Source organism: Acomys russatus, chromosome 25 (assembly GCF_903995435.1).
Source record: "Acomys russatus chromosome 25, mAcoRus1.1, whole genome shotgun sequence".
NCBI classification, from domain to species: Eukaryota; Metazoa; Chordata; class Mammalia; order Rodentia; family Muridae; genus Acomys; species Acomys russatus.
The window spans coordinates 11,339,024-11,399,356 of NC_067161.1; the positions used below are offsets into that span (position 1 = coordinate 11,339,024).

Genomic DNA, 60,333 nt, shown 5'->3' on the forward strand with positions numbered 1-60,333 from the left:
CCCATTCCTGCATTCACTGCTAGGTGACTCCAGGCCCCAAGGCCAGCATGGACACACACCTGAATGTCATAGCAGGGAGCCTGGAGCAACGGCCTCCACTATGCCTACCTAGTTCAGGGTCAGCCATCCATGACTACCGTCTCCAGCCTCACCCAGCAGCTGCCCTCCACCCCCTCCACCCCCTTCCAATCGGAACAGCTTCCTGAGGTCTGCAGGCCTCAAAACAGATCTGACCTATGGAGAAGTACCCAAACAGCCTCCAGCCCTTCCTGGTCCCAGGCTTAACCCCCATTCCAGAAGGTCCCAGGGCTAACAGTGAAAACACTAGCAGCCCCACTGAGCATAAGCAAAACTCAAAAGCACAAGGCAAACAAGACAAGTCCTGCGGTCTGTATTTATCCAAGCCGCTGTCCCCCTCCAGGAGTGACGGTTGAGGCTCTGCATTAGACCTGGGGCAGGGCTCCCGGCTTGCTCCCTGGAGACCAGCTCCCTGGACTGCCTGGCCTGTCAGTGTCCAGCTAGAGCCAAGTGTCCTTTTCAGCCAAGACCCTCAGTCATGGCCCAGCTTCCTCTGCCTGCCACACCAGTTCCCCAGAGATGTAAGTGGCCTGGACGTGGAGGCTGTCGTCGAGCACCACAAAGTCTGCGGCAGAACCAGAGGGTAAGAGGAGACAACGTAGGGCCGCCCATACCACCAACGGTGGACTCATCCCTTACAACTGAGCCTCGTGGGGGAAACTGAGGCCCAAGACCAGGATCTGGACTGGGAGAGGAACCGAAAGCAAGAGCATCAACTTGGCACAGTTGGGGACAGGCGATTCCTGTGACCCTCACATGGCCTAATCTTAGATGCCAGAAAGCCAGGCCAAAAGCCAGTGTGGTAGCACATGCCTGTGATCCTAGAACTCAGGAGGCTGACGCAGGAAGATTACCATGAATTTGACGCTAGTGTGGTCTACATACATGGCACAGTGGACTTTAGGCCAGCCAAGGCTACACAGTAAGACCGGGACTCAAAAACAAAACCAACCGACCAAGCGTGGGCCAGCCAGGAGATGGCTGAGTGGGTACAGACCCTTGCCTCCATCCCAGTCTGACTTAGTCTGAACCCTGGGACTCACAGGGTAGAAGGAGAGAACCAACTATACCAAGTTGGCCTCTGACCTCCACAGGTGAACTGCAGTGCACACAAAAAATAAAGGTAAGGCTGCACAGGCCTGTAGTTCCAGCACTTGGGGAGGCAGAGGCAGATGGGTCTCTAAGAGTTCGAGGCCAGCCTGGTTTACAAGGTGAGTCCAGGACAGCCAGGGCTACACAGAGAAACTCTGTCTCCAAAAACCAAGATAGACAGGCAGACAGTCTGTGGTGGGAATGGCCCCTGAGGTGCAGGGATAGATAACACCCACCCCTTTCAGCCCTTACTCAACTCCTACATAGGCACTCACCTGCATCAGCACCGAAATCCAGGCTTCCCTTGGTCTTCTCCAGCCCCAGCAGCTGTGCCGGGTGGAGGGACGCAGCTTCCAGGGCCGACTCCATGCTACAGCCTGCTCGGGAGCACACTGTGGTGAATGCCTGCAGCCCTTCCTCCCAGGAGCAGCTTCGAGCTTCGGCTTTTAGGGCCTTGGCTTGGCAACAGCCCAGGACTCTGCAGCAGCTTAGGGAGGTCCCTCACTGCCCTAGCTGTGGAAGACACTGCTCACCTCCTCTTCTCCAGCCCTGCAGGGAACCTATCCTTCCAACAGACTGGACATGGGGTGTTACAGTGTTTTATGGTCGTAGCCCTTCCTGCCTACTTCTAGTGCAAAAAGGCATACTTGGGCCCGCGAGGCCACCAATCCAGCTGCCAAATGGGACTCTGAGCTCTGAGCAGAACCTAACCCGAGGCCTGTTACATTCACTTTACTATATCACTTCTTGCCAGGATACAACTATCTCCATTGTCCCAGGCCACCCCCAGCCTATTTTCTCTAAATAGGACCCTGACATTGCCCACAGTCAGCCTTGAGATGCTGCCAGATGTTTCGGAGGGCCCTGCAGAAGCTGCTCCAAGCCCCAGGAAGCTACTTTTACTCCACCCCACCGATACTGCCCCTGCAGAGTCCCACTATCCGATAGGCCTTGGCCCCTCTCTAAGCAGTGTGACCCTGCTCTGCCAGGACCTCACAGCTCCACACGGTTCATCATCCTGGCTCCAGTGACTGGCTGCTCACCATCCTCCCACAGCCTGAGCTCTGTTCGGGAATGACTACGGCCATTTCCATCTGGCAGAAGTCACACCACCTCACCCCCCAGTTTCCAGGTAGTTGGAGGATGTCAGGACAAACTCTCATTTCCCCACCTCCCTTCTAGCTTTCTGCAGATACAGTCTCCACCCTCAGACAATCAGGAACAGCAGCCCACTGACCTGTAGCCTGCAGGAAGTGCCGGATGCATACATCCATGGGGGCTATACTGCCACTCAGTGTCTTGGTACCTTGAGAACAGAGAGGACAGGATTGTGGGGAGGGAGTTGCTGTGGGCCTGGCAGCCGAGCGGACAGAAAAGACATGCCCAAGTTCTGCCCCCATGCCAGGGAGAAGCCAAGAGACTACACATACGTGGGTCCGCACGGAAGTCACTCACCTGCAATGTAAGCTATTAGCCCGTCTACCTCCACCTCCTGCTGTCCCAGCGTATGGCGGCCATTGCCCAAGCCCAGGGCAGGGACAGCATCGGTGACCAGCACCAGCCCTGGAGGAAGAGGTGGCTCAGGACCTGGCCGGCTGTTATCCTACCTGCCCTACCCTTCCCCGCAACTCACCCTGGGGATGGGCCCGGTGGGCAATGCGCAGGGCTGCAGGATTAGTGTGTATGCCGTCGGCGATCATCCCATAGAAGATGCAGTGGCCTGGGGGCAGCTGGTCGCTGGTCAGAAGCCCTACTATGCCTGGGTCTCGGTGATGGAACTGAGCAGGGCAGGAGGGAGTAACTGAGTGACAGCGGTGGCCAGGGAGGCCCCTCCCACCCAGGGGTGACACTCACAGGCAACATGGCATTGAAGAGGTGTGTGATGAAGGTAGCCCCACTCTGCACTGCTCCTTCTGCGGCCCGCAGGTCGGCCACTGAGTGCCCTGCATGGGGGACCTGAGATCAGCTTCTGCAGCAGCAGAGGACCTTGAGCAGGCAACCAGGACAAGTGGCCCCTCACCTAGAGACACACAGATGCCCTGGGCCGTCAGTGCCCGGATCACTTCATGGCTCCGGTCCAGTTCAGGGGCAAGTGTCACAATGCGGACGTTGTCCAGGGACCCGTATGTAGCCAGCACATCATGAAAAGCATTGGCTTCAAAGGAGCGGAGGTAGGCCTCAGGGTGTGCGCCCCGCTTCTCCCGGCTGATGAACGGGCCCTCCAAGTGCACCCCTGGAGGAAGGGACATGGGTGCTTCTGGCAGGCACTCCCACCTAGCAGCCCCACCCTAGTCCCTCAAACCTGCCCTCCCTTCCCAACGGGGCATTCTGAAAGGAGTTGAGCACTCACCGAGGACCCCTGCCCCATGGGGGCCTCCACTCTTCACAGGGATCTGAGGAAGGACCTGGGGGGAACCAGCTGTTAAAGCCCTGCCCCCAGAGGCCACAGCCCAACCAAGGTCAGATTCTTAGGTCAGAGTTTAAGACCCTAGCCCAGCCCAGCCCAGCCCTACTGTCCTTCCCCACAGGTGCTGGAAGATGGCTGAAGGCCCCCCCAAGCGGTTAGGTGCAGGAAGAAATGACAACAAGGAATACTCAATGAGCTACCTGAGGACCAGGAGATGGAAGTATTCCCAGGCCACACATGCACCAGTGCAGGCATGAAGGGCTGCTCTAACTTGCTTCCGCCTTCAAAGCGCTTCTGCCAAACAGCTAGACTATAGTGGCCAAACCCTTGAAAAAGTGCCACCCTAAGCTGCAGGACAATGAAGCAGACCTTGGGGTGGCAGGAGGGAGACAGGTGGAAGAAGCAGAGGGCTGGAGGATAGGAACGGGGCTCAGCACTGGAGCCCAGCCCATTCTGGTCAGAAAGGTCAGGGCCTTAGCAAAGAGCGAGCAACACTTAACTTGGTCTTGGAGAAGACCCAGTATAGCCATAACCCTCCCTCCAGACCCTTCAGCTCTTGAGCAGGACTTGGGGAGATGGGGAAGAATGGCGATTCACAGCTCCTGCAGCTACGGAAGTTTCCCAGGCAAAACAGTGATGCCCTTCCTCGAAATGATCCACTTTGAAGAAAAGCAACGGGCCTTAAATACCCTTGAGCCGAGTATGCTTGCACATGCCTAAAGCCCAAGCACAGGCCAGCCTCCGCTACATAAGAAGTTCAAGGCCAGCCTAGGCTACATGGTTCCCTGCCTCAAAATAAACAAAAACAAACCCACACTTAAATCTGAGGACGAAGAATGAGAGAAGGGCAAATCAGACTTGGGGAACAACTAGGTGGACTTGAGACACATCTCAGCTGGAGAGAACTCAGGAAGATCAGACCTCACAGAACCTGGCACCGTCAGAAATGCCCAGGGAGGGGCCTCGGCAGAGGTGAGTGGACTACAAATGTTGAGACGTTTATGCTATTCAGACTCTTAGCGCAGCTCCCTCTGAGCAAAACAGGACTCTTCCCAGGGGATTTAACAAGGCCCAGAGACAGGCCTGAGGCAGTACAACAGAGGTGCCCCAGAAAGCTCCTCCCAAAGGCTAGGTGCTCCTAGTGGCCTGCTAATGCCAGCCGTGTGCAGAACCCACACGGAGTTCCCCAAGGAACAGAGGAAGAAATGCTAACAAGATGACCAAGGCAGTGGAGAGAAGATGCCAAGAGGAGACAGAGGAAAAAGCCAACACTGATACCCTCAGGCACTGAGAGACCAGATGGGGTGACCAGGAGCAACACGAGCTCTTCTAAACTCAAAGGCATGCAAGAAGCCTGTGGGATGAACTCCAGGATAGAAGCCAAGGAGACGTCTAGAACATGGGGCCAAGAAGAAAGAAGGTGAGAAAAAAAAGAGAGAGAGAGAGAACAGACCTAGAAAGTCCGACACTAGACAGTGGGGCTCCAGGGAGACAGTGAAACAGGAAAAGAGTCACGAAAGAACCAAGTTAACAGAAGAGGCTTAGACAGCGTCAAGCTGAACTTCCCACTATGTCCAGCAGGCAGCAAAATTGATAGACACCCCATCCCCATGGCATGACACCATATGTCAGGTCTAGGGACAAAAGCAGATCTTAGTATATAAATGACAAGGTTACGCCTGTATGTACACCTGTCCGCCAGAAGAGGGCACCAGATCTCATTATAGATGGTTGTGAGTCACCATGTGGTTGCTGGGAATTGAACTCAGGACCTCTGGAACAGCAGCCAGTGCCCTTACCCTCTGAGCCATCTCTCCAGCCCAACAAAAAACAGATCTTACAAGCTTTTAGAGAAAAAGTGGTCACCCACAAAGATCAGTTAACAAGTAGATGGCTTCCTACATTTTTCCCCCCTCCGAGACAGGGTTTCTCTGTTAGCCTTGCCTGTCCTGAACTCGCTTTGTAGACGAGGCTGGCCTCAAACTCACACCAATCAGCCTGCCTCTGTCTCCTGAACCACCTTGTGGGAATTGAACTCACGGCCTTAGGAAGAGTAGCCAGTGCTCTTAACCTCTGAGCCATCTCTCCAGCCCCGGCTTCCTACTTCTTAGCGACAACGTGAGATGTCTAAAGGCAGTAGACGCGAGCCAGGCATGGTGCCACACCTTCAATCCCAGCATTTGGGAGGCAGAGGTAGGATCTCTGTGAGTTCAAGGCCAGCCTGGTCTACAAGGAAAGTTCTAGGTCAGATAAGACTACAGAGAGACCCTGTCTTAAAAAGCAAAACAAACAAAAAAGATAGTAGACACAGCACTTCTTTTAACATTCTGGAGAAACTGGTGTAGTGGTGTGCATCTGTTGCCCCCATACTGAGGGGATTACTTGAGCCCAGGAGTATGAGATCCACATACAACACAGCAAGACATTCTAACCAAACAAAAAGGGCAAAATGCAGCTGGGCAGCTTTGGGCTTGAAGATATATCGCCATGGAAGAGCACTCTTCCTCTACAGGCCCCAGGCTCAATCCTCAGCAACACAGAAATATGCTTATTTTATGAGTGCTTCTATGTATGTTTGTGAGCCACATGCACGCCTGGTACCTGTAGTGTCCAGAAGGGAGTGGCAAATCCCCTGGAACTGGAATTACAAGCAGCTATAAGCCACATGATATGGGTGTTGGGAACCAAAACTGAGTTCTCTACAAAAACAAGTGTTCTTAGCTGTTTGCCAAGCCCAAACACAAATGTTCTTACCTATACCTCTAACCCAAACCATGGCTCAGGAGAACAAAGGAATAGTTAGGAGTGGTGGCACACGCCTTTAATCCCAGCACGCAGCAGGCAGAGGCAAGCCAACCTCTACGGGTTCCAGGACAGCCTGGTCTACATAGTGAATTCCAAAACAGCCAGGACTACCCAGAAAGACCCTGACTTAAAAACAAACAATCAAACAAAGAGAAGGCCGAGCTAGAGAATGGGCTCGGCACTTAGGAGCATGTACGACTCTGCAGCAGAGGACCGGGTCAAGTCACAGTGCCTGTACAATCACATGCAGACATACTCACCTACACAGAATTTAAAATGATAACTCCGGCTGGGCGTGGTGGTGCACGCCTTTCATCCCAGCACTCGGGAGGCAGAGGCAGGCGGATCGATGTGAGTTCAAGGCCAGCCTGGTCTACAAAGCGAGTCCAGGACAGCCAAGGCTAACACAGAGAGACCCTGTCTCGGAAAACAAAACAAAACAAAAATGATCACTCTTCAAAGAAGCAGCAGCAGCAGCTGCTGCCACCACCTGCAGGTGACTTAGCAGCTTAAAAAACAAGCAAGAGTCAAGCATGACCGTACGTGGGAGGCTGAGACAACAACAGGTCAAGGCTGCCTCAACTACAACCAATGTAGGCTAGATTCTTTTTGTTGTTTTTCAAGACAGGGTTTCTCTGTGTAGCTTTGGCTGTCCTGGACTCACTTTTGTGGACCAGGCTGGCCTCGAACTCACAGAGATGCGCCTGCCTCTGCCTTTGGAGTGCTGAGATTAAAGACCTGCACCACCTGCCTGGCTGGGTCTCCTGGTTTCTAATACAATGGGGTAATGTTTTTATACTCAAAGCTGCCCACAGTTTCTGCCATCACTTCCTGTCTCCCAAGACCTTCATCCTAAAAGTGTTTTCTGACAGCCTATGAGGTAGACTTGGTCTAACGTGGGCTGCCAGGAAGAAAACGTTAGGACTATTAGTCATTACTCCTACTGAGGGAGAGCCACAGCCTTGCACCCGCCAGTCAAACCTGCCGCAAGAGGAAAGCCTATGGTGGGCATGGGCTAACAGGACAGCAAGGCCTTCTGGGAAGAGCCTGGGAGGAGAGCCTGGAGCTGCTGGAATGTGCCTGGGGGTAAGAGAAACAGCTTAGCTGGTAGGAAGGCAATATTTGTAGAGGAGGGGTCCATCCAGATACCTGTCACTTTGAAAAGTGACCCTGGGTCTTGCCAGAGATCAACTGAAAGGACCAAGTACTTATCTGCAGGAGGACAATAGGTTGCACTTTTGACAGTGGGGTGGGAGAGCTGTGGGGAGATTTCCAGAAAGACATCCCTGGGTGACACTCAAGGAATGCTCACTTAACATGTGTCAGTCACCCACCACTCTCCTCACTCTAGGTTTAGTGAAACTGAGGCTCAGAAGTGAGTAAGGTTGTCTCAAGTCTTCCAAGGGTAGCAAGCCAAGAGGCCAGAACGAAGCCTACGAAGCAAGGGCCCAGTCCACACTCAGCACCCACAGCTCTGATTCTGTGTCTGCACACCCAGAAAGGAAACCACGGGCAATCACACACTCCCTGAGCCTGCAATGGGTCCTATCCTGGGAGAAAAACCGGCTGAGGCAACTGGCAACAGGAAGAGAGTGAATCCACTCAAGTATGGTTAACAGCATTCATTTCAACTCCCCAATTGCATTGCCTAAGAGAATACAACGTTTTTAAGCAAGAATTCAGGACTGCGGGACGAACCTGCAGGTTACACACAGCTGCTCTTGAACGATGCCTAAAGAAGCATGTGTTAAAAACGGGGAAAGCCTTCACTTGGAAGAAAGAAAGCAGACCTCCCTCTAATTGGAAGGCGGAAGGGTGAGGAAAGCAGGACAGCAGCCAGTGAAGAGGAGGAGCAGCTCTTTCTGAAAGGCTTTTTCATGTGAGTCACCTAAGCAGGTAGGTTAGGGAGGGACAACCCTGACTAGAGACAATGGCTGTGGCAGAAATCCAGGCAACTTTAGTTCAGGAGGCCCAGAGGCTGCCTACAGGGCGTTGGGAGGGTGTGGCAGATGACAATGGTGACAGAAAATGTGGGGACAACTGCACTGGCAGTTGCGCCAGGACCCAACTGAATGAGAAAGAGGAGGACCCCCTCAGACCCAAGTGGAGGGAGACCAGATCCAGGTGACGAAAATGCTCCTGCCCCTGGGGGATGGGCCCCTTTGCTCAGGCGTAGGGCAGCCTGATCTCACCTTGTGATAAACCTCTGGTGGGGAAGTGACCAGGGTGGGACAGAAGGAAGTGACACCGTGGGACAGGAGCCTCCGGGCCACTAGGGCGACCCCAGAACCCACATCCTCCGTGGCCTTGGAGAAGTCAACACCAAATCCACCTGTGGCCACAGAAAACAAGCGGGTAGCACAATGCTCAGAGCTCCTCCCCTGGGTTCCCTGGCCCAAGCCAGGCCGCACCGTTGATCTGAACATCGATAAAGCCCGGTGCCAGGATCCGGCCTCCGCAGTCCCGCTGCTCATCAGCCACACGCCTCTCCTCAAAAAACAGCTTCTCGGGATCCAGGATTCGGCCCCCTCGCACCCACAGATCCTCCCTGAGGACAGAGCAGTCGGCATTTGGATCACCACCAAGCCCTAGAGCCAACACCTAGTTCCCTCTCACCCAGCTTGTCCCTGCATCCACTTAGTCCCAGCCACACGCCCAAGACAGTCCTCCCTCACATCCCTGAACCTAACTCGGCCGCTCTCAGGGCTTAGAACTTACACTAGCCCCATCCCCGCACCCAACACTGGTGTTATCACCAGTTCTATACCCAGCCCAACCCTGCCCCATGCAGCCCAGACCTGAGCAGCGTGCCGCCGCGCAGGATGCGGCAGTTGGTGAACTGGAGCACTGGGGCCCACACTGCGCACTGCCCGCCACGCATCGTGAGTCGCACCGAACCCAGCAAGCTAAGAGCGCAAGCCGGCAGCGTCCGGAACAGCGGTATTCGGAAGCAGAGCCAGGCCGCACCACGTGACTCAGCTGAAGGGGCTATCACGTGGCTGCCGGGACCATGTGACCACAGCCACATGATGCAGCAGTTCCGACCCGCAAGCCCACTCCGCCCACAAGAAGCGCGAGAACACAATCCAGTCACATCCGAGAACTTTTATTGGACACAGCTGGGAGCCAGCCCTGGCAAGCAGCAGCATTCTCCCCTCCACCCTGGCTGTCCAGGACTGATGGGGAGGGCGGCTCCATCCAGGGCGTCTCAGCAACAGGAACCCCACAAGGCAACACTCTACTAATGATTACTATATAGTTGGGAGCCAGGGCTGCTCCACAGACGCATGAATAGGTCAAATCTTTTATAAATAAACATCCAGTGAAGAGAAAAATGACAACTCTATTTCATCCTTATACACAGAGCACTCTAGGGTGATGGGTGGGGTAGCCAAGAAGCTGGCATCCTCACTGGTCAGGGGCCTGGATGGGAGATGAGTGGGCCCAGATGTCCACAGCACAGGGCAGCAGGGACCAGGCGAGGGCAACAGACAATGGGCACTAGGACACTGCGCATTTACAAGACCAACTACTGAGGGGGCAGCTGCCTGTGCATGTGTGTCAGGCTGTTCGTTCTGGAATGAGGAGGGGTGGTCTTTACATCCTATCCTGTGACTGGTGGTGGAAAGGACTACTTTGTGGAGAGGATTAGGGCCACGATGAGACCGTAGAGGCCGAGCACCTCCGCGAAGATGAGGATCAGGATCATGCCCACGAACAGCCGTGGCTGCTGGGCAGTGCCCCGAACACCAGCATCCCCCACGATACCAATGGCAAAGCCAGCAGCCAGGCCACTCAGCCCCACACTCAGGCCAGCACCCAGCTGAAGAAAACTCCTGGGGAGAGAAGAGATACAGGCTGTCAGCAATCTGTCTGTACACAGGAAAATGATGCCCTTCACCGGCGGCGGCGGCGGCAGGACAGGGCCTGCACTCACCTGTAGAGGGTGATGCCATCAGTCAGGGAGTTGGCGATAAGTACTGCCACCACCAGGCCGTAGATGGCGATGATCCCAGCCATAACCACTGGGATGATGGACTTCATGATCAGCTCTGGCCTCATGACAGACATGGCAGCGATGCCAGTGCCACTCTTGGCTGTGCCATAGGCGGCTCCCATGGCTGTGAAAGGAGATGAAGTGAGCCTAGAGCATCACGCAAGCTGCCTGGGGAGCTTTTTGCATACTGCTCCCTAAGTCATCACCCACTAGAAGAACTGAAGGCATGCAGCCAGGCAGGAGCCTCGGGAGCCCAGCCACTTCCCTTCCACTAGCAGAACCATCGCCCAACCTCCTAGTCCACGTCTGCCTGCAGAAGTCCTGCGGTCACAGGGGCTCCGGCTCTGCTGGGAAAGCAGACTTTGCTCTCTAACACTGCTTTTCCCTAGCTTGTGACCTCTGGCAAAACAGTCACATGGGAAGAGGCAGCTGTACCAAGAATAATGGCTTGCTTGAGACTCTGGGCACCTCTGCTGCACACCGTCAGTTCCAGGCACTTCCCGCATAGGAGGAGGACCACCTCTCAGCTGCCTTGAGGCCTTGTCCTGTGTCAGTCCCGCCTGCAGGGGGGCCTTCCAACCTTCCATGACAGGACAGCAGGGTCACCTGTCTTCTGTGATGCTGTTCCCCAACTCCAGCCTCCCCAGGAGAGGCTGCCTTCCTTTCAGGCCTCTGTTTCCTCTCCTGTCTTCAGTTCCTCTTTCTCTCTGTCACTTGTTCTCTAGGCCCTCTAAGAACTATTGAGCCACTTACACAGGTGACACTGGCAGCCTCCACACCGGACTTCCCCCAGGCCATGGCCACTCTGGGGGCAATGGTGTATAACCCGATGCACAAAAACACAGGCTAGAGGTGAAAGGGACCCGAACAGCCCCAACCACTCCTTTAAAGAATTTATTGACCTCACTGGACCACAAAAATATGCCTACTGTGTGCCCAGTACTGAGGAGGGCAAAGGTCAGAGGGTGCTCTGACTTCTCCAGAGCTCAGGGAGCAGCAAGAAGACAAGACAGTGACTTGACACAGCAGCATACTCAGCAAGGAATGAGAGCAGGAAGAGAGAGCAGGAAGTAGGGGGGCCGCACCAAGGGGAGGAAGGTCTGAAAAAGGATCATGGCCCATGGAAGCGGGGACTGGGGCGGTGACAAGGTAAGCAGCAGGGCAGAGGGAAACCAGGCGGAGGGTAAGAGTCTTTTTTGTTTTGTTTTTTAAAAAGACAAGATTTCTCTTGTAGTCCGGCTGTCTTGGACTCACTTTGTAGACCAGGCTGGCCTTGAACTCACAGAGATCCGCCTGCCTCTGCCTTCCGAGGCGTGCGCCAACATACCCAGTTGGGTAAGATTCTTGACAGCACATTCAGACACCAAACAAGATACTGCTAGATGAGATTAACCGGAAGAGGCAGGGCCCAGGAGAGTTTGTCTCTTCTACGCCATCTTTAGATGCACAGGCACTGCCTAACTTCAAGCTTTGGGTCCTCTTCTTTCTTTCTTTTGTTGTTGTTTTTGTTCTTTGAGAGAGTTTCTGTGTAGCCCTGGCTGTCCTGGACTTGCTTTGTAGACTTGGCTGGCCTTGAACTCACAGTGATCTGCCTGCCTCTGCCTCCCGAGTGCTGGGATTAAAGGCGTGCGCCACCATGCTGGGCTCTGGGTCCTTTTCAAGAGATATTTCCTGGAACTACTCTGGTCAGTGAATTTCTTAGGCCAGATCCATGCTCAGCTCTATCACCTAGTGCAAAACTTGAGTGTTCCAAGGGCTCACTCCTGAGGACATGCTACTAAACGTTGAGAATACAGGCTGCCATGTGGGACTGAGGATAAGCACCGAGCAGTGGGAACTCTGCACCCCAAAAGGTGGGATTCTGAGAAAGGCAAGAGTGAGTCTGGCCCTTCCCTTGAGTACAGTAGGTAGATCATGGGGCTGAAGGGTACGCGGCAAGAGGAAAGACGATGAAAACAGGGATGCCGCCAGGGACCAGGGCAACAGGAGGAGAGACTAGCTCAGGCCCAGACAGGAGCAGGTATTCAGAAGGCTATGCCTAGCAGGATGCAGAAGGCAGACCTGCTGACAGCGCAAATGCAATGGGGCAGAGAGAGCAGGACCTGGAGGCACTTCCAGGAAATCAAGCAAATACAGGGAGGAAGTCACAGAAAATACAGAAAAGAAGCAACTGGCAGTTTCATGGAGCACATGATGAAGAAAGACCAAAAGGATATTTGTCATAAGAAAAAAAGGGAAGCTAAAATGTGAGTAGGGAATGGAGGCCTCACAGATGTGCGCAGACCTCAGTCAGTTAAAGAACAACGGTCTTAAAACCTGGTCAGGCAGGCAGGCAGTGCTGGCGCAGCCTCTGATCCCAGCACTAAGGAGACAGAGGCAATTGGATTTCTGAGTTCAAGGCCAGCCTTGTCCACAGAGCTAGTTCTAGGGCAGCCAGGGATACACAGAAAAATCTTGTCTTGAAAAACTGGCTTCCCCCCACCCCCGGGGGGGAGGGGAAACTTGGTTACTTAGTTGAGCATTGATGGCGCACACCTTTAATCCCAACCCTCAGGAGGCAGAGGCAGGTGGATCTCTTGAGTTTGAGGCCAGCCTAGACTACAAAGTGAGTTCAGAGTTCAGAACAGTCGGGGTTACATATAGAAACCCTGTTTTGAGAAAAACAAAACCTTGGTTAGTTTGGAGGGCATGGGCCAGTCACTGGGACTAAGCCTCAAGTCCTCCCAGCAGCGGCACCAGAGGCTGGAAGAGCAAACACATGCTACACAATAGCACACTCAGAAGGAAAAAGTGAAGTCAGAAGGTGATTCAACTGGCCAAGTAAGAGGCTAACCCCACAGGAACTGAGAAGCTGCTGTGAAGGAATGGGCCTGATAGCATGTAGATTTCAATCCTGACAGAAGTAGGGCCCGGCAGGAGAAGCCTAGACCACCCACACCCAGCTTTCAATAAATAGCACAGAGACACCTGTTGGCCATGTTTGGCACATGTAGGGTCTTGGCAGGCTCAAGAAGTTAGGTGAAGTAAAAGCACTCTGGACAAATTTAGGGTTGCAGGAGCCATTGTGACAGCCAGAACATGAGTTCCACATGGTCAGGGATGTTGTTTCTGTTCACTGGAGTTCTCCCACTATCTGGGACACAGTAAGACTGCAATAAAGATTTGCTGAATCAATTTATGAATAAGTGACAACCACAAAAAGTTATTGCACGTGGCCAAAATTGGGGAACCTATGAACATATTCTGGGGGCAAAAGAACAAAAGGGAAAATGCTCGCCAGCCTTCCCTAAGGAGCCCTAAAAAACTGTGGGGAGAACAGGCGTGGCCTAAGGGGAGGAAAGAAGCAGTCTAGACCACATCTCCCACCACAAATGAGCCCTTGCTCCAAGGGGGTGGGAACAGCAGGGCTCTCTCAACAGCACCTGACAGGCCCAGGCAGGGGGAGGTCACCAAGACAGACAACCCTCCCCCAACTCCAATCTGCACCCTGTGGGTGTTTACAGTCAACAGACACTGTTTAGAGTTCAAACTCTCCGTGTACCTGCACAGAGGGCCAGCCTCTCCATCTGCCAGGTAGGGTGGGGCAGGGCGAGGTCATTTAAGCCAAAGACCAGACCTTCCAGAGGAGGCCAGACCAGTCCCTGGGGGCTGTGACTTACCTCCCTCAATCCCACATTCTTGGGTCTGGCCCAAAGGCTTTTCTCCCAGGAAGGCCAATTTTCACTAAATTTGACACCGTAGAACTGTCAAGGCCCAACTTCAGAAGCAAAGTGCCATCAAGAACACTGCCAGGCTTTTCCTTTTCTGAGCAAGGAAGCATCTCCCAGCTCCAGCCCCTCACCCACCCCCCACAGAAGAGGAAGGTCATTCATTCACTCATCCATCCATTAGGTCCAGGACTGAAGACTGAATCCTGTAAATGCTAGCTCTCTAACCCACTCTCACCACCACCCCCCCCCACCTCAAAGCACAGACCCTCAGCGACCATCTACTCAACCATCCATTAAAACCAAACCCACTTCCATAGGCGCTAACCTGAGTCCTTGCAGGTTCCCAGGACCAACCCCTCAGCCCAGCTTTCCCAACCAACCCACACCGATGACAGAACTATTGGGAAACCGAGACAAGCCTCAACCGGAAACACCTGCCTCACCCAGGGTACAGACCCACCTGACCCCCGGCAGCCTAGCCGCCATAAAAGCAGGGCTGGTGAACCTTAGCGGGGACACTGGCTCCCTCTGGCCAAGAGGCCGGGGACTCCCGTCTTAGGCCTGCTGACGCCTACGGACTGGCGCCTTTCAAGATGTGATGTCACATCTGCCCGCAGAATGCGGGATGCAGAGCAGACGCAGGAGCCGGCACTGAATCGCGCGCCGCCCCCCGCGCCCCCACCCCACCTTCATTCCTACTTCCCGGGGCTAAGATGGCAGCCACATCGCCGCCCCACCCCCGCACAAACGAGGCACCACAGGCAGGCTCATGAGACCCGCACCCTGACCAAACCCGCAAAGCCCCGAGCTCCATAAACTCAACTGTCCCCGCCGCCCAGGGGCTGACCCCCTACCCGCGCCGTAAGGCCCGACACCCACATAGCTGGGGATGACGTCAAGGTGACGTCACGCCCAGCCCCCGGTGAGCAGCGGGCTAGATTCCCGCACCGCTTCGGCAGCCCCTGCTCCTCCTGCTGCGATGCTCACCGCTCAAGGACATGGCGCACGTCGCGCCTGTCACAGCGAAAAACGAAGCGTATTCGGGGTTGTTCTTGATGTCAGCCATGTCTGCAAGCGGGAGAGAGCAAGGTCAGCAGGCGGCGGCGGGGCTAGGATGGCAGGAGAGCGAGCGGGCGAGCGAGCAGGCCAGCGAGGACTCTCGAGGCGGCGGATGCGCGAAGGCGACCCCGCCACTCAGGCGCTGCGCTCTAAATACCAGCTCCGCAGAGCAAAATGGCGGCCGCGGTCGCGTCACATGATCCGGGCTCCGCCCCTACGGGCTGTACCACTTTGCGCCGGTGGGGGAGCGCGGCTCCAGGCTCTCCAGCAGCCCCTGGACAGTGTCTGAGCCCCGCTACCAGCCTGCTGGGCCCGGGTCCCGGCGCTTGGCCTTGCCTGCGTCTTCGCTGGTCCGATGCTCCGCTCCGACGTCTTCTCGGACCCTACCGTGTTGGGCTCATCGGCCCCTGGGGCGGGGCCGTAGCTCATCATATTAGCATACGGGGTGGAGCCTATGCTAGCCCGCCTTCTCTGCGGCTGCGCGGCCCCCACTGGTGCTCGAGTACTCGAGTTGGTTTTACCTGCGTTCCCTGCTGGACAACCGCGGGCGCTGCCGGTGCCTAGGGCTCAGGTTCTCCGTTTTTGCCCTGACAGCTGGGTTGAAGCTGTGGGACCTAGCAGCATTACAGAGCCCTAGAACAGAGGATACCCTTAGTGTGGGGCTTTGCTTTCTCCACCAGCCCCCAGGACCGCCATGCCCCACCCCGCCGGGCTCTAAAGTGCAAGAACCCTAGGTCATCTTACATTCCAAACCCAGGCTCCTGCAGATCCAGGCCCACCGTCTTCCTTTAAATTCCACTGGGGAAGAGAAAAAATGGAATACTTCACCTATCGCATAGGGATCCTGACATCAGCTGAGGGTCGTCTGTCCATCAAGATGTAGCCATGACTGTTTGTTTGGTTTGGTTTGGTTTGGGTCGGGTCGGAGGTTTTTTTATTTTTGTTTTCTTCGAGACAGGGTGTCTTTGTGTAACCTTGGCTATTTTGTACTTACTTGTGGACAAGGCTGGCCTCAAACTCACAGAGATCCCCAGGTGTGTGCCACCACGCCCGCCTCTATTTTATTTTTGAGACAGGGTCTCACTGTGAAGCACTGGTTAACCTGGAACTTGTCATGTAGACCAGGCATATACTACCCTACTTGACGGCCTGTCAGCATTGACACCTGTGAAAGTTAACCCAGCCGGGCGGCGGTGGTGCATTCCTTTAATCCCAGCACTTGGGAGGCAGGTGGATCTCTGTGAGTTCGAGGCCAGCCTGGACTACAGAGGGTGTTCCAGGACAGCCAGAGCTGTTATACAGAGAAACCCTGCCTCTGGGGGAAAAAAAAATTAAAAAAGAAAGTTAACCCTGATTTCTAAAAGTCCCAGACCTTCTTGTTCTTCCAGCACCCATGCAAGGCCCATGCCTGTAGAGCTTTCTGGACCAGTGATGGTTTCCCTAGCAATGAAGTGGCTGAGGCTGCCTCTGCCCACCTGCTGACACCCTTAAAGCAGCCTACACACCCCAGGTACCTGCCTCCCTCCACCTATCGACTCAGGCTGCCTATTTTCCTGTACCCATCCCTTGCAGTATCCCTGAGTCGATACTACCTGGCCTAGACCTCCCTTGAGGCACAAGCTCACATTCCAAGACCGGAGGGCTCTCCCAAGTGGTCGGTGTGCTAGTACCTCAGCTCCGTGTCGGCAACGGAAACCTCTTCCCATCCTGCTACATTCTTAGCCCCACTTTTCACAACACAAAACTCCCTGTGCCCTCCCTCCCACCTTGACTGAACTGCGTCTACCGCTCTTTAAACAAACGTGCCCATGGACGAGCTTGTGTCTCTCTGCCTTCTGAGAGGAGGCTGCGGAGAGCGAGCGCCACTCCTCCTCCCATCTCTTGCTCCACTTGCTCCATTCTGATTTTTGAAATGAATCTTCACCGTTGATTCCACCATGTCACCCCTTCCCTCCTTCTCCAGCTCCTCGCCCTTGCCAAAGTCACACCAGCTACTGTTTCTCTACGTGGAGAGGCACTGGTTATGCTGACTGGCTCGCTGGACTGCTGTCTCCAATGCTTCCTCCTTCTTCATGCTCTTTCTACCCTGTGCCTAGTGCCTGAGGAAGTCAGGAGAGAGTGTCGGGTTCCCTGGGACAAGAGCTACAGATGGTTGTGAGCTGCCATGTAGGTGCTGGGAATTAAACTCTGATCCTCAGCACCAACAGTAAGTGCTCTTAACCACTGAGCCCTCACTTGTTTTGTTTTGCTTTCCTTTTTTCTAATCAGCACTTAATATCCCACAATTCTTTGGTGCTTAGTTACATGCTAGACCCTTTTTTGTGTGCTTCCCTTTGCTGTCTCTTTTTTTTTTTTTAAGATTTATTTATTATGTATACAGTATGCATCAGATCACATTATAGATGGTTGTGAGCCACTACGTGGTTGCTGGGAATTGAACTCAGGAACTCTGGAAGAGCAGTCAGGGCTCTTTAACCACTGAGCCATCTCTCCAGGCCCCTTTGCTGTCTCTCATGACCCGGCACAGGAAGCCCTCCGACCACCCCTCCGTGTTTCTCCTCTACCCCCCCCATGTGTCCCCCCCCCACGTCCTCCTCAAGCCCTATTCTTGCTTTTATTATTAATTCTTTTTTTTTCTAGACCCTGCCCCCAGTATGGTGTCCAGGTCCAGCCTATTTGGGTGGCACAGCTGATCACCTACCTATGTGTCAGGCCCTGTGCTGAGGTATTTGTGGCTATTGTCAGTTAGGATTCTGCTTCAGTCGGACTACTTGTGATGTCATAGCTTACCTGCCACGGGGGTGTGGCCCTGCCCAGGGCCATAGAAAAGAACAGACCCTCCACGAGGTCTCTCTCTCTTACCCCTCTACCCTCTTCTCCTCTCTTTCTCTACTCTCCCTCTTATTCTTCCTCTGTCTCTGTCTTTGTCTTTCTCTGGGGTACCCCTTCCCCCTTCCCTTCTCTCCCCATACTCAATAAACCTCATATAATATAATATCTGTTGCCTGGCATCTTATTATCTTATCATCTTATTTTCTTTTTATTAATTATAACAACCACATCTACTTCGTGGACACAAAGACCAGGTGCCTTTCTCTGGTCACCAGCTAGCAAGTGATGGACTACAGCTCTGGTCCAAGGCCTGGGCATGAGGGCTGAGCAGGCAGTTCAGCCAGCATCCCTCTTCATTCCGTCTCCTCCTTCCTTCCTGGATCTCCCTGGTACTGTGCAGGACCTCACTTTGAGTGGACTCTAGGAAAGAAACCACAGGGGTGCATCCCTGCCTCCTCCCTCAGTGTCACTTCCTCCTTGGCGTGAAATCACAGGTCATGAGTTCTGGCCTGTCACTGTCAGCGGGAATTTCCAGACACTGAGAGGGAGGGGATTTGGAAATGCATGTCAGAGACCCATGGGGAGAGGAACAGAGATGCAAGGCAGCTCCTGAGACAGCCAATGGCACTTTGGAAAGATCCTACAAAAGGAGGCAAGAAAGCTAAGACGCCAAGAATAACATCCCAAACAACTGCAAGCTGGAAAGATGGACTTATTCCAGAGAAGCTGTTTCTTTTAAATTTTTGTATTATTATTATTATTATTTTATTTTACTTGGTTTTGTTTATTTGTTTGTTTTTTAGCTTTTTGATGCAGGGTTTCTCTGTGTAGCCTTGGCTGTCCTGGATTCGCTTTGTAGACCAGGCTGGCCTGGAATTCAGAGATCTGCCTACTTCTGCCTCCCAAGTGCACCCAGCCGGCCGAGGGAAGCTATTGCAAAGAAGGAAAGACTAGGTTTGGTAGTGTGCAGCTGTCAACTCAGCACTTCGGATGATAAGCCATAAAAAGCATAAATTCAAGGCCAGCCTGGACTACACAGCACTGTCTCAAAACAAAAAGGGTGGGGGGAAAAGGAAGCAAGGAAAAAAAAAAAATAGGAACAAGTGGAGGGGGAGGGGAGGGAGAGGAGAGGGAAGGAGAGGCAGCAGCCTTTCAGGGCCATCAAGAACTGTGTGTCTCAGGAGGCGCCTGCCAACTGCCTCCTTCCAATCCACCACGAAGGCATGGGAGGTGGGGGGCAGGGGTGGGGAGGAACACAGGGACATGGACAGACAAGACTATGTAGCAACAGCATCTTGCTCTCTTACTCTGGTGAGAAAGAACATGTGTGGCCCAGACGTGGCTGGTGGAAACATAAAAGTAGCATAGATAATTGCACTATTTTGGAAATGCTCTTTAGAAAAACAAACAAACAAACCAACCTAGCTACTGGGGGCAGGGTATAGCTTGATGGTAGATTATGGGGTCTTGGATTTAATTCTCAGAACAAGAAATAAGTAGCTTATGGGATAAGGATCAAAGAAATAAAAACAGGGCTGGAAAGATGGCTCAGTGACTAAGAGCACTTGCTGTTCCTGCAGAGGGCCCGGGTTCTATTCTCAGTATCCCTGTGACAGCTCATAGCTAGCTTTAACTTCTTGGGAATCCAACGCCATCATCTGGCCTCACGGCACACACATACATACATGCAGGTAAACACCTACATAAATTAAAAACAAACAACCGCAAAGTAAAAACCCTTGCTGCAGCCCGGCGTGGTGGACCATGCCTTTAATCCCAGCACTCAGGAGGCCAAGACAGGTGGATCGCTGTGAGTTTGAGGCCAACCTGGTCTACAAAGTGAGTCCAAAACAGCCAAGGCTACACAGACTGATTAACTCTCTGAAGATGGAACAGGCAAACAGAAAGGCAGCCCTGCCACCAGGGGGCAGTGTAAGGCTCTCAGAGGACAGTTAACTGGAAGCCGGGCTTTGGAAGCAGCATGTCAGGTGCTGGATAAACCTTCAGTGAGAACCTTACATTGCCCCACCCCCACCTCCACCCCCAATCGGCCTCAGACCCTATGTCTCCCCACTTGGTGGCAGGGAATACACTGAGTATCTGGAAAGCAAAGATAGCCTGGAGCCTATTGTGGGAGCAAACATGTCTCTGAACACATCTCCAAAACTAAGCCAAAAATGGGGTTGCTAGATGTAGGTGTGTGTACCGAGGAATACCTGGGGCTCCATCCTAGGCCCTAGAAAAAGCTTATCTCTAAATTAAGTTTTAAAAGGTCAGCCAGAGCCGGGCGAGGTGGCGCATGGCTTTAATCCCAGCACTCGGGAGGCAGAGGCAGGCGGATCGCTGTGAGTTCGAGGCCACCTGCCTCTGCCTCCCAAGTACTGGGATTAAAGGCGTGCACCACCACCGCCCAGCAAGAAAAAGAAGCTTTAAAACAGGAAAAAGACACAATCCAGTTCTGTCTGTCTGTCTCTCTCTGTCCATGTCTTGATGCCAAACACAGGATGGTCCTGAACACTGACAGTAAGAGGAAAGAAATATTTTAGGGAATGCTGGGGTACAGGACAAAACTTGGGGACAGCCCTGTACCAAACCAGCAGTGCAGCAGCAGTTAATTCTGCAATGTTCAGCAGTCCTGCCCTGGAGGGCAGACAGTCCAAAGGTAGAGAGCCCCGTCTTCCAGGAAGGGGGCTTGAGTGGTGATAAACAGCATAGGTAGAGCTCAGAAACAGAGGTCCTGGATTCCTGTGAGGACCTGCAGAACACCAGAGCTCACTGTACCTGTGCTCAATAGTCCTGGGCTCAAGTCCCGCCTGGCCTAAATGACAAGGACTGAGCCGGGCCTCCCAGCATCCTCTGCAATAATCTGCAACACAGCAGGGAAGCCCTTGAATTAAGAGGCAGCAAAGGAACAGACCATAGGCCATATCCATCCTTGTAGCCAGCCCGGGGAAGAGACCTAGGGAGGAAGTGGGCAGCCACTATTTCGTGGAGAAGCCAGCAGGATCCCAGACGAGCTGCAGGCACAGGGAGAAATGTGGTGCCAGAGACCTCACAGGGAGGGATAGACAGGGCAGTGGGCATTTGTACAGGGTTCAGAGAAAGGCGTTCTGCTGGGCCTGGTGGTACAAGCCTGTAATCTGTAATCTCACCGGCTTGGGCGGGTGAGAAGGAAGAACTCAAGCTCAAGCCTGTCTGGGCTGCAGTGTGAGTTGAAGGATAGCGGGGTACCTTAGCACACTCTGCCTCAAGCAACAGAGTGAGGAGAAAAGTCTGGAGATACAACTCAGTGATGTGTACAAGACCTCAAACGAAATTCTCAGTACCACAAGGCATTAAAAAAAAAAAAAGGTTTAAGATTTTAGGAAAGCCGTTAGGCCAGGCGTGGTGGTACACACTTTGGATCCCAGCACTCGGGAGGCAGAGGCAGGCAGATATCTGTGAGTTCTACAAAGTGAGTCCAGGACAGCCAAGGCTAACACAGAGAAACCTGTCAAAAACAAAAACAAACAAAGATGTTAATATTAACTTATGCAAATGTCCAAGTGAAATCGGTTCCTTGTGAATGAGAAATGTGAGTTTGGCATTGAGTGTCACGTCTCACAGGAACCAAGATGACTGGAAACATCTGAGGACTCCTGACAGTGGCTCTTCTCCATTCTTCATTTACTCCAAATGGCAAACCATGAGGACCAAAGGGCAGGAAGCAGGTTACCATGGCAAATGTGGCAGAGTTTGCACCTGGTGCTATGGTGGCTGGTACAGGCATCAGCTCTACTTTTAGGAGGGGCAATGGACCCTTTGCCTATGCCCCTTTTCAAGAGACAAACAGTATATCCTCGACAAAAGGTGCTAGGCACTTCCCGTCCTGTACTCTCAGACACATACATACAAAGATGCCTCTTCATCAGTTATTAATTTTATTTAGGAGTCACATTAACAATAACCAGACATCATCAATCACTTATTTTCACATCACCAAGTTGTATTTTGCTGCAAATCTACTTTGTAAGCACGAGAGAATGTTTGTCACCCTAGTCCGGATGCTCCAGAGGGTCAGTCAGGGACCACCACACTGTTTTCTGTTGTTTTTAAGATAACACCTCACAATGTAAACTAGTCCAGCCTGAAACTCACTGTTAAGTCAGACTTACGCTTGCAATCTTCCTGCCTCAGCCTCCTGAGTGTCGAGATTACGGTACGCACACGACTCCTAACTGGTGACCATTTGGCAAAGCCCCGTAATGACAAGATCCAAAGGGTAAAATTATGCTTGGAACTTTCTCCCCTTCAGCCTTCAGCTTACAAGCTTTTTTAGCCTTTATTTTTATTTTGTGTTTTTGGATGTTTTGCCTACATGTATGTCTGTGCACCACTTGCATGTACTGCCCAAAGAGGCCAGAAGAGGGGGTCAGCTCCCCTGGAACTGGACAGTTGTGAACCATGATTTAGGTGTTGGTAATTGAACCTGGGTTCTCTGGAAGAGCAGACAGTGCTACCCCACCCCACCCTCAGAGACAGGGTTTCTCTGTGTAACCCTGGCTGTCCTGGAACTCTCTCTGTAGAACTCAGAGATCCACCAGCCTCCGCCTCCTAAGTGCTGGGGCTAAAGGTCCACCACCAAGCACAGCTGGCAGCCAGTGCTCTTAATTGATGAGCTGTCCCTCCAGTTCAGCGTGTAAGCTCCTGACCACATGTCCAGCGCTGTGGTGTGATACATAGCACAGGTGCTCTGGTCTCTTCACATGGGAAAACAGGGCCAGGCAGCAACTGCAGAGCAGCCAAGTGGCAAACTAGTAAGGACCAGTCTACAGGGAAATCTTTTGTTTGGTTGTTCCTGCCATGTCACAGGTCAACGTGTCCATGTTTCCACGGACTGCTTCCTTAGTCTTAAATACACTGTTGACAAATTCCATGCAGAATGACCAAGCTTGCAAATAATCTTTTTGTCTGTAGCAATGTACCAGAGGACACTGCATCTAACACCAACAGCACAATCAGAAAGTGATGTAAGCTGGGCGTGGTGGCGCACACCTTTAATCCCAGCACTCGGGAGGCAGAGGCAGGCGGATCGCTGTGAGTTCGGGGCCAACCTGGTCTACAAAGTGAGTCCAGGATGGCCAAGGCTACACAGAGAGACCCTGTCTCGAAAAAAAAAAACCCACTATATATATATATACACACATACATATATACATACATATCTATATTCTTAAAACGCAAACACCTAGTGTTGTTTCATAAATTATTTTAAGAATAAGCTGATTCCTACTCATATCTAGCCAATGGACAGGACATTCTCCACAGCTGGGTGGAGAACAGGGATTGACTCTGACATGAACTCTGGTGCCCCATATTTGATGAACTCCCCTTGGTGGGGAGCCCTGGTGGCACTCAAAAAAAGAATAAGCAGGCAACCAAGATGAGACTTGATAGCCTATGACCATAAAGTGGGGTAGGAGATCCCCCTCGGTCATAGACCTAGGGGAAGGGAATAGGGTGAAAGTGGGAGGGAGGGAGGAATGGGAGGATACAAGTGATGGGATAACAATTGAGATGTAATCTGAATAAATTTTTTAAAAAAAGAAAAAAAAAAAAGAATAAACTGATTATCACCAAGCATGGTGGCACACACCTATAATCCAAGCATGTGGGGCACACACCTATAATCCAAGCATGGTGGCACACACCTATAATCCAAGCATGGTAGCACACACCTATAATCCAAGAATGTGGGGCACACACCTATAATCCAAGCATGTGGGGCACACACCTATAATCCAAGCATGTGGGGCACACACCTATAATCCAAGCATGTGGGGCACAGAAGCAGGAAGATGAGTTCAAGTACAGCTTCAGCTACAGTTAGTCCAAGGCTAGCCCAAGCTACATGACACTGACAATTTTGTCACAAACAAAACCAAACCAAAATATAAACTGATTTTCTGAGGCCCCAAAGGTATATGGTTTATATTAACAAACATTTAATGAACTGGCTTAAATTAGGTTCAGTATTTCTTTGTAATTTTTATTTATTTTTTTAAAGATTTATTTATTATTTATACAGTATTCTGTCTGCATGTGAGCTAGCAGGCCAGATGAGGACACCAGATCTCATTATAGATGGTTGTGAGCCACCATGTGGTTGCTGGGAATTGAACTCAGGACCTTTGGAAGAACAGCCAGTGCTCTTAACCTCAAAGCTATCTCTCCAGCCCTAGTATCTGTTTTTAAAACAAATGTTTAAATGCTTCTAAAATATAAGTTCTTTACACTGCCATCAAATTTTGGCTTGTTTTTGACATCAAAAGCTAATAAATAATAGAAAACATTAATAAAATAAATACTAAGTGGGAACACTTAGCATAAGATAAGAACAGTGATAAGAATAAGAATACAAAGAAAAGGACGCGCACCTTCTGGTAGAAAAGTCGGGACAAAGGGCATATACTAAAGTTACGGAACTGCCTATGCTGTGGGGAGATAGCTAAGAACTTTGCTTATGATGTAATCATGACTAAGCATTGCTCAGTCTTCTTGGGCTAGACCCCTAGGAAGGCCAGTGGGGACCACACAAAACAAGAAATCCAGTATCCAGTCAGGAACCTTGCAGGGCCCTGCACATCCTGCCCACTTAACTCCATTGCTTCGGAAAGGATGCTGAGTCCCAGTGGCAATGTGTGCGTGAGCATCATGACAGCACAGCCTGGAGAGGCCTGGAGCCCTGGAGCTGGTGCAACAGGAGAGTGCTGAGCTGGGCCTAAGGCCTATCATCCCAGCACTTAGGAGACTGAGATGGGTCATGATTTTTGAGGCCATGGTAGGCTACACAGCACTCTCCAGGTTAGCCTGGGCTACATAGGGAGTTCCAGGCCGGTTGGGCTACCTAGTATATAATCTTGCCAGCAAACTTTACAACATTCTGTGGAGGTGAGCAACAACAGTTCCTCCCAGTACCTCTTCCCTGTACCGAGTCATGGTGGAAGAACTGGTCCACTGTGCAGAGTTCAGTTCTAGGCGGGTTTACCAGGTGGGCCCAAGTGGCTCGGGCATCCTTCCTGGCCTGCCTCTGAGGCCACTGCACCCTGCTGAGAACTGATATGAATAGGTGGACAGGGAAGGACGACCCTCCCACAGCAAAAGTGAGTGCCAGTGTGGAGACAAGCACTGGGGCGACACGTGCTGACCCTGAGGCACACAGGTCGTGTGGGAGCCAGGCACCTGCTCTTATGGCCCCGGCACAGCCATTTGGGCCACTGCTTCTTCTCCTTCCTTTGTGGTGCCTAGACCCTCAGGACCAGCTGAGGAAGCTCATGGGGTGGGAGGGAGGTCAGGGGAAATGGAGCCTGCCACAGTCCTCAGAGGCAGCACTCCCCTTGGTATCTGCTGTGTACCAGGCCGGTACAGGGCTCAGGAAGCACAGACACCAGAGACCTGAACGTTGTAATGGGAGAAGGGGCAGCACACAGAAAATATGGCACGTGGCCAGCCACAGTGATAGCAGAGGGTGCAGGTCACACTGGTTTATCAGATGCTGTGTGAGCAGGTCTAGGGGAAGCACAGGGCCAGAGGAGAAGGCAGAGGGCTGGGCTGAGACAAACATGCCATGCTAGGGTTGGGGTGTCACTACAGTGACAAGGAAAGGAAACACAGCAGTCACCAAAATTACACGAGTTCAAGGAGGCTACACGGATGAGAGGCAAATGCCTCACTGAGTCCAGTCATCTCTGAGGAAAACCCTGGAAATGGAACAGACTGGTCAAGTTGGTCAAAGAAAGTCTCTCCAGCAGCCACTTTCAGGTGTGGACTTGCAGTGAGGTGCAGCAAGAGCTCAGGCGCTGCAGAAACACAAAGACAAAAGACATTCCTTCTGGACCAGGGGGTGCTGTGCCATCCCCTATCCAAGTATAGCCCAGGGACATCTCAGAGCATCAGAGGTCTGAGGCGCTGCAGGGTCAAAGCACCAGCAGGGGGCACCACAGACCCACGTTTGGCAAGAAAACTTATTTGCCCTTTCTCAGCAGGAGCTGAGGCACAGGGGCAGAGAAATGTAGCCCTGGGTGGCAAACTGGCACACCTCCTGGAGGTGATGTCTCACTCACTCCCTGCTTCCCGAAGAGGCAGCTGGGCCTCAGTCCCATCACCCCACAGTGTGGCTCAGTCACCATCAATGCAGGCCTGTCACTGGGTGTCAGGGTCTTGGAAGCCCCAAGCCTCCACAGCTGCGATGAGGAAGTTCTCAGAGCAAAGGGGCTGGTTGTTGAAAGTGTCGCAGTGTCCAGTGCGGCCTCGGTTCAGATCCCCGTCAACGTAGAGTGCTTGGCCACCTCCTCCCCCTGTGGGATGTGCAGGTGATCAGATGTCTTTCTGCTCCAGCAACCCCCCAACCCCAGGTACCCCCTCTTCTCTGTCCTCGCACGCTCTGCTAAATAGCAATCTCTGTAAAAGGACCCCTCGGACTACAGAGGGTCCTCTAAGACCACAAGTTTACGGGCCTGGCTCCCTGGCTGATGCTTGCCAGCTAGTCCAAAGCCCCCATCTTTCATGCCTGGTCTTCCCCCAACAACCCAGGTCCTTTTCCTTTGCTTAATATACGTACGTGTTTACAAGGACTCAGCACAGGGGCTTCAGCTACCCAAAATCCTCCATCTTCCCCTCCCAATACAGCTAGGACCCAGAGTGAGGTGAAGGGAACAGGTGCCCACCAATGATGAGGCAGTCATTGCCCCCAGCCATGAACATGGACTCAGTCTTGGAGGGTAGGTTGAAATGCCGGGCAGCCAGGAAAGGTGAGAGGCGATCAGCAGGGTCTGAAGAGACGGGGTGGCCGAGGAGGGAGGGACTGGCTGCAGTTTCTGAGGACTTGAAGGCTGATGGTTTGGTTAACTCTGGGTGCTTGATGACCACCCACTCATACCGCTGTACCTCTGGCTGCAGCTGTGGAGGAATGGCGACAGTCAGGGTTACTGGCATGTGGCACCTCACTGGGCCTTCATGCTCCAAAGCCGCAGCCCATGTCCATCCCATGACTGTGCTGTGCGTGAGTCCCTGAGTGAGGGGCTGTAGCAATAGCACACCACATTAGCAGATGAGGCCCTGCTAGCTCTTGGGGTACTCACAGTCTAACCAGCAAAACCCAGAAGTAACCAAGAGTACATTTTAGGATATTCGCTACAATGAAAACAAAACAAGGCTCTTGTGCAGGGCTGCCAGGCACATGGCCTGGTGACTTCTGAGCCCCTCTAGCCAGCTTCTGTAACAGCCAGGGATCAGGCAACACGCTGGCCCAGTATAGATGCTGGGCCTACACTCAGTCTTGGAGGGCAGATTGAAGGGCTCAGACCATCTGAAAAGATGGGAACAGCTAAGTGGTCAGAGGAACCCCACACTCAGCCCAACTTACCCTAAAAACAAAGCATTCTCCAGTCCCGAAGAAGCTCAGCTTGCCTCCGAACCTGTTCCTCTCACTCCAGTCTGTGGACAGGTAAGCCCCACAAACCTAGGGAGGAAGCTGAGTGAGGCTGTGCCTCTGTCCTCCTCAGGTGTGCTGAGAGGCCAAGCCCCAGCTTAGGGGGTGCATCCTCCCACCACTGATGGTAAAAAGGGTGTGGGAGAGGGAAGTAACCCCTCGGGGAAGTTTGTCTTCCCCTGTGACTCTCATGCAGGGACCCTGTCCACACACGGATCTCAGCAGCAGGCTCCTCACCTCCTTTTGCGTGGTCTTGATGAGCAGGAGGGTGGGCTCGTGCCCTTCACACTGGATATAGAACCTGGGAGCAGAGACATATGTGCTGCCCAGCATGTCCTCCCTGACCGCCTACCATCACTGCCAGCCCCAACAGGACAGTCCCAAGGGTAGAGGGCCTGGGGGCAACACTCCTTTCCCACCACTTCTGTCCACAGTGGCTAAGAACCACGAAGTGTCCTTTTGGCAGGGCCAGGCTGCCCTGGCATGACAAAGGAGAAGATTCACAGTGCATTCCCCCTCAGGCAAAGCTGAGTGCTGGAAGCTAAAGGGAAGCAGGAACCAGAGAAACAGGACGCGTGAGGAAGGCGAGGCTTGCCACTGTGCTGCTCAGGCCACTGGGGGCTGGGACAAGTGACTTTTAACCAAGTCAAAATGCTTGTGTGGTTGCAGGCAGGGCCTTGGGGGAGGATGGCCCGCAGTTTGAGGCTTGAATGCTAACTAGACCTGACCTAGCTAGCTTGGAGGGCAGAATGCCCCTGCTAGGATACCAAAGCCTTACATAGACAGAGCCCCACAGAGGGGTACTTGGTGCAGGATGGTGATGGATGTGGTGGGTGAGGGTAGTGGGGAGGCCAGGGCCACCTGCCCACTTGACTTCCTCCTGACAGTTCTGAGCTCCTGAGATGGGAACTTTGACTGTTGTATCTTTGTGGTGCCTATAGAGCCCTTGGCTATGGTGCTCACAGCAATGACTTCCGAAGCCTACACCGCCAGGAACAGAGGCTCTGATTCCCAGGCCTCACAGGAAGACGCAGGACCTCACCAGGGTCACAGGTTCAAAGGCTCATTTTCAGCTATCAAGTGAAGTGCAGGGTGTGACTCTCGGTGTTGGCAGCACCTCACCTGGTTAGGCTGTACCCATGTTGTAGCGAGGAGAAGAGCAAGAGGGGCTGGCAGAGGGCAAAACGTTCAGGGATCCAGGACCAAATGTCTCTCATCTCTTTCACGCTGACAATCTCAGAGTGGAAGTTCTCCGCATGGACAGCCAAGTGCACAAATTGCCTGGGGGAAGTGAGGACTGTTCAGAGCCCACAGTGGCCACAGTCCTGACTGCACCCTTACCCTGTGGCCCCAGGGCTTCATTCTGGTACATGGCCTGGAAAGGGCATCTGATCTACTCAGCCAGGTTTGCAGCCTGGTTCTGGGTGCCAGTTGGAAATGGGGCAAAATTATTCCTAGAAGCCCCACCTCCCACCTGATGTACGGGAGTGCCCAGCCTGGAGGTGTGGAGGACAAAAGCCCCTTTCTTTAAGAAACCAGGACAAATGAAGTAAGCCTCCAGCAAGACAAGGCTGCAGAGCCAGCCAAGCACCAGCAGATCGAACAACTGAGGCAGAAAGATGGACAGACAGACAGGTAGACAGTGCCTGCATCAATCAAGCTAAAGCAGCAAGCAGAAGCCAGCCCACCAGAGCCACGCAGGCCTTGGGAGACAGCAAGCAGCCAAGCCAGCGCTGGTTGGAGGAAAGCAGGGCCGAGAAGGCAAGCATCCAGGTGTGGTTCAGACCTACCTTTTAGAAAGTGAGACACTGAGAAACAGGAGGAAGCAACGGACACGGAGAAGAAGAAAAATAAAACAGACAAGGCGAGGTTAGTGGTGGGTACCGACCCCAGACATGCCTTCCTTTGGGCCCAGGAGAAAGTCAACTCCATGCCAGCAGCTATGCCTACAGCAGCCTCCAGTGTCACGTGTCACGTGACTTTCCCCAACCCTGCCCCCCAGGGACAGGGAGGCCACAATCAGCATTCAAAAGATCGCCAGCCATGAAGGTGGATCTGGAAGGGCAGAGCAGGGGCTGCTCTGATGTGACCTCTAGGAGGCCACCCTGGTAACTGCCTGACCTTCTGACCCCCTGGTAGTATCCGGCTTCCTCTGTCTTGTTAAGGCCATAACTGCAAGGCCCTTCCTGCTGTCTAGTGTCTTTGTATCCACATGTGGGCAGGTGAACAGACAGAAGGCCAGAAGCAGACTAATGGCTGCAGGACACGATCATGCTCAGACCTAAAGGATGTATTCCACTAAAGCTTGCCAGTCCACAGATGTGCTCACAGCACGCACATATGCACGCTCACGCAACACACACAACACAGGCACACACAACACAGGCACATAACACATACATGCACGCACACACAACATACACACGCACACACACAACACACATGGACACATAACACACGCATGCACACACACATAACACCTACATATACATACCATACACGCACACACAAACACCACCCACACAGACACGTAACTCATACACAGGCGCACATGCCCCTGGGCTCCGCCTACCTCTTCTGCTTGACAGTGATGCCTTTCTGCTTCAGTGCTTTCTCGTTGGCCATCTGCAGGAGCTGGATCTCCTTGCGGGAGAACAGGCGGATGGCAAAGGCCTTCTCTAGTAGTTTCTCAGGGGACACTGTCTTGGCAATGTCCTTGACAAACATGCGGATGTCTTGCTTTACATTGTCTGACTCAAGGGGCTGTCCTGCTCTCACCTTGTGGAAGAACTTGAGGATGGCCAGGGCAACTCGGTACAGCACCTTGTAGCCTTCTACAAGGAAGACATCAAAAACACGGGCAAAGTAGTTGAGGGGCAGTTCCCCAAACAGCCACCGCTGCCAATCAGAGTACACCTGCAGCACGTCCTCGGACACAGCCACCATCAGTTTGTGGGCTGCCTGGCAGTACTTGTTTACCAGGTCCCCAAACGTCATACAGGAGGACTCAAAGGCCAGGAAGCTCTGGTCAATGAGCTTCTTGCTGGGGTCGTTGCAGGCAAGGATGCGGCAGGCCTTTTCAAAGCACTCCGCCTCGTCAATGCTGTAGTGCAGTAGCAGGGCCACCACAGCAGGCAGGGCAGGGCAGAAGGAGATGTCGGGGAACTGGTTGGCAATACACAGGAGAATCTTGCGCACAGCCCCCTCTCCCCGTGTGTTCAGGCAGTAGGTGGGCACCTGAGTGTTGTCTACAAACTCAGGCAAGGGCAGGCTACTGCTGCTGTGCTTGCCCACAATCTTGCCCACAATGTCGCTGTACACGCTGGCGTCAGGTGTGACCGTGCGACAGGGGATGTCCCGGATCAGGCGCTGGTACACCTTCCCCCGGAGGGCGTGGCTCTGAGCCCAGTAGCCCTGGCGTGCCAGTTGCTTCAGCTCCTGCAGGTCGGTGCAGTTCAGCTCCTTTGGCCCCAGGTCCTGGATGGATGCATCCATCTTGTCCCTATCCACAAAGCAATTGTATCCTGGCGAGTCCATGGTGCCTGATGTGCCCAGGAGGCAGGTCCCAGGATGCCAGAGGGGACAGGAGCAGCTAAACCCTGCAGCCCCGTCTTTGGGGGTTTTCTGTTAACCAGTCTGTCATCTCACACACCCTGTAGGACTGAAAACAATTTTAGTACATGCATTGAGAGTTCACATTTTAAAGGACTTGGTTTTTGTTTTTACTTTTTTTTTCTAAGAAGGACTAGGAAGATAAATAATTGCTCTGAGAAGCTCTCACTGACTTTGGAGAACAACTTTTTTTCACAGAGTACATGTGTTGCCAGACAGGCCATGGATTCCAAGCAGTGAAACGCTAGCGACAGGTTCGCAGTAATGCTTTGAAAGCCTGACTCCTGGGGCCAGAGAGATGGCTGGCTGGATGAGAGCTCTTGCTACTCTTTGCAGAGGCCCTGAGTTCAGTTCTCAGCAACCAGTTCAGGCAGTTTAACTCCAGTTCCAGGGCTCCCACAGCCTCTCCTGACCTGTGCAGGCACAGCTCACATGCAGTGCTCATGAGCAAAGCAGACCAACACCCAGACAGGAAATAACAACACACATCTTCTTTTTTCTTTTTTGAGACAGGGTCTCTCTGTGTAGCCCTGGCTGTCCTGGAACTCTCATTGTAGACCAGGCTGGCCTAGCACTCACAGACAGCCTGCCTCTGCCTCCTGAGTGTTGGGATTAAAGGACTGTGCCAACACACTCAACGATAAGTCTTCTTTAAAAAATTTTTACATTGAGGCAGAGGCAGGAGGATAACTGTGAGTTCAAGGCCAGCTTAGTCTGCAAAGGAATCCAGGACAGCCAAGGCTACACAGAGAAATCCTGTCTCAAAAAAACCAAACCAAAAACAAACAAACAAACAAAAACAGTTAAAGTTAATGTTATTTACCAGTATGGATGTTTTGCCTAAATGTGTATCTATGCACCATTGTGTGTCTGGTACCCATGAAAGCCAAAAGAGGATGTCAGATCTCCTGGGAGTTACAAACAGTTGTGAGGGACCATTTGGGTGCTGAGAATTGGACCCAAGTCCTCTGGAAAAGCAGCCAGTGCTCTTAAGCACTAAGCCATCTTTCCTACCCCAAACTCCACCTATAAAAAATATAAATACAGCCGGGTGTGGTGGCACACGCCTTTAATCCCAGCACTTGGGAGGCAGAGGCAGGCAGATTGCTGTGAGTTCGAGGCCAGCCTGGGACTGCTAAGATAATACAGAGAAACCCTGTCTTGAAAACTAAAAAACAAAAAATATAAATACAATAATCTTTAAACAACAACAACAACAAAAACCAGCCGGATCTTGCTACAAACAACTTTCTACTTGGGAAGACCCACTGAGACCACTGTCGCTAGAGGCTATCGAAAAAGGGGCAAAGGTCACGAGGGGCCTGCTGGGCACACTTTCTCCCCGTGCTAAGGCGGCTGCACTTAGTCTCTGTCTCACACCAATGGAAGGCTAGGCCAGCGGGGACCACAGGCAGCTCCTATCTTCTTCCAGCTGCCAGCCAAAAGCCACACTCTCCCAACAGGTAGTTCCAGGAGTAAGAAACAGGGCCTGGGGTGTAATTCTGCAGTACAAGTGTTGAGGAACAAGGGGCAGGTGCCACAGTTTCAAAACCAGATATTTCTGGCTCCAAGGAAACCATAGCCAGAAGAGTCTTAGGCGAGGTGATGCTATCTCACGGCGTGGCAGCTGTCGTGTTCAGGCACACATGCAAGAGGTGGGTGAGCAGAGCAGGGTGGAGGGCACGCGTGTGAAATACCAGAACACACGGGAGACGGAGAAGCAGGAGAACCGCGAGTTCAATGTCTGCCTCCTGAGTCATACAGCGAGACCCTGCCTCACAAACAGATAAGCACATGACTAGGCGAGACAGCTCCACAGTTAGGATCTGAGTTCAGTCCCCGGCCATACGGTAGGATCCTCGCCACAGCCTGTAACCTCAGATGCAGGGATCAGATGCTCTGGACACCCCAGGCCTCTGCACTTGCAAGCACTACCCAAGAACAGACACACATCATTTAAAAATAACAAAAAATGCCGGGGAGGCAGAGGCAGGCGGGTTGCTCTGAGTTCGAGGCCAGCCTGGTTTACTACAGTGAGTTCTTACCCAGACTGGGCTATATAGTGAGACTCTGCCTAAACAAACAAATCAATTCTAGCCTTAGACAAAGAAGAACAGGCTACTAAGGGAAGCTAAGAGCAGGAGAAATGGTTTTCCCCATGGCAGAGCCCCCGAGTTGTCAGCTAATGCCAAGTGGTCAGTCCTGAAACCACGTTCATACAAGTAACATTATATGAACTGAGCAGGTTATAGATATGTATTTAGGAATGTGTGGGTACATGTGTGTAACAACAATTAAGGAAAAGGGGGCATTTAGTTGTGAGAGGGGAGGAGTTTCATGAGAAGGCTTGGAAGGAGGAAAAAGAAGGGGTAAATGCCATAATTACATTATAATTGTAAATTTTAAATTATTATAAAAAATAAATCTTAAGGCATGTATGTAGTGCAAATATAGGCATGCAGGTCAAGCACTCTTACACATAAAATTAAAAAGAAAACAAAACAAAAAAACAGTTGGGAGGCTGGGTGTGGTGATGCCTTTAATCCTAGCACTCAGGAGGCAGAGGCAGGGGGATTGCTGTGAGTTCAAGGCCAGCCAGGTCTACAAAGTGAGTTCAGGACAGCCAAAGCTACACAGAGAAACCCTGTCTTGAAAACCAAAAACAAAAAAGCAAAGTCTAGAATGGAACTCATTTCTTGAGCACCTGTCTCCTATGCATGAGGCCTTAGGTTTGGCTTCCAACAAGAAAAAAGAGAGAGGGAGAGGAGGAGAGGGGAGGGCAGGGGAGGGGAGGGGGGAGGGGTGAGATACACTGAGAGACCACACACAGTGAGCTCTAACAGCCTGTTGGTTTGGGTTCAAAGGTTCTATCAAAGGCTGCTGCCCTGGGAACACATGCCCAATATCTGCTCACACACGGGGATGACCCTTCTGACCTGGATGGTAGAACTGTCCAACAATGTCATGGGGGTCAGCATCAGTGAGTTTTGGTAAATATCCACATCACTCTGATTTCTCTTACATGTAGAAAATTCAACTAGAAAGTAAACAGAAAAAGAAAAAAAATGCTACTGAGTTAAAAGAATTTTACTGCATGTATGCTGTGTTTGTTTTTGTTATTTTGTCTTTTTTTTTTTTTTTTTTTTCCAGAGCTGAGGACCGAACCCAGGACCTTGCGCTTGCTAGGCAAGCGCTCTACCACTGAGCTAAATCCCCAACCCCTGTGTTTGTTTTTGTTTTGTGTGTGTATGTGTGTGTTTGTTTGTTTGTTTTGTTTTTTTTTGTTTTTTTTTTTTTTTTTTTGTTTTGTTTTGTTTTTTTTTTCGAGACAGGGTTTCTCTGTGTAGCCTTGGCCATCATGGACTCGCTTTGTATACCAGGCTGGCCCCGAACTCACAGCGATCCGCCTGCCTCTGCCTCCCGAGTGCTGGGATTAAAGGCGTGCGCCACCACGCCCAGCTTGTTTGTTTTGTTTTGAAGGCAGGATTTCTCTGTGTAGCCTTGGCTGTCCTGGACTCACTTTGTAGACTAGGCTGGCCTCAAACTCAGAGAGATTAGCTTGCCTCTTCCTCCCAGAGTGCTGGGATTACAGGGTTCCTCCCTCGCCCCCAGGTTTCTCTGTGTAGCACTGGCTGTCCTGGAACTCACTCTGTAGACCAGGTGGCCTGGAACTCAAAGATCTGCCTGCTTCTGCCTCCTGAGTGCTGGGACAAAAGATATGTGCCACCACAATCATCAGAAGAATTGTAGTGTAAATCCTAATGTGTGGTACTATCTAAGAAAACACCATGACTTTATGCTGCTTCTCTGTGTGGTAAAATATATGTAAGACACTATTTTAACCATTTAAAAAAATATTTGTGGGCGGGCGTGGTGGTGCCTGCCTTTAATCCCAGCACTCGAGAGGCAGAGGCAGGCGGATCACTGTGAGCTCAAGGCCAGCCTGGTCTACAAAGTAAGTCCAGGACAGCCAAGGCTACACAGAGAAACCCTGTCTCAAAAAACCAAAACAAAAAAAAAAATTGTGTATGGGTGTCCATCACACAGCACACTGTTGGCCATCAGCAGACAGCCTGGAGTGATTGTCCTTGCTCCCTCCTCCTTCGAGACAGGGTTTCTTCTCTACTGCTGTGTACACCAGGCTAGCTACCTGGGAGCTTAGGGGATTTCCCTGTCTCCCCACCAACCCCCCTGCTGCTGTATTTGGGCTGGAATCAAAGATGCATGCTTCTGAGTCCAGCTTTACACAGGCTCGGTGATCTGAACTCAGTCCTCATGCACCTCACCCATATGCTGGCAGCACTTGGGAGGCAGAGGCAGGTGGATCACTGTGAGTTGGAGGCCAGCCTGGTCTACAAAGTGAGTCCAGGACAGCCAAGGCTACACAGAGAAACCATGTCTTGAAGAAAAATTAAAAAAAAATAAAAAAGGACTTGATTTAAAATTTTTTATGTGTATGAGTGTTTGCCTGTATGGATGAAAGAGGATCACAAGGTGTAGTGCCAGTGCAGGCCAGAGAAAGACAATGGGTTGCCTGGGCATGGAGTTACAGCCAGCCCTGAGCAGACGTGTGGGTGCTGGGCCAGAAATCAAATCCTCTGCAAAAGCAGCAAGTGCTCTTAGCTGCTAAGCCATCTCTTCAGCCCCACTGAAGTCTTCAGAGGCGTTCTCATAATTAAAACAAGGCTGAGGCTGTAGCCAAGTGGTATTATACTCAATCATGACTGAGGCTGTGAGTTTAATATCTGGCCCAACAAACAAAACCCAAAATTGATGCAAGCATTATAATCATATTAAATTGACTTTACTGTCCCCGTGGGAAAGCCTGGCGTATGGCTTGACCAGTCCTGCTGCCTGATCGGTACCTCCTTCCTTAGGGCAGGTGTGGGGGCCCCCTGGTTGGTACCCCCTTCTTTAGGGCAGGTGTGGGGGTCCTGATCGGTACCCCCTTCCTTAGGGCAAGTGTGGGGGGCCACCTGATCAGTACCCCCTTCCTTAGGGCAGATGTGGGGGGCCTGATTGGTACCTCCTTCCTTAGGGCAGGTGTGGGGGCCCCCTGATCAGTACCCCTTCCTTAGGGCAGGTGTGGGGGCCCCCTGATCAGTACCCCCTTCCTTAGGGCAGGTGTGGGGGCCCCTCTCATACTTCTCTGAGAGCAGCAGGCCCTCTTGCCTGCTCTCCTCAGCCATGCCCAGGACACACTGCACAATTTCCCACATCCGAGCCATCTTTCGAGCTTGGTTCTGGGGTAAAAACCTAAAGAGCCACCACAGGCCCATTCTGTCTGGGTGACAAGGACTTGCTCCCCCTGAGAGAAATAAAAACATTTATAAATAGAACTGGAGCTCAGCAGAACACGCCAACCTGCTCCAGGTTGAACATTAAACTGAAACTGCAAAAGTGATGGAGGTACTGTTCACAGGACTCCTTCAGGAAGAAACAGACAGCAGAATGCTACCTGCTGTGGCAAGAGGTCCAGGCAATGTGCTCCAGTCAGAGGGACACTGAGGCAATGAGACCCAATGATCTCTCTTACACCCTGCGCAGAAAGAACCATGCTGTTACTGGGACCAGGCACATGAGGCTTCCTCCAGCTATCTATAAAATGGTCTCAGTTGACTTGTAACTCCAGAGGGTCTGGCAGCCTCTTCTGACCCTCCCCCTTTTTTTGAGACAGGGTTTCTCTGTGTAGCCTTGGCTGTCCTGGACTCACTTTGTAGACCAGGCTGGCCTTGAACTCACAGCAATCCACCTGCTTCTGCCTCCCAAGTGCTGGGATTATAGGCATGTGCTACCACCGGCTGGCTTCTTCTGACCTCTTAGGGCAACAGGCATGCATATGGTACATATATACACATGCAGGCAAAACACTCATACTCGTAAAATAAAAGTTAAAAATCTTTCAAGTATTTATTTATTTTTAGTTTTCTCTGCATGCAGCATTGGGTGTCCCTAACTTGCTTTGTAGACCAGGCTGGCCTCGAACTCATAGCAATTCTCCTGCCTCTGCCTCCTTGGGTGCTGGGATTAAAGGTGTGTGCCACCACACCCAGCTAAAATTTTAAAATCTTTAAAAGATGGTTTAGGATGCTTTTGCCATGTGATAAAGAATGCAGAGTCGGGCTGGAGGGATGGCTCAGAGGTTGGAAGCACTGGCTGCTCTTCCAGAGGACCAGGGGTTTGATTCCAAGCACCCACATGGTGGTTCACAACTATCTGAAACTCCAGTTTCAGGGGATATATGAAGCCATGAGCACACAGGGGATACACAGATAGATACACATGCAGGCGAAACACTCAGACATATAAAATAAACACTACATCAATTAAAAAAGAAAGAAAGAAAAGCTGGGTGTGGTAGTGCATGCCTGTAATCCCAGCACTTGGGAGGCAGAGGCAGGCGGATCGCTGTGAGTTCGAGGCCAGCCTGGTCTACAAAGTGAGTCCAGGATGGCCAAGGCTACACAGAGAAACCCTGTCTCAAAAAACAAACAAACAAACAAAAAAAGAAGAGAGAGAGAGAGAGAGAGAGAGAGAGAGAGAGAGAGAGAGAGAGAGAGAGAAAATATGCAACCAGTCAGTGGTGGTGCATGTCTTTAATCCCAGGACTTGCAGGGAGGCAGAGGCGGGTGGAAGTCTGGGAGTTCCAGGACAGCCAGGTCTGCAAAGTGAGTTCCAGGGCAGGGCTACACAGAGACAGGGCAGGGGGCATGTATAACCACAAAGTATCAGATAAGACCAAATCACAGAGCAGAACTTGAGCATACTGTTCAGACCATCACTGTAGCTCTAGCTCCCTTCAGCTGAGGCATCTACCACTGCTGCTTTGGTAAACGGCCTTCAAAACCTTTTCCTACATTTATACACTTATCACGTCTTTTATAGATTGGTCATTGAATTGGGGAAGTAAGGAAGACAGAAAATTTCATCAAAAACATAAAATAAACTAGGTCTTTATACCCACACTTTGGAGAATTAAATTGTTTATTAGTTCATTCGTTCCTTTCCTTCTTTCTTTCTTTTTCTTTTTTTTTTTTTTTTGGTTTTGAGACAGGGCCTCTCTGTGTAGCCCTGGCAGGCCTGGACTCACTCTGTAAACCAGACTGGCTTCAATCTCAGAGCTCTGCCTGCCTCTGCCTCCAGAGTTCGGGGCTTAAAGTGTGTACCACCACCATGTCTGGACTCATTCATTGGGCAGGGTGTGGGTTCAAGACAGGGTTTCTCTGTGTAGCCTTGGCTGTCCTGGACTCACTTTGTAGACCAGGCTGGCCTTGAACTCACAGCAATCCACCTGACTCTGCCTCCCGAGTGCTGGGACTAAAGGCGTGCATCACCACGCCTGGCTCAATTTTCTTAACCAATATATTTTATTAACAACTTAGTCACCAAGCATACGACACTTATAATCCAACTAACCAAAACAATAGGAAATGAGGATTAATAGACACAATAACAAAACTGCAAGAATATCAGTTCCGAGGAACGATTCTCCTGGCACAATCAGCAGGGTTTCTTCTGCTGAAACCCTGAGTAACCAGAAGCCCGAACCTCAGCAGGAGCAGGAGCTGGAGCCCCGAAGCCTTCCCTTGAGAGGTTCTCTCTAGGAGCGCCTCCAAGTGCAGCGATGAACAGCCAAAACTATCCCAAGTCTCCAAAAAGCCCGCTTCCAGTTCTGGGCTCATTTATATATCTCCTCCCAGAGTCCGTTCACGAGATCTTTTCAGCTGGCAACAATCAAGCTCCCACACGAGGTGGTTGGTCTTCTAGTGGATTAACCTCACCTGCTCTCTCACAAGACCGTTCCAATCCTGCACTTGGAATCCTAAAAAACAGGTTTTATCTCTCCTTCAAGGCTGGTCTCGAAATCACAGCGACCCACCTGCCTCTGCCTCCCGAGTGCTGGATTAAGGCATACGCCACCAAGCGCGGCTCTTTTCTTTCATTTCTGAGACAGGCTCTCAGGTAACCCAAACTGGCTTGGAGCTCCCTCTGCAGACAAGCATAGCTCGACCTTCTCCTGGCTGTCCCTCCCGAGTGCTGGGACTGCAGGTGTGTGTCACCACATCCAGCTCTTCTTCCCTTGTTCTTTTCAGTGCTGCAGATCCAACCCAGGTTCTCTTGTATGCTACGTACTTATTCTACCTACTGAGCTCACCTACAGCCCAAGGAGATGAGACTCTTTAGCTGAAGTGACCCTTTTCTCAACCTTACAAATCACACTCATTCCCACAAAGCAAACAAGGGTCTTACTCCTCAGACATCCAGCTCCTGACAATGGTGCCAGGAGCAGACACTGTGTGTGTCAAGGAGAGAGAGGGAGCAGGTGCAAAGGGGCCAGCAAGCCAGCTAAGCTTCAAGGTCCAGATTTTTTTTTTTCTTCTTGGGCCAAGCCTCACATTTCCACATGGCAATGGCTTTGTTGAAAACTGCCATAATAGGGGCTGGAGAGATGGCTCAGAGGTTAAGAGCACTATCTGCTCTTCCAAAGATCCTGAGTTCAATTCCCAGCAAACTTATGGTGGCTCACAACCATCTATAATGAGATCTGGTGCCCTCTTCTGGCATGCAGGTGTGCAGGTGTACACACAGGCAGAACATTGTATATATAATAAATAAATCATTTATTTAAAAAAAGGAAATAAAAGAATAAAAGAAAATTGCCATAATAGCCGGGCATGGTGGCGCACACCTTTAATTCCAGCACTCGGGAGGCAGAGGCAGGCAGATCTCTGTGAGTTGGAGGCCAGCCTGGTCTACAAAGTGAGTCCAGGATAGCCAAGGCTACACTCTTATCTCAAAAAAACTAAAAAAGAAAGAAAGAAATGCCATAATAACTAACGCCTACCTTAGAGACACTAGTTCTCTGAGCTGAGTGCTGTCTCTGGACATGTGGGTAGGATGACATTACAGTGACACAGCACACACAGTAGGACAGTCCCTGCACAGGTGCTGCCACTGTGTGCAGTGCTCTTGAGAAGCTGCTCTCCCTTCAGCCTGAGGACCAGGGTTTGTCATCACAAACACTGCACTGTCCCAAAGTCCCCTTCTGCTCCCTCAAGTTCTCCAGAGAAGAGCTGGTTCTCCCAGCGGCACCTTTGGCTGTCCCCTCTCCCACAGTTCCATGTGTTTGGAATAGGAAGCACTCTATCTGTGCCCTCAGCTCTGCGCCTCAGCAGTAATCCCGAGAAAGCAGGAAAAACACTACAGGACACCTGTTAGACCCATGGATTAATAGCTGGTGGTAGTTTCAGACAGTAGGGACTCCACATAGTGTGGGTTCGTAGGGTGAGGACCCATGGTGTGAGCATCTCCCAAGAGACCTGGAGAAGAGACAGCATGTTGGACAGAGTGTGAAAAGGACAGGTACAAAGACCTGGAGAAGAGCAAGCTCCAGGAGAAGATGTGTGGCCAGGATGTGCAGCCAACTCCAGGGGCAATGGGGCCAGCACATGTACACACAGAAGGTGGCCGGCTTTTACACTAAGAACAGTGGGAAATGGCCAGGGGCATGATCTAATGGAGGTTTCTGCAGTGAGGGCTAAAGTGAGACCGTTTAGAGAAAGCACAGCATCAGCAGACAGGCCAGGCCAGCTCGGATGTTTTGGGCATTTTTCTTCTGAGGCTGCACTCAGAGTCGTAGGCCTGGCACTGGATACAGAGGGACCCTGGAGGACTATCTTAGAGGCCATTCCTGAATAGAGGGTGCAGTTCTCCTCCACAGGCCACCAGGCCAGAGCTCGAGTTCTGGTGGTAGCCGCCTGCAACTGCCACTTCCTTCTTCTTTCTCTTTTTTTCTTTTTTCGAGACAGGATTTCTCTGTGTAGCCTTGGCTGTCCTGGACTCACTTTGTCCACCAGTATGGGATTACAGGCATGTGCTACCACGCCCAGCCGCAACTGCCACTTTCAACAGCCTGACTTCCCCGCCCTGACCTGAGCTGCTTCTTTTCCCCACTTCACAAGCTTCCCCTAAGTTTTACAGCCCTTTCTTTATGAGCATTGTGACTATTTGAAAGTTCAAGGTACATGGGTTGTGGTGGCGCAAGCCTTTAATCCCAGCACTGGGAGGCACAGGCAGGAGGATCTCTGAGTTTAAGGCCAGCCTGGTCAGCATAGTAAGTCACAGGACAGCCAGGACTCTACAGAGAAACCCTGTCTCCAAAAACAAAACAAAACAAAACAAAAACAAAACAAAACAAACAAAGAAAGAAAACCCTCAACATCTTTCATCCATAGCAAGGCCCTTATACTGCTCTTGGTCCACAGAGAAGGAAGGTGGTCAGGCCTGGCTGAGAGGAAACCGTGCTCACCAACACTGGCCTGCCTGTTTCGTCACAGGTGGCATTCTGGCAGATCTCTTTTTTTTTTAAGATTTATTTATTTATACATATTCTGCTTGCGTGTGTGCCTGCAGGCCAGAAGAGAGCACCAGATCTCATTATGGATGGTTGTGAGCCACCATGTGGTTGCTGGGAATTGAACTCAGGACCTTTGGAAGAACAGGCAGTGCTCTTAACCTCTGAGCCATCTCTCCAGCCCCTCTGGCAGATCTTTGGCCTGGAGGTAGGGTGGGGTGGTGGTTTGAATAAGAACAGTCCCCGTAGGCTCCTCATGTTTGAAAACTTGGTCCCCAGCTGGTAGAACTGTTTGGGAAGGGTTAAAGGTGTGGCTCTGTTAGAATAGGTATGCCACTGGGAACAGACTTCGAAGTTTCAAAAACTCCCACTATTTCCAGTTCACTAGCTCTCTTGCCAGTGCTATCTGTCTGTTGTCTGCCTGTCTGTCTGTCTGCCTGTCTGTCCTTCACGCTTGTAGATCACATGTAAGCTCTCTGCTACTGCTCCCGTGCCGTGCCTGCCTGCCTGCTGCCATGTTCCCCACCATGATGGTCATGAATTCACCTAAAACTGTAAGCCCCAATAAATTCTTTCCTCTGTAAGCTGCCTCAGTCTTGGTGTCTTATCACAACAATAGAAAAGCAACTAAGGCAGGTGGAAAGGACAAATAGTGAGCATGAGAAAAAAATGAGCCTCATCCTGGATAGTTCCAGGAGATGCTCTGGACCAAGTGACTGGTGCCTCTACACTAGAGTCACCCCCTCCCCCATCTTCAGCCACAGAGGCTGGCTGTCAGAGATGCAGCTTCATAATCCATCCCGTGCAATCATGAGGGAACCCTGATGGAACAGGATCCTTTAGAGATGGGTGAGGGACTGCAGAGTCCCCTGCACAGGAGCAGGGGACACCGAGTTTGCTGGAATCCAGGGCCTGTGAGCCTTCCACACTGTCACTGCCCTCCCTGAGGTACAGGCTTCTTCGCAGTCAGCCCTGCCCGAGCTCCTTCCTCAGCAAGGTCAGGTCCCTTTGCAATACCATCGTGCTGTCCCAAAACACCGCCTGGGTCATGAGACTGCATTTCTCACCTCTTTTCCCAAACAGGCAGATTTGAAAACAAACTCCTTATCATGTGACAGACAGACTGTGCCTTGAGGATTACATTGTAACACACCTACACCCTGGGCCTCTCCCTTCCTAGCTACTTGTCCTTGTCACAGGCAACGGAGGAGCCAACAATAACAGCTCCTTTTGCTCTGAACTTTTTTATTCATTGCACAAACTTTTAATGAGTTGCTCCTTTCTGCCTGCCCCAGGCCGACTACCATCAGACTACCAGAGCTCTCTCTAGGCATAAAACAGAGTACAGGGGACTCCAGAAGAGACTCACAGCCATCAGTGCAGTGACATCACCCCAAGTCTATGAAGACGGGGAGCTGCTTGGAGTGGGTGAAGACAGTATGAAAGGACAGAACTGCAGGAAGAAAGGTGGGCGAGGCCCCACTAAGTTGGGGGTCTTTGCTGAGCAGTACAGAGGACCTGGTGTGCAATGAATGAGAAGCAGGAGAGGTTAAACATGTGACATCCCAGACTTTCCATTAGAAGACTACTCCCCAGGAAGCCCGGCGTTGTGGCGCCTGCCTTTAATCCCAACAGAGAGGGAGGCAGGGGCAGGCGGATTGCTGTGAGTTCGAGGCCAGCCTGGTCTACAAAGCAACTCCAGGACAGCCAAGGCTACACGGAGAAACCCTGTCTCGAAAAACCTAAAAAAAAAAAAAAAAGGAAAGAAGAAAGAAAGAAAAGAAAAAAGAAAAAAACTACCCTGAGGAAGCCAGGCAGTGGTGGCACACACCTTTAATCCCAGAGGCAGAAGCAGGTGGATCTCTATGAGTTCAAGGCCAGCATGGTCTACAGAGGGTGTCAAGGACAGTCAAGGTTACACAGAGAAACCCTGTCTTAAAAAAAAAAAAAAAGATCAAAAATCCACTATGATACCTGTGTTGGGGGAGTCAGAGAGAAAGGACAGTCTAGTCTAGCTGAGAAGGTGGGGAAAAGGGCCAGTGGGTTGGCCATGGAAGGTCCAGATGGAGTGGTCCCCAGAGACATTTTAGGGTGCAGCAGACTCATGAATTGCCAACGGTACAGGGAAGGCACCCACACCCACACATAAGCACTAAACAAAGACAACTGTCCTAAGGGAGTCCTACACCACGTCCAGCCTTAGCCTGACAATGCTTCCTCCAGCCACAGGAACAAGCTGACTATGAGCCAGGGGCCTGCCTGCCTGAACCTTAGTCACCACGCCGCATGCTAGGCAGGGCTCAGCTTTTCCCCTCCGGTCTTAGCAATCCCCGTGTGCTTTCCTGTAGATCAGGAGTGGGACATCAGACAGGAATAAAAAATGGAGAATTGAGGCTGGGCGCCCAGGCCAAGTATATGGGAAACACTGGGCAACAGAAGTGGGCAGTGAAGCACTGTGGACATTTCCACGTGATAGACAAACACACACTCCTCTCATGCCGGCCACCCTAGTGTAAGTCAAAGCATGTCCATGCTTGGACATGAAATGAGTCCACCAGCTCTGGGGAGATATAGTACACAGACCACTAGAGATCACAGCTGGATGTGGATGGCCACTTGTCCCTGACCATACCAGTAGGGTCAGGAGAGGGCCATAGGTATGCTGTCTGGAGATGGAGAAGACACAGGCATGGCTATTATGATAGTTATGGTTTGTTGTCTGGTAAGATGCTCGAAGTGCCACCACACCCTGAGCAGCTGGCCCCAGAGGTGAATGGTGTGGGAGGGTTAGTTAGAGGCTGAGACAGCAGAGATGCCAGCAGGGCATCTGGGAGGGCAAGCGAGGGAGGCGTAGGGGGTGGTGATCTAAAGGTAATCCTGAGACAGGGAGGCGGGAAGGGCTACAGAGCAGGGGTGCTGGGCCTAAAGTGGACCTGGACCAGGGCATGAACAGTAAAGACAAGAGCAGAGGCAACAACTAGCAATCAAGTGGCAACCAAACCCTCTTGGTACATGAACTCCCTTCATACCCACCAAGGACCTATCTCCAAGGATGTGCCTATCTTCCAAGAACCTGCTGGACACTCCAGAGACACACATGATCTCAGGATGCTTTCAGGGATCCTGGGCATTGGGGGTGCTGGATGCTCATCATCTCCTTAGAGGTCAGCCCTGGACAGGACAGCACAGAAGAAATCTTGAAAGAAAGAGGCCACTAGCTAACCCATCCATCTCACATTCAGTCTTTCCAGAACTTTCTCTCAAATGCCTCCTTGTTGGGTATAGCAGACGCAGAAACATGACACCTGATGGTGACGGCAGAGACACATTGATGGTTATGACACACTTAGAGAGGGTGGTAGAACCCTTCTGGGGGGCACTCTGGGTGGAGGGCAGAGAGGGTAAGGAGGCCTCCGTGGACAGGATGAGAGCACACAGCAGTAGGAAAGGCTTGCTGTGTTCAGGAGGCTGTAAAGACCTAACCTCCCCAGGGGTGGGAGGCACATCACAAAGGATGCCACCAGGGCAGTGAGATGAGGAAGCACAGGCTTTCACTGTGCAGAGATCTGTCTTTTGACAGGAAAGTGGATACAGAAGCAACAGCCACCGAGATCACTGTCAGAAGTGTCTAGGGGCACTGGGCCACGTGGGGTGCATTGCACTCAGGGTACAGGCCACCCTGGACCTTCACATGCAGAATGTCATGGTTGGAGAGGTCCCACATGGACAGACTTCCAGAATATTCCCTTGGAGACCTAGCCTCCCCTGAGCCCCACTGCCTGGAGTCACCGGTCTTCTGGCTGTTCAACCTCACCCCTTCTTCTTACTCTCCTCCTCCAGGACCCTCTTCTCTTCCTGTTCCTGAACTAGCCTATGAACCACCATCACCCCAGCACACCCTCTACTCTCTGTATGCTCTCTCACAGGCCCCCAGCCACGGCCTTGTTCTCTGTGCTACTGTCACTAGAAGAGTAGGGGGAGCAGCCCCACCTCAGGTTCCCTGATCCCCCTCTCCCCCAACCACGTTAAAAACCTTTATGTATATTTCCAGGTCATCCACCATTCCACCCAGAGGTCAAATACTCATAAACAGTGTCTGTCTGTCTGTCTGTCTCTTCTCTCCCCCAGACAGTTCTTGCAACACATGTAGATCAGCTGGCCTCAGCCTTAGAGAGATCTGCCTGTCCCTGCCTCTCCAGTTCTGGGATTAAAGATATGTGTCCCCATGCCGGGCCTAGTCCTCCCCAGCATACAGAGCACTCCTACCCTGGAGCACTGGCCCCCACTTCCCAGCCCAGTCCCCTTGTTCCTTTGCAGCTAAGTGTGACAGCAGCTCCCTCCTGTAGGAGACCAAGCTGAAGGGAGGGAGGGGGAATCAAACCATCTGCTCACAGGACTTGAGTGTGCTAGGCTCTGGGTGCTGCCTGGCAGGCCTTCTCGGCTCACTTCCAGTACGGCTCCTGTTTCCAAGCGTTGGCTCATAGCCTCATCACCCTTTCTCTGAGAAAGGCAGGAACTTCTTTCCCTTTCTGGTCCACTCGGAGCCATGGACCCAAGTATAGGCCCCTCCAAGGTTCTGATCTCACTCTCTGAGATCTTGATCCCCTGGACCCTCACTGAGGCCTTCCTCTGCTTCTTCTTTTAAATCCCCTCAGAGTCAAAGGGCAGGCTAGCCACAGCAGGCCATCACTACCCAGCAGCTATGCATAACACATACCCCAGGCCCTTATCTCTCTAAAGCACTCATAGCTGACATCCCTCCCTGCCGCATCTCCTCTGCTCACAGCTGTAGCTCTGATCCCTTACCTGCAGCGGCTTCCGAGGCATCCCTGCACATCTCAGGACCTTCATGCTCCATGGCGCCACTGTAGCTGAGCTCAAATTCCAGCACTTCTGCCAGGCCTTATCACAACCTCTTCCCTAAGAACCTCCCTGTCCCCCACCCTTCCTGCCCCTCCCACAGCAGGCTCAGGAGCACTGGTCACATAGTGCAAACTGCAGTCCCCATGGTCTAATCAGAAGGCACGACCCCTTCTGAAAGAACATGAAGGAGGAGGCACAGGACATAGCTGTCCCCTCTTTCTTCTTTTCTTTTCTTTTTTTTTTTTTTCAATGATTTATTTTTATTTCATGTACTTACATGACAGTAGTGAGTTGCCATGTGGGTGCTGGGAAATTGAACCCAGGTCCTTTGAAAGAGCAGCCAGTGCTCGTAACCACCGAGCTACCTCGCCAGCTTCCCAGCCCCCACACCCCACTTCCTTTCTTAGCACATTCCAATCACATCTCCTTCAAGAGCCCTCCAGTGAGCTTCCAGGCCAGTGCCTCCTTACCCAAGTCTGTTCCCACCCGCTCCAGCACACCGAGGTATTGTAGTGAACCGCTTACAGGCCCCACCCTTCTGCTAGATTGTAACTTCCATACCCAAATGTTACATCACACCTCGGAAGGTGCCTGGGAAGGAAGAAACCAGAGAAGGAAGCAGGTAGACTTGGGCCCAAGTTAATCTGGATGGCCGAATGACAGTAGGAAGCCTTAACAAACCTGCCCTACGCGGTGACCCCAGAAGGCTGCGTCTATGCTGTCTCAGCCCTGAAGCACAGCCTAGGAAGTTCTTGTGCTAATAGCGACTGACACTCACAGTTGATTCCGTGAGAAGCTGGTTACAGGGAACTTGATAGTGGGCTTTTTGCTGGTGCCACAATGCCAGGCACGTGCCAGGTACAAAAGGGATGTAAGCGACAGTGAGGCCTGAGTCACAGCACCATGGGCCAGCTGGACTGCCTGCTGGCTGCAAGTTCAAATGCGGGTCTTCCTAGATGTGGCTAGGATCACACATGGGATTCTGAGACCCAAGCCTGCCCAGCCATTCTAGACACTCCTTTCCCACCCACAGGTAGGGGCTGGAGCTGCATGGGGCTCTTTCCTTTCCACAGCAGGTCAGGATGAGAATCTGAGGAAAAGAATTCCAGCCAAAATGTCAGCAGCACTAGAATTTCCACAGACCTGAGTTCTAAGTTAGGTGTCTGAGGCGGGTGTGCCTTGAAAGGCTAGGTACATGGCACGTTCTCAGCAAGCATCTTCAGACCAAGTCAGATAGGTGTCTGGGAGTCATGGAGGCTTAATCATTTTAATAGGCATTCAAGACATGCTTCCTGCATGCCACGATGCCAAGTGCTGTAAGACAAAGACACGAGGCGCTGCCTCAGCTCTCAGGAAGCCCTGACCAGGACGGGATACTGACCAAGCCATTCCAAGGTCCAGGCACTGTGACTGGAAGGCACAGGGTGTAAGAAACCTCTGCCCACAAGGAAACAGGGCAGTCTGGGTCTGCCTCAGCCTGATCTTGAAGGGTGAAGAAGCATTAGCCCCAGGCGGTAGCACAGAGAGCAGGAGCAGAGGACAAAGCCACCAAGCACAGAGCTCTTTCTGAGTGTAGGAACCGGGGGAACAAGGCCACTGAGTAGCGTTATGGTTCAGATCAAAAGCCAGTCTTTAGGTGGAGAGATGACTCAGCTGGTAAAGCGCTTGTTACAGAAACATGAGGATGTAAGTGTCCAATCCCCCAGAATCCCCAGAAAAGCCTAAGTGGGCCAGTACATACCTGTAATACCAACACTGGCGAGGCAGACACAGGCGGATCTGTGGTGCTCACCGGCAGGTCGAGCTGAATTGCCAAGCCCGGGGTGCCCATGAGAGAGACTATCTCAAAAGATAAGGTGGAGAGCAAGCAATCGAGGGAGACATCGAATGTCAACCTCTGGCCTCCACACGCAGGAACTCACATACATGCCCGTGTGCCCACAGAATGGGGAAAACAAAACCACTTAGAGTCCGGCTCACAGGTTCCAAGAAGCCTAAAGGCTTGGAACTTACTGAGCAGCTTACACAGCTGTGCTGTGCTGGGAGCAAGGCTGGAAGAGCCCAGGAAGACAGAAAAAGACCCCAGGGCAGGCAGGAGTACACCTCTTCTAAGGGTCACAAACGTTCGGGACAGGAGTGCTGGAAGGGGCTCTGCTAGGAAGGGCGGAAGGTAACTAGTGAACAGGACCAAAGTGATTCACGGTGAGGTTGATGGGATGCAGGTAAGGGCAGCCCTTGAGGAGACCCAGACAATGAGGTACACTTAGAACACTAAACCAGACTTTATTCATAAGAGATTCACCTATCAGTAAACACCCAGAGTCTGAGAGTGTGTGGAACCCAATTAAAAAACTGTAACAAGCTAGACGACGAGTCACATACCAGTAATGCCAGCACCCAGGAGGCTGACTCAGAGGGATCCTAAGTTTGAGCCAGCCTAGGCTACATAGGGAGAGCCTGTTTCAAAAATCAAGACCTAGTTTGGACAAAGAGTTCAGTGGTACTTACTTGTCTAGCACTAGACAAAAGGCCCTGGCTTCAATTGCCAGGGCCACAAAACAAAGAAATGAAAAAACTCAGGCATGACAGACTTTCAGAAGCAGTTTGGTGTGCTTTACTATGTTCTAGTCTGTCACCTGCAAAGGAAGACACACCAGGCTAGAGAGAACATTGCGGCTTACAGACGTAGACAGGTGCTCTGAGACTCTGGACAGGAAGGGCTCCTGTGGCAGGATCGGTCTCCACTTACTCACGCGGCCCCCACAGCGTGGAAGACTGGAGTGGACACTGCGTACTTGGCCTCACTTGGTTCTTGCCAGAGCCCTGCCTTTCGCTAAGGCTGATACCGCAGAAGCTGGGGGCCTGAAGAGAAGGCAAGGCAAGCTCCGAGGTGGGTTTTTTTCCCCCTAGAGTTCTGTGAAAACACACTGAGAGGTGCAACCTGTGGTCTGGCTATCTCTGAGATAATCAGCACCCAACCTCGAGCGTCCCCAAATGGCAGACAGGAAAAGCCAGCCCCTAGAAGGCAGTGGAGCCAGGGAAGGCTGTACCCTTAGCACCCAGCATCCCTCGCCCCCTTTTATTCGACAAGGTCAAACAAAAGCCCATCATTTCACTCCATTCGACCTACAAAGTGACAGGCTACAGACCAGTCTTCTCCCTTACGTTGTGTCTTAAGGGCGCAGTATTAGGGGTCTGCATGTACAGCCCAACCCCCTCCCCAGCTTAGATGCCACACAGGAAAGCGCCCCACTCTTGAATCTCATGTACATGCTTTGGCTCCAGACCAGGAGGCACTTCTCCAAACCGAAAGCCTTGTTCCTCCCTAGGTTGTCTCTTTCTGTATTCCATGCACAGTAGCCCTAGGCCTCCAGTCACCCAGCAGCCTCCTTCCACCCTGGCCCTCGCCACCCTGGCAGCTGCTTATGCCAGTCCTCCTGTCCTTCTGTCTTATGATTGTCTGGAGGTCCCTCAACTGGCCCTACCCTCAGCACACCCTCAACCTTATGGTTCTAGGAAACATGTGTCTAACTGGGTCACTCACAAGCCACACTTTTCCAGAAGCTTCCAAATCTCACTCAACACTGTGTTCACAGCATATGCATCCAGCACCTCCTCATAGATATTCATTTTTCTTTTCTTCCTTTTAGTACCGGGGGTTGGTCCTAGGGTCTTGAGCGTGCTAAATAAGATTTTCATTATAGAGCTAGGTTCCCCAGCCCTTTCTGCTGTTTTGAAATGGAGTCTTGCTCTACAGACCAGGCTGGCCTAGAACTTGGTCCTTTGGCCTTAGCCTCCCTACTGAGATTATAATTGTGTGCTATCACACCCAGCCCATTTTCCCGTCACCCACCTGCCCTGGGTCCTAGGCATTGAATACAGGGCCTTTCATATACTATAGTGGTAAGCACTGTTGAAGCAGGAATGTGCAATAAACACATACTGGGAGGATGGTAAAAATTTCCAGGTAATAAATTCAGGCTTGTTCTTAGTAAAAGGCCTGAGGGCTTTAAAAAATATTATCTCCACTTAGAAGGTGATGGCTGCAAACAGCCACTGAAATGGCTGTTTGTAAAAGGTTCCCTTCTTCCATTCAGAGTTGTCAAAACAAGAAAGGTACGCTCAAACAAGTAGAGCACCGAACTGGGCAAATGCTAACTGTCTGTGTTTGTTTGTTTTGTATTTTCCTGTTGCTGTTCACAAAGCCACTGCATCCTCCCGTGCAAACCCTTTACACTGCCTTCTGAGGCTGGCTCGGTCTCTGATAAGGATTAGGAGCAACACGCTGTACCCAAGGTCACCGAGACTTGCTGGGCAGTCCTGGCAGGTGCAGCTGCTCGGCGTTAGGAAAGTACACAAGCAGGTGAAATTGCAGTCTCAGGGAGGTGAACCTGATGTTGTGAAAACCCTGCCTAGATTACTAGATTACTTCTGCAACCCAAAGGTGACCCATAATCCACTTGAAAGCCACTCCATGGCCACCTCACTAGTTGACATCACTCAGAAAATGGACTCTTTATTCCTTCCAACAACCACTTAAAAGAACGCTGGCCCACTGAATGCCACGCCACGGGGGAGCCACAATAACACAACGTGGCTCCAGGCAGAGCCACACAAAGACCAGATTCTAAATACAGCTGTCACTGCCCAGTACATCCCATAAAGTCTTTATCTGAGTACTGAGGAGATTAGGTGAGGGTTAATCCTCAAAAAAAAAAAAAAAAAAAGGAAGCACACAAAGGGGGCGAACCACTCCATTATGTATGGTCACTATGAAATATTTGAAGTTTCTCTATCATCTGTCATCGGGGTTGGTTTCAACGCCAGCCGAGGCTACACAGAATTGACAGCAGCTCAAGCTTGAGAAAGTGGATCTCCACAACAATTCAGTGAACACTGACAGGTACCTATTGTGTGAACATAGGGTGTGGTGTGGTGTGTGGGGGGGGTGTGTAAAAATGAGGATAGAGTTGTTGCTGCCAAGTAAATGAAATGGCTACGCTATGCATGCCAAATTATGGGACAGTTGTACAAACTGCCTGGGAGTCACCGGCTGACCCTCCAGCCGGGCACAGTGAAACGAGGAATACCATTCCGGGCCTCTACCCACTTTGGAAAGATGACAACCCAACTGCCACAAAAAGACAACCTATACCCGCATTTGTCCCGGTTGGTTGGTTGGTTGGTTTAGACAGCCTTCGGCCCTTAAAGTTAGCCCAGTCAGCCCTAAGCCAAGAAAGCCAGAGAACAACTGTTTCTGAACTGAGCCAAGTGTGTCAAGAATGGCAGCAGCACCCCTGACAGCCTGACTTCTGTCATGTGTAGCCCCCCTAGGTGGTGCCACCTCTGCCCTTCAGCTATGTTATTCAAAACTCCGGAAGCACAGGGCCAAGCTAAGGCACAGGTGACAGAGGCAGGTCAGGGACACTAGCTGGATAGGGCTCTCCGTCCGGGAAAGCACCTAAGCGTCAGGTAGGCAGCTGTGTCATCTTTGGCAAGCGAAGGGCCCCAGATGTTGCAGGTCTCCGAGGGCAAAGGTATATATGAACAGTGCTGCAATTTCGAACGAATACAGAAAGTGGATTTCCTATTCCGCAGGGACGGAAAGTGCCCCAAGGGAAGACTGACACAGGAGCAGTTCTTTCCCACCACACAGAGCCCAGAGGAGGCAGCGACAATCGAAGAAGGCCAGGCCTGCCCAAAGGGATCTGACTGCGGGGGCTCGCGTCAAGCACGCAGTACTAGACTCCGGAGCCCCATGCCCCTCAGCGACCAAGACACCAAGCACCACCCGTGTCCCCCTCCCTCAGTACGTTCGTGCCGCCCGGCCAGTGCACAGTGGCAGTGACACCCCCCCCCCCCCACCCCACGCCCCGCGTCCTGCCGCCACGCCCCCGCCGCGCACCCACCTCGGCGCACCGCACCGCACCGCTCCCTTCAGCTCTCCGCTGGACCGCGCTGGCCTTTCTGCGCACGCGCGTAGGCGGCCCCGCCCCACAAGCACGCGCTTGCGGGCTGCCCACCCCGAGAGCCCCGCGTCTCAGCGCCGGCGGCTCTGAGCATGCGCACTTGCGCCCGGCGGCGGCCAAGTCGGGAGCATGCGCTGGCCAAACAGCGGTTCCCGCGCTCAGGGGCGGGGGCTCGCCTAAAGAGGTGGGGTCCTAGCGCCTGGTGTAAGGCAAAGTCTCGGGCATCTGGAACCCGGTGGCTGCCCATGGGAGTCGCCTCTGGCCCGCTCACACGTGGACCTGAACTGCCCGTTCTCGACGTCCAGCCTTGAGTCGGTAGCGTATAAGGCTCCTAGCTAGGGATAGTACCTGTGCCAAGGAGGCCCAGACTAGGAGTCGCGGCAGATAGCTGGATGGACCCAAGAGAAGGGGACAACGGATCAAAAGAGAGTGGGACACAGATAGAGATGCGATGCGGACACGGATACGCGACTGGCAGAGGCAGGCCAGAATGGACATGGGGACAAGACCCACGGTGTTGGACAGAGGAGCCTAGCAGATCCCGCCAGGGGGCGAGAAGTCGCTGTCTTGGCTGTGTTGTTGAGCCACAGCCCCCGCAGCGGTATATAGGCGTCAATGGTGGCAGCAGTGGCTTTGGGGAGGTCTGAGGACTCTAGTGTATCACAGCATCGGAGAGTTGGCGAATCACAGTGGCCCGTGGGATATGTTCAGTCCACAGAGGGATCCTAGCATCGCCCGGGAGTGGCGGAGGTTCACAACTTTTAAGGGACGTGGGGTATCAGGATAACCCAGCCAGGGTGATGAGATCAGGGTCCTCTGAGGGTGACGGCTGCCCTAGGAGCCTTCAGGTAGCTCTTAGGGGCCTTCACACTCATCTAAGTTGAGGGCGAGGTGTCGCCAAAGACGTTTCAAGGGAGGGAGGGGGAGGGGGAAATTAGATGGCGGTACACGTGACACTTGCAGCAGGCTAGTGCACTGTTGAACGCGCCCAGTGACTTAGAAGGCAGCGTCCGCCCAGTCCACGCCCAGCTAGCAGGTTCAAGCGGTCCCGCAGCGCCCCCGCCGCTCTCGCCTCTGCAGCCTCCTCAGGCGCCGAGTCCAAGCATCTCTCCAAGGCAGCACGAGGCTTCCACGGGCAGCGCTGAGCCCGGGTCCCCGGCCCGCTGTGCTCCCAGCTGCAGCCCCGGGCCCGCCTCCCAGCAGCAAGTAACGCCGGCCGGGCTGGAGGCGCGGGCATCCGCAGGCCGCGTCTAGGGTTGGTACCCACAGCGCGCTGCTCCCGCGCCGAGCGCGCTCCTCGCCACTGCGGAACACCGCGAGCACTGCTACTGGAAAGCGTGTCCACGCGCCGCGGGCCTCGCCGCGCGCACCCACTGCCACCTGCACCGCTGCGAGGGGGGAGGGGAGGCGTGAAAAAGCGATCGGGTTAGGTGGAGCAGGGCCAGAAGGGGCTGTGTGGAGAAAGAAGCACAGAGTGCCCACCCAAGCTTAGGAAAGCCATGAAGAGGCCACCCAGTAGAGTGAGGTGCATTGAAGACATAGCTTCATTGGGAGACCCAAGGAAAGGATGAGCCGTGAGGTACAGCCAGGGTCAGGGTATTCAAGAGTTGGGGCTGCGAGATGGAAGGGCTGGGGTGAGGCAGCCTACCATAGTCTTTCCTGCAGAACTTCTTCAGGCTGATTCTGTAACTGCCACGCGCAGGTCTGCAGTGTGACTCACAGTCTAGGGGGAAAGAGTGAAGCCTAGCAGAGTCCCGTGCCTCTCCCGACACTGCTCTGCTCTGGCTCTAGCCCCCTTCTCCAAGGTCATACCAGTCTGGGGCTTTGACATCCACTCACCCTGTGGCTCGACAGGACTTCTGCTTTCTTCGGTGGGTCCAGGGACAGGGGTCTCTAAGGAGTATGGGAGAATACTCTATGATGGGGTAGCAGGGGTATCTGAAGGGCTCAGGGGACAGACAGACAACATTCAGTGGCTGAGGTGATGGAGACAGGGCAGAGTCACTCACTAACACAGGGTGCCACAGGAGACCGGCTCTGCTGGAAGCCTGGGGCACAGCGGTTACAGGTGAGGCCGGTGACACCATCCTTGCATGGACACTGGCCTGTGGTCTGGTTACAGGTTTTGCCCGCAGCACCAACTGGATGGCAGTCACAAGCTGAGGACAGAAAATGTGGGGGCGCACTCAGAAGTGCACCTCTGGCTCTGGGAAGTAGATCATGCAGGTAGGTGGTAAGCTCACCTCTGCAAGCACGACGGTCACTCAGGACACGGCCTGGGTCACGATAGAAGCCCTCCCGGCAGTAGTGGCAGTGGCGACCGGCAGTATTGTGCCGGCAATTGAGGCACACACCCCCACTTCGGCGGCCGGACAGTCGGTACAGCTCCATGTTGAAGCGGCATCTTCGGGCATGGCCATTGCAGGAGCAAGCTGCAGGGAGGGATCAGTCAGGGGCAACCCTGTCTGGTCAGAAGTCCCCAGGCTACCCTCCAAGGCCTCACCAAGGCAAGCATGAGCTTCCTGTCCTGATGCCCGCTGCCATGGCCTGTCGCAGTAGAAAGGCTTGCAGCGGCTGCAATCAGGGCCTTCTGTACCATGTTGGCAGTCGCAGACCAGGTGGCCTTGGGTGTCCAGCAGACACCGCGAGGCATGCCCATTGCACTTGCATCGACCTCCCACCTGGAGCTCAGTGGCTGAGTAGGAGTAGGGGACTGTGACCCCACCGTCTCTGGTGTTCCCCTGCATGGCAGGCCTTGTGAGTAATATACGAATATCTGTGGCCGTCACCCAGTCTTGGAGCACAGGGCTGTTGTCCAGATCCAGGCCCTGCGGGCTGCCATCCTGCACACTGAAGGCCAGAAGGCCTCCACCGTCAGCCTGGGCCTGGGGGGCTGGGAAACAGAGAGCTTCTGGCCCTGGACCAGCAGGGCCATGAGCAGGAGCAGGCAGACGGCCGTAGTCCAGGCTACAGCTGGAGGAGAAGAAGCCCAGGGGAACCCAGCTGCGGCCATGGTCCTGTGACTTAAGCAGGGCCACGGAGGTTGGGGGAGCTGAGCAGAAGCGCAGGCTCACGAAGACCAGCTCAAAAGCTTTCCCCAGGGGCACCGTGAGGGTTACGTTGAAGGGTGCCCGTTGCAGCAAATCGGAGCGCCAACAGAGAGGACTTGCGGTGCCCGGAGCAGAGGTCAGGAGGTCTGCAGAGTGTGCCCGCTGCGGGTCCGAGGAATCACAGACCCGATTGGCCGGCCTCTCACACGTGCTGGACGCTAGCACCTCTCGACCCAGAGCAGCATTCACTAGGCCAGGAATACAACAGCGGGGCTCACCCGCCTCATCATAGCAGGGGTCGGCGGTGGCCGGCAGCCCTGGGCTCAGGGCAACGGAGAGCGTGCCCGCGGTCAGCAGCAGCCCCCAGGGCCAGATGGGCATGGCCGTGGCCGCTGTAGGTTAACCAGCCAGCTTCCGCCCAAGGATTCTGCCCTCGAGGGGAGAGAGCCTAGTCCGAGACTCTGCCTGCCCCGTCTGCAGTGCCAAGATAACAGAACCCCCGGGCGGCCCCAGCACAGGCCCAGAAGTGGGAGCAGCCACCGGCACGCCCGGGGCCGAGCACAGCAGCAGGGATGTTGGCGAGTCCTCCTGCTAGGCCTGGAGCGTTGACAGGCGTCGCCCCCGCTCCCGGTGCCTCTGCCCGCGGAGGCCCCACCCGCCGCCGGCCGCCAGCACTCACCCACCGAGGGCCAGGAGGAGCAGGTCTCCCGGCCTCCCGGGAAGGGCCCTGGGCGGGCGGGGCCTGGGGCGCCGGAGCTGCCGCCTCCTCCTGGCTGCTGCGAGGGTAGGGGAGCTGTGCCAGAAGAGGGTGGGGGGCTCAGCAGGCGCGAGCCTGGTCCTAGCCAGGGGCGGAGCTGCTCGGGAAGGAAGGAGGGGAGGGGGCCTTGTCCCGACAGCCAGAATCAGAAGCAGATTCAGACACAGGCTGGGCCAGCGCGGGAGGGGGCTGGGAGGCCCTAGAGCCGGGGGAGGGGCTGGAGAGCTAGGAATGCGCTGACGGGAGGGGGCAGCTCAGCCTTGCAGCCCGTGAAGGACCACCCAGCAGGGTCCTCGGCCCGAAGCCAGGCTTTGGCTGCTCCTGGGGTGGTGCCACGTGCTGGGCTGGGGTCTGGGCCACTCCTCCCAGAGGCCCATCATGCAGGCACAACCTTAGGTCTGAGGCTTGAAGTCTTGGATGCTACCCAGAATAGGGGAACACAGTTGGAGCTGGCGTACTTGTAGGGTATCCCCAAGGCAGTAGTGTGTTCTGGCAGAAAGAACGCAGGTCTGATTTTAAATCCAAGCTGTTTGGAATTTGGGCTGTGTGGCTTGAGTTGTTCAGTTTCCTCATCGACCAAAGCGCCTATTGTTTGCCCCGCTTTGTGCAGTTGATGACCCAATGTAGAAATCATCCTAAGATAGGAGTTCCGTTAGGGAGCACCTGCATTCTGCTAAGTGATGAGGCCGCCGGTCCTCAGTGGGACCAGGCCAATCTCTTAATCTAAAGCATTCCTGGGTCTTGGTGTATGGTTGTGTCATACGGCGGCCCATTGTCCAGAAGGACTTGAAAGCTTCGAAAGTGGGCAGGGAGTACAGCCTATTTGATGGCCCCTTGAGGTTCAGGGTCTGGTCACTGGGGTTTGATGCACAGAGAGAGACTGGTGACAAAGTCAGAATCTCTGAACCTGGCCGTCTACATGTAGTAAATCTGGGTAGGAAAACAGGCAGATGCCCCAGATGGGTTGCTTGAAGTGGTCAGCTATTGCTGTGAGGCTCTTGCAGAGAGGAACCAAAGATCACTCTCTCACTGCCTTTGGTCCTTGACAGACCGGGCAAAGCCGTGGTGGAGTCCATGAAGAGTGGGCCGGAAAACTGTCCCCACTCTCAGGGAGCAGTCCTGAGGCACAAACCCATGGTTTCAGAAGGAAAGCTGATGACCACAGGTCCATCTCTGTGACTAGGAAAAGAGGCCACATGGGAAGCCTGTGTACACTGGGACTGAGCATCTTCCTGACAACAAAAAACGGCGAAGAACAGAGGCAGTTAGGAAAAGACTAGTGAAGTAAGGATGCTGGAACCCTCCCAGGACAAACCAGGCTGCCGCAGAGGCAGGCGCTTGGAGAAAGAGGCAGGAAGGCACTTGGTGGACACTGGGTTTGGCCTCTAGAACGACTACAAATGACCTTCTGACCCTAGGCACTTTCCCAGGCCTGCAGTCCCACACGCAGGAACAGACATCCGAGAGGTGGTACTGGCCTCTCTCTTCATCCGGACAGCCACAAAGCCTTACCTTTCCCCTTCTGAAAGTGAACCAGAAGGTGCCCTTTACAAGTAGTCATGGCGGCTGCTCTGTGCTGCTCTTGGGTAGGTGGAATTAGAATTAGCTCTTTCTAACCACCCCTTCCAGGTCAGGGGTTCTCCGCTTTTCTAATGCTGCGACCCTTTAATACCTCATGCTGTGGCGACACCCCCAACCATAAAATTATTTTTGTTACTACTTCATACCTGTAATTTTCCTACTGTTATGAATCTCAGTGTAAACATTTGTGTCATCCCCCCCCCCCCCCCCCGCGGTTGAGAACCGCTGTTCTAGGCTTCTCTGGCCCTCAGCTCCATATCTCATAGAGCCTTGGTGGGGGATGGGAGAAATGGAGTAGCTTATGCTTGAGAAAAGTCTCTGGGGGGAAACCCAGGCTGTCTTCTGAACTTCAAGACCCCTGCTAGGACCCCCAGACTGTCAGCCAATCATGGGAGGTGGGGCAGGGGGAACACCTTTCACCCTAACCGTGAAGTAAGCTTTGTCTCCAGCTCAGCTCCCTGTGAGCTGCAGCTGCAGGGGTCTGCAGGACATCTGATGGATTCTGAGGCCCCAGTGGAAGTTGGTGTCTTGATCAGCCTTGATGGGGTCCCGGGGGATGGCAAGGAGACAGGGGCTCAAATGGCCATGGCATCACCACCAGCCCGTAAGGGAGGAGACACTGGGCTTCAGATCTCTTCCCTAGAATTGCCCTCTGCACACTAACTGGCCCCAAGGCTATTTGCAGATGGTGCGCTGCGCACTGGGATAGCTTTCTCTAGTCTCTAAGAGAGGCTTATAACTCTCAGTGGACCCAGCCACCTGTCTCAGCCCCTGATTGAGGCCTCTTAGGCCTCCCATCTCACTGGTCCCTACCCCCTCCAGGCACTTTCTCTAACAAAGAGGTCCCGCCTCCACGCCTCACACCTGCAACTGCTCAAGCTCGGCACTCTTGCCCCAATTCAGTAACAGCAGCTGGCTTTGAGAGACCAAGGGATGAGAGAGTTTGACAGCTCAAGGCCGCAGGGAGCTGCTGACCTCTCAAAGAGCCCCCTGCCCAGCCCCAGACCTACTGTCCCGTTCAGACACTTGCCACCACTTGTTCTCGCCTTGTACAAACATTTATTGACTGCCTATTATGCCTCAAGGGGTCCAGACACGGTGAGAAAGACGGGTCCACCCTCTCTGCCTGCCTCACTCTGCTCCTTACACCCCCAGCGCTCGCTCCCTACACTCCCCGCACAGACCTTTTGCGAACTCCCTCCCCTTCCACACTGTCAGGCCAGCTCCGCCGCAGCAATCTGCTCTCTCCGTGTTAAAAAACGAAAAACTGAAGAGCACTGGTTGGTGGAGGGAGGGTGTGAGGGGGAAGGGCGGAGAGGGAGGAAGAGTAAGGGCTCACAGCTCTCCCCACTTCACGAGGATTTGGAAATAAACAATGGGGGGGGCGGCTGTCTTCTGTGTCCTACCAACACTGAAAGGCAGCACCCTTTGTCGCCCAGATCTCGCTGGGAGGTGGCCACGCACAGAGGATCAAGGTTCCCTGGGCTCTGGCTGCTCCATATGCCCAGCCCTCCGCCGCCGCCGCCGCCGCCTAGCACGCCAGCACAGAAAGGTGGCGGTCAGGAGTCCAAGGCCGGCGCCAAGAGCAGCCAGCGACATACTCTGGGCCAGGTCCAGGCAGGGCCCGCACAGCGAGAAGGTGATGCCCGTGCCAGCTGCACCGGCCAGCACCGCCAGGGCGCCGAAAGGCAGGACGCAGCGCGGCCAGGAGCCCCCTGCACCACCGGTGGCCAAGAATAGGGCGTGGAGGGCTCCAGGGGACTCAGGGGATGCCAGGCCTGGCAGGGTGGGCTCAGGCAAGGACTCTGGTGCTCTCATGTTTCCGACTAGGTGGCTGTGCTCCGGGGTGGGGATGGTAAGGATGCCCACCACAGACTTAGGTCACATCCTGGTCTGCCACGTCAGAGCCAATTGGTCCAGGATGTGGTGACGACAGCAGGACGGTCGCCTGGGAGTTTCACCGCCTCCTCTTGGCTTTGGCAAGGAATTGGGTGGGGGACAGTATCCAAAGTCCTTCCCTATCTTCATAGAACCTTTCACAAATACCCCTTCCAACTGCACCAGGGATACCTCTCAGGCTTTTAATACCGGTAACAACCACCTGGACACTACCAGGTAAGGGTCATGTAGTCAAGGACCATTGGGCAACTAGAGCTTGGACAGGGGCAGAGGTGGACAGTGCCCTGCTCTTCTATGATTTAGGATCGAGCACCGGTGCAGGGCATGGAGGCAGTAGGAATAATAAGCCAGTGAACCAGTCGACGGAATAATTCTAGGTAGCCTGTCACAGAAAGGGATCCTGAGGTGAGAAATGACTGATTGGCAGAGTTATGGCCTCCTTTGGATGAGGGCACTTGGGCATAAACTTTCTAGAAAGCAGTGGACTGACCAAAACCAAATCCAAACTGGCTTGGTTAGTCTAATGGATGGTTCAAGTCAGGGGCATTCTCTTGGGGCTGGGTGCCAGCTGGACAGGGTAGGGTAGCCTCTTCTCTTGGCCCAAAGATTACTGGGCTCTGTCCCAGGAGGTCCATGGCATTCCACGTTCTACTTCAGTCTCTCCTTCCCGCCAAGCCCTCAACCCCAGCTGTGTCAGAGGGGCTGACCTTTATAAAGACTTTTCTTTGTAAGGAGGGCCTCCTGCTGGTAAGCAAAGCAAGCTGCTTAACCATTACCCCAAAAGGTTCCCATCCATGCA

At 52.9% G+C, this 60,333-nt stretch overlaps 4 protein-coding genes across 8 annotated transcripts; all 4 read right to left on the minus strand.

The window, feature by feature from the left end:
- Positions 1–369: 369 nt before the first annotated feature.
- On the minus strand, positions 370–9,372 carry Amdhd2 (amidohydrolase domain containing 2). The gene is made up of 11 exons (XM_051167353.1): positions 9,181–9,372; positions 8,794–8,930; positions 8,575–8,714; positions 3,521–3,575; positions 3,191–3,403; positions 3,025–3,113; positions 2,804–2,948; positions 2,626–2,733; positions 2,408–2,476; positions 1,446–1,547; positions 370–643 (listed from the first exon to the last, which is right to left on the minus strand). The coding sequence occupies exons 1-11, from the start codon at positions 9,261–9,263 to the stop codon at positions 555–557; spliced, it is 1,230 nt and encodes a 409-aa protein (XP_051023310.1). The 5' UTR covers positions 9,264–9,372; the 3' UTR covers positions 370–554.
- Positions 9,373–9,962: 590 nt separating this feature from the next.
- Atp6v0c (ATPase H+ transporting V0 subunit c) lies at positions 9,963–15,334 on the minus strand. The gene is made up of 3 exons (XM_051167354.1): positions 15,077–15,334; positions 10,320–10,503; positions 9,963–10,218 (listed from the first exon to the last, which is right to left on the minus strand). Exons 1-3 carry the CDS (start codon positions 15,153–15,155, stop codon positions 10,014–10,016), a joined length of 468 nt encoding a protein of 155 aa, XP_051023311.1. The 5' UTR covers positions 15,156–15,334; the 3' UTR covers positions 9,963–10,013.
- Positions 15,335–26,022: 10,688 nt separating this feature from the next.
- Positions 26,023–53,031, minus strand: Tbc1d24 (TBC1 domain family member 24). Of its 5 annotated transcripts, none has more exons than XM_051167545.1 (9): positions 52,188–52,242; positions 33,998–34,098; positions 30,022–31,102; positions 29,240–29,257; positions 28,572–28,730; positions 27,687–27,750; positions 27,384–27,479; positions 26,686–26,917; positions 26,023–26,316 (listed from the first exon to the last, which is right to left on the minus strand). In XM_051167545.1, the coding sequence occupies exons 3-9, from the start codon at positions 30,984–30,986 to the stop codon at positions 26,162–26,164; spliced, it is 1,689 nt and encodes a 562-aa protein (XP_051023502.1). In that variant the 5' UTR covers positions 30,987–31,102; positions 33,998–34,098; positions 52,188–52,242; the 3' UTR covers positions 26,023–26,161. The 5 variants fall into 5 exon arrangements, with proteins under 5 accessions (XP_051023502.1, XP_051023504.1, XP_051023503.1 ...); XM_051167547.1 differs by lacking the exon at positions 52,188–52,242 and adding an exon at positions 46,222–46,279; XM_051167546.1 differs by lacking the exon at positions 33,998–34,098 and having other exon boundaries at positions 52,188–53,031.
- Positions 53,032–53,042: 11 nt separating this feature from the next.
- Positions 53,043–56,482, minus strand: Ntn3 (netrin 3). The gene is made up of 6 exons (XM_051167550.1): positions 54,751–56,482; positions 54,491–54,679; positions 54,257–54,406; positions 54,087–54,140; positions 53,896–53,970; positions 53,043–53,635 (listed from the first exon to the last, which is right to left on the minus strand). Exons 1-6 carry the CDS (start codon positions 55,676–55,678, stop codon positions 53,286–53,288), a joined length of 1,746 nt encoding a protein of 581 aa, XP_051023507.1. The 5' UTR covers positions 55,679–56,482; the 3' UTR covers positions 53,043–53,285.
- Positions 56,483–60,333: the final 3,851 nt, after the last annotated feature.

Bases quoted from the DNA above. Each gene is read 5' to 3' on its own strand.
- Tbc1d24 (XM_051167546.1), bottom strand. From the start codon at position 30,986: ATGGACTCGCCAGGATACAATTGCTTTGTGGATAGGGACAAGATGGAT. The intron at 27,751-28,571 runs GTGAGGTGCTGC...CTCTGCTCCCAG, and splicing joins CATGGGTACAGCCTAACCAG to GTTCTATATCCAGTGTGAAG. The intron at 27,480-27,686 runs GTGAGGAGCCTG...CTTCCTCCCTAG, and splicing joins TCAAGACCACGCAAAAGGAG to GTTTGTGGGGCTTACCTGTC.
- Ntn3 (XM_051167550.1), bottom strand. From the start codon at position 55,678: ATGCCCATCTGGCCCTGGGGGCTGCTGCTGACCGCGGGCACGCTCTCC. The intron at 54,680-54,750 runs GTGAGGCCTTGG...CCCTCCCTGCAG, and splicing joins GGAAGCTCATGCTTGCCTTG to CTTGCTCCTGCAATGGCCAT. The intron at 53,971-54,086 runs GTGAGTGGATGT...CTTTCCCCCTAG, and splicing joins AAGTCCTGTCGAGCCACAGG to ACTGTGAGTCACACTGCAGA.
- Amdhd2 (XM_051167353.1), bottom strand. From the start codon at position 9,263: ATGCGTGGCGGGCAGTGCGCAGTGTGGGCCCCAGTGCTCCAGTTCACC. The intron at 3,404-3,520 runs GTGAGTGCTCAA...CCCTTCCTCCAG, and splicing joins CCATGGGGCAGGGGTCCTCG to GGGTGCACTTGGAGGGCCCG. The intron at 2,949-3,024 runs GTGAGTGTCACC...TGCCCTGCTCAG, and splicing joins TCTTCAATGCCATGTTGCCT to TTCCATCACCGAGACCCAGG.
- Atp6v0c (XM_051167354.1), bottom strand. From the start codon at position 15,155: ATGGCTGACATCAAGAACAACCCCGAATACGCTTCGTTTTTCGCTGTG. The intron at 10,504-15,076 runs GTGAGCATCGCA...CTCCTTTCACAG, and splicing joins GTGCGCCATGTCCTTGAGCG to CCATGGGAGCCGCCTATGGC. The intron at 10,219-10,319 runs GTGAGTGCAGGC...TTCTCTCCCCAG, and splicing joins GATGGCATCACCCTCTACAG to GAGTTTTCTTCAGCTGGGTG.